At 43.7% G+C, this 72,089-nt stretch overlaps 1 protein-coding gene across 1 annotated transcript; it reads left to right on the top strand.

The window, feature by feature from the left end:
* Positions 1–45,308: 45,308 nt before the first annotated feature.
* GPR139 (G protein-coupled receptor 139) lies at positions 45,309–60,117 on the top strand. Its single transcript, XM_086473217.1, has 2 exons — positions 45,309–45,429; positions 59,183–60,117. Exons 1-2 carry the CDS (start codon positions 45,309–45,311, stop codon positions 60,115–60,117), a joined length of 1,056 nt encoding a protein of 351 aa, XP_086329343.1.
* Positions 60,118–72,089: the final 11,972 nt, after the last annotated feature.

The raw sequence follows: 72,089 nt of genomic DNA, 5'->3' as shown, positions 1-72,089 counted from the left end.
TGATGCCTTGTACCCCAGTAGGGACAGAAGAGCAAGGACCTATAGTATTAACAATCAGGTATGATATTGATAACAACAAGCAAAGCTACAAACCTTCAAGTTGTTTTCTACATTCTGGAATTAAAACACTTTTCATGAAGATGTTAACCTAAACGCAATAATCAGTATTTTGGCAAAAAAGGCAAGATCTTTTTCCATGGGAATGAATATGTTTCAGTACTGCATAATTTTTTAAAACAATGGCAATGTTTGCATTGAGGATGTTGGCTGATGTGGTCTTTGTGTGGCTGGAGCACTGTAGGGGCCACGAGGGCTGGGGGAAAGGGGTGCCCACATGCCACACGTTCAGGTGGCACCTGCAAAGTGTCACCACTGCTCTCCCTCCCCAGCTGGCTGCAGGTATGACAGACATTCAACCCAAATGGAGAGGAAAACAGCTTTCAGCCTGGGAAAAGAGTTGGCAAGCAGACCCAAAGAAAGCATACAGCAAGTTTCCAACCACTGAGCAGAAACTGGTGAATTTTAGGACACACTGACTGTATTCTTTCTGGCTTTACTGTCCAGCATTGCTGAAAAGGGCTTTTGATAGCTCCGTTGTGATTCAGTCTGTGCCAAGTGCTTCCCAGTCTGAATTCCACTCCAGGTATTCTACTTCTGTGCATTACTTGAATGTACTGATCCAATATACAATATTACAGATAAGGGACATCTGTGGAGAAGGATATTGCAGAACAAACAGTTGATGCTGTAATCTTTGTACCGGTTCTGTGCATTCAGAGCAGCTGATAATGCAATTTGGTGTTTCCCTGGAAGCAGGCAGAGGGCATGCACTTTCAGAGGAATAGATGGCATGATTGCAAAAGCACCCCAAAGTTCAGTCCCACCCCCTTATTTGTACTATATTAAAGATACTCTGAATGTGTGCTTTCTGTCAGGGATTTTTCTGCATGCTGGTGATAGTGTTGCCTTGTTCAGAGGGGTCAGCAAGAACAGTACAGAGTATTTTCCAATTAAATGGTCAGAATTATTTAGCCGAGTCCTTTTATTTAAAAAATAAAAAAAGTTGCTTAACATGTCAGCAAAACAAAATCTCTTTGGCTTGATTCAGGCTTGCATCTAAAAACAAAAAGGGCAAGAGTGCAAATGGCATCCTGTCCTTGGAGTGGGAAATAAATGTGAAAGTACGGCTACACCTTTCTTAACTATCCCTAGATTTTAACTCCTGATGTCATAGTTCAACACTGAGCTGCTCATGCCCTAAGCATTTTTTATTTTTCATCTGATGTACAGCATAGTCTCAGCAGTATAGCGCTTCACAGCTTCATGTGAAACTGTAGGACTGTTGACAGCTTTTGAGAGGGTTCAGAAAATCCCACAAAATAGCAATGAGATTAGATACAAGCAGTAAGATACAAATAACTCACACTAAGGCAGTCCAATCACTGTCTTGGTATCATTTTATGTATAGCTAATAGTAACTATCAAAAGGGTAATACTATACTATTACACACTTGATCTCTATCCCCTAAATCAGAGACGCAGTTGATACCCAGCTCATGAAGGCTACTGATCAGGAGAAATGACAAGGAAGAACTGTGCCGGTTTTGGTTGGGATAGAGTTGATTTTCTTCATAGTAGCTAGTATGGGGCTATGTTTTGGATTTGTGCTGAAAACACTGTTGACAATACAGGGATGTTTCAGTTACTGCTGAGCAGTGCTTACACAGAGTCAAGGCATTTTCTGCTTCTCGCACCACCCCACCAGTGAGTAGGCTGGGGGTGCACATGAAGCTGGGAGGGGCCACAGCCAGGACAGCTGACCCCAACTGACCAAAGGGGTGTCCCATGGCATAAGACGTCATGCTCAGCATATAAAGCTGGGGGAACTAAAAACAAGGGGGGAACATTCAGAGTCATGGAGTTTGTCTTCCCAAGTAACAATTACACGTAATGGAGCCCTGCTTTCCTGGAGATAGATGGCTGAACACCTGCCTGCCGATGGGAAGTAGTGAACTAATTCCTTCTTTTGCTTCGCTTGCATGCATGGCTTTTGCTTTACCTATTAAACTGTCTTTATCTGAACCCACGAGTTTTCTCACTTTTTTTCTTTGGTTTCTCTCCCACACCCCACCAGGGGGGATTGAGCGAACAGCTGCCTGGTGCCTAGTTGCTGGCTGGGGTTAAACCACAACAAGCAGGATTTTCATACACAACTCATGCCTGGGGGTGTCCTTGGGCCCTAGAAAGTGGGAAAGCTCTCCTCATTCTGACTTGTTAAAGCAAGACCTCTGTGATTAAAGCACTGAAATCTGGGCTGAGGGAACCCCAGGCACCCTTCTCAAGCAAGAAACCAAGCCATTGGCCTGTAATCTCAAAAGAAAATCAGATCTTTATTAGAAAGACACTATAAATTCCATTGGGAGCGTCTCAAAACTGAAAGGGAAATACATGTATTTTAGCATCCCAGTGACTTTGGAGCCAGAGCTGTCTCCAGCGGTACCAGGAGAAAGGGCTCCAGGACTGCATCCTCCACAGTTACAGAGTAAGACCCTGAATTCCTGGGGACAGTGAGTGACTGACACTGCAAGGCATCTGAGAAACCGCAAAGTAGTCTCTATCTGTTCTTCCTGTTTTCTCTGTTGGATGGAGAAACTTTTCCAAAGCAACCGAGACTGTGCATTAGATGGATGGTGGCTTACAGGGCGGGGTAAGAGCAGGAAGCAATAAGCTGTCTGGCTGGATTAATACTATCATTAAATAATAGCAATATGTATTTCAGAGCCTCATTTTGCAGGGCTCCAGATCTCTTATTTTGTAGTCTTGATTCACTCTCTCCTCATAACAAGCCTGTACCTTACCTTGTGCTACCCTGTCTGATGTTCTTGAACACTCCTCTTCCTGCTGGTTAAGGATGAAGAATAGTGGACAACTAAGTGTAACTATCCAGTGTGATGTTATCAGATGCTGCATGGATTTAGCAATAAGCATTATGTGTCATCAGCATTCATTCTGTTTGAAAGGCAGTTTCTGCCTTTGCTCGCTCCTTGTGTGCACTTCTGCAGGAAGCCTGCCAGCAGGGCTACAGGAGGAAGGCGTGGGAGACTTCACCTGACATTAACACTTCGTTAGGAGAACAGTTTCCTGCTAAATGTAGGAAAGCTGTTTCATTAGGGGACACTGTCTCCCTTGCTTTGAAGACAAGGTGGCACCCCTGCGTGGCGGGGGTATAGCAGCTCCTGGGCTGCAGCCACTGTGTATTACAGTGCAGAGGGGAACAGGGCCAGTGAAAAGCACCTTTGAGGACTGCAGCAGGAACTTGTCCTCACCCAGGTGGGATGCAGGAGTGGGCTCCTGTGTCTGAGGAATGTTGTGAGCTAAAGGCCAGTTTTCAGCTGAAATGAGTTAGAGCCTCAATAGCGGCTGCTGATCTCTCCCTCCTCAGCCAGCAAACCTGTCCTGAAGAGAAATGTGTGCAACACTCGGATATTTGCATTCTGGGCAGATTTAACTGAACTTGAGGTGCCCATCATCCTTCCTCCTCAGCTCCCTATAAAACGCAGGGAGGTGCTCCTGACTCCGAGGGGCACATAATCATAATAAATGCATTTGCTGGAAGAAATGAAACAACAACAGGTGTCCTTCAGAGCCCTCAATGACTGTTAAAGGAATTTACATTTGTGAATAAACAGCAGTAGAAATTATTCATCTGACAGCTTCTCATTATTAAAATTAAGACCCCGCTTAATCCTGCCAATGTCAGTGGGACCCAAGATGACCTGCTAAGTGCCGGTCACAAAAATTAATGTTGCTTTAGGGATGTTTTAATGGAAGCAGCCCACATTTTTTTTAAAAAATAGTATAAAATATTTTGGAGCTGTTTTTACTGCTGTTGAAGACAGTGGCAAAATCCCACAGCTTTCAGTGAAGCAACAAAGCAGGACTTTTGGAGACTGTCTACAAGTGCCCTGTGCAGTGTCGCAGTTTTGGGGACTTTTACTGGGAGGAAGTGTGCTCCTATGCAGCTGGATGTGCTCCACCACACAGTGCCCAAAGCAGAAGCTGCACATTCACTTTGAGAAAATTCCTTATCTGCTACACGGCCCTCCTGTCACCTTGACAGACCTTTTTTTCCTCTGCCTGCAAAATGAGGATGCTAGTGGTCATCTGTACTGCTAATGTGCTTTTAAAGTTTAATACACTTAGAAAGTTTCTCCCTAGCATTGTCGTTAAGTTACTCAATTTGAGGTATAAGATATCCCACAATGCCATAATTTTGAGTAGGACCTTAAATTCAAACCCTGATCACCTAGCAGAGAGCATATACCACATATGATCAGTGAGGCTTACTGTAAGCAACATTAAGTAAGACAGGGAAGGTTTTATTTATGCTGACTAGCTTTCTATTTTTTTGTGTGTGTGTGTATTTTATTGCTACTCAAAAGTCAAGGCTTGATAAGTAAAACAATGCATTTGCAGCAGATTTGTCAAAATGTAAAAATATTGATTTTTGAAGAAGCTTGCCCACTATGTAATAGTAAAAGTTAAAATCAATAGGGATAAATTAGGACTTCTCCAGCTATATAAATGTTACAATAACAGAGCCTTTAACGCATAAAAATCCTGTAAAACAGATTAAAATAATAGTTTAAACTTATTTTTTACTTAAATTTTAGAAGACAAGGTAAAACATCAGTTATCTGGTGCTCTAAATTTTGAACAGTAGAGTACATTATTTTTCCAGAGATACTATTTTCTCAGTGTACCAAGAGTCCTAGCCATGCTTGTTATCCTCACAGGGTCATGCTCAGCCTCTGCTGTACCAACACAGGACTGTGCAGCTCCTTCTTGGGGGAAACATTCTTGTCCCAGGAGCACAGAGAAACACCAGTCTAACAAACTTTATAACCTGTTTTGTGGCCACCTGAAATGCCATTAGCCCAAACTCCAGAGCCACATTCTGCAGATACAGATGCCTTTGAAGAGGGTGGAAGGTGTTAGCACCCAGGACTCAGCCCTCCTGATGGAGTTTCTCACCTAGTGTTTGCCGCTGCGGTTTAGCAATGGGATAACCCTCTTCTGGGCCTGTTTGCTAAATTAGATGCCACCATTAGAGTGATATGTCCTTATTTACTTTCTCCCTCCAGGTTGCATGAGACATTGTCCTTCAGTAACATCTTTGCTACTCCTGGACCCATATTACACTTGTTCTCATCTTGTTTTGTCCTTCTTGTTTTTCAGCAATTCCAGCAAGTTTCTAGTGTAGCTCCTTGCTTGATCAAGTTGTCCTCCTGCATTGCTCTCCAATTCTTTTGTCTTTGTGATGTCTGGCTGAGTTTGGCTAGAGGTAATAGAAGAGTATGATTTCCCAGGAAGCAGCAGACATGGCCACTACTCGCACCTTACCCTATGTTTCCTGGAGATTTTGGCCTGGTAGCTTAAATGTTTTCTCGTCTCAGATCACTACACAAGGATAGCGCCACCTCTCAGGCACTTTTTTGTACCAATATGAATTGTATGCGTATATCGTTATTTATGAAATTCTGCTAGTGACCTAGCGAAACACTCTGGACTGTTGGGAATATTCTGCAACTGACCACAGAAAGGGAACTGGTAGGTCATCAGCCTCATAGTTGGTCTACGAGCTCAGGTGTGGCGGGTGTTTACGGGAAAAGAAAGGAAAAAAAATAATCTTCCAAGTGGCTGCCTGTCTTCCTGGCAACCTTACCTTTGGCCAGAACTTGCTTGTGAGAGAAGGTTGGTGGCTATTCCCCTTGGGTCTGACAAAAGATTGTTTTAAATACTTACGATGGGCTTTCAAACCATACATTTTTTGCAACAGTTATACTATTAATGAGAAGTTGCTCAATGAGACTTTTCAATTGCTTCTGTAGGAGGAAGCATTTGGCAACCGGACGGAGAAAACCAGATTTTTTTAGGAGATGCTTTATCCCAAAAGTGCAATTGTTTTGTCACACATTTCTTTCACTCTCTCAAGGTTGAAAAGTTTTTGGCAGCAATAACAGTAGAGCTTGCAAAAGACATGATTTCCAGCAGAGCATGCCAGATGAACCTAATGAGACAGATCCTTGGTGGCTGTAAGCAGGTACAGCTCCATTGATAACAGTACAGCAAGACTAATTTACACCTGCAGAAGATAAGACCCAATATGTTTTAAATTTGGAGGCTGCAATTATAGCTCTGAATACAGCTTAATGGCTCATGCCTTTACTCTGTTTCAATACTGTGTACAATGCCATTTCCATGAACTGTGGTAATGGGATATTATACCAGTACAATAGTTTTGGCTGGCTGCTTCTTTCTCCTCATTTCTTCCTTTTCATTGGAAGAATTAATGCAATTGCATGTAAATAGATTTCTTTTACAGCTCTTGATGTAAAATGACTTTTTAATGGTATTTTTGTTGCATCTGCTCCAATTGATGATTAGGCCTGAGAACAGGAAGCCTTCTTTAGTACTCTTTCTTGACTTGAGGCTGGTAATGGTCCTGGTGCTCAAAAGACTAGACATATGCAAAAGTTGAGACCATCAGCCTGATCTGTACAAGTGCAAGTGTACTGTTCTGAATTAAGCAGCACAGAAGAGTATCTCCTTCCATAGTAAATGAGGTTTTACAGCCTGTGCTGTACTGGACATATCATGTGACTATTGGTTCTTCTTGACCTGATAGATGGACAATCTAAATATTTTCCTTAGTATACTCAATATTCACACATAGGAGCATTTGCATACATATATGCAAAACTGGGCATTTCCCATCCAGGCAAATTTCTGCATGCAGGCAAATGCAGAATTTGACAACGCAGCTTTGTGCTCCTACTTTTAAAGATGTATAAAAACAGTTGTAAACAATCCTAGACTGACAGGCATGAAGAGCTTTGGGGACATGCTGTATGGGCTCAGGCATCCTGTGTTACTCCCTGGTAATAGATGCCTAGGAAAAGTGGACTCTATGGTCTATTCTGTGTACTGAAAAGGCAGGTCTCCCATTTTCATAGCTTTTCCTTAGTAGTAAGGTAATAATCAGGTCCTGAGTGTTAAGTGGAAATCAAAAAAATCTGGTTTTCATATTTATTAAAATTCCACAATGTGTAGGCTCTCTAAAGAGTCATTGTGTTCTTTACACAAAATTTAATTTAACTAATTTCTTATAAAATTCTCCATACAGAGATTCCCAAAATGTTTACCAGTGCAATAAACCATTACAGTGATTGTTTGCCTCCAGACAAAATAGATGTTTTAGAATGTTTTGATTTCTGCTGTCTAATAAATGAAGTGCTACAATTCTTAACTTAATATCTGGCATCATCATTATTTTTCCTTGCTTTACATCCTTCCTAGAGGTTCACCATGACATAAAAAGATGAATTGTTGTAATATTTTCTGCACATAGGGAAACATTTATTTTTTCCTCCAAGTTTGTCTTTCAAGATGACTTACTGTAGGTTGCCTTTTTTATTTTTCCAAGTACGTTTAGTTTATAAAAGCTTGACCTCTAATTAGAGGCTAATTCACTGGAGCTGAGAAATATTCTGTAATAAATAAGAAGTGTGGATTTTTGGACAGAACCACCCTGACTGTGAATGGACCTTGTCCTTGAAGAGCCTAACGACTTGACATTTCTTAGTTTATTTAAAACATTGATGCTTTTAAATTTGAGCTAATTTATAGTTTTTCTTGTATTTGTGACTATTCTAAATGAAAACTTGCCAATGTCATATACTATAGTATAAAGACTCCGCATCATCACCGAGAATATTTTAATTGATGCAATTGAGAATCATGTCAGCTTTTTTCAGACTGGACACTTTGGCAGCTCATCATTATTTTACAATTGACTGAAGTTTACTGTCTCCAACTGCTAAGTCTGCAGTTAGTAGCAAAAGTCCCTGTAGTCTCTGACAATATGTTTACCTTGTGGGACACAGATGCCCATGCCTGGGACACATCCTCATGCCTCCTTTATCATTCATCCCTCATTTCACTCCACCCCTTAATTGCCATTGCCAAAACCAACTCTGCCAGTGTGAAATGATAGTTCAGCTGGAATCACCAGCCACTGCCCACTGTCAGTGCCAACACACATAAAGTCTCTTTGACCTTAAACTAGGGTCAGAGAAACAGATTGTAAAAAAGTCCATTTCATGATCTTATCATCTCTTCTCAGTCTTGCCATCTAAATGCCAGCAAAAATGAATGCTTTATCTCAGACATGGTTCCCGTGTCTCTTTATGAAGACCTATTGCTATGGAGCTGTTTAGCCATTCTAGCTGCATTCATTCATTCATCACATATTATGTCACTTATCTCAGCTTCTTGAAGCATTACAATTTTAAGACTTATATTGTATGAGCTGTAAATACATTTGATGCAGTTTCCCTGCTACTGAAAATAAAACTAAGAGTTTGGAAATAGAAAAACACTAAGTTCAAGCAAACTTTGTGTAAATAATATGATACTATAAAAATGATACTCTGGAAAAGAAAAATCGCAAAAGTTAACTGAGTTACAATGCGTGCCCACCAGGTACATACAATTTAAGAATCTTTCTTTACAGGGAATGTCATATTTTAAAACATTAGTTAAATAAAGTTAGAATATTTTATATTCTTAAAACCTAATTTATATCCAGTACAGTCTATTTACATCGTCCCTCACTGAAAGCTCCCACGTGAATATTTAAGACTGCTATGCTCAGAACAGCAAAAGCATCCTGTTTACCCAGGATCTCAGCCTGATGGAAGGTTATGCCAGGCTTTCTGCCATCCCACCTACACCTTTCAACATAGTTTGCAAAGTACTTCACAAGAATATGCAAATCCTGCTTCCTGATCCATTGGCTCCTCCAGTACCATCTTCAGTTTTAAGCACATTTTAATAATTCCGCAAGGGCTGTGTTAACCCAAAGAAACCTTGCCGAGACTGCTGTGATTCTCGCTCCAAAATGCTCCTGAGTATCCATTATCATTATAGACATTATACAGACATCCCAAAGGAGGGAATGGCTGTCTAGCTATACCCCAGTCCTTTGCTAACATCTATAAGATGCCTTCACTAGCATTTATCTCAAGCCTAAGCCTGCTCTCAAACTAGAGTCACTTGCCAGCCATACTTTGTATACCAGCATGCACTGAAATACAAATGCAGCCTGAGTTCTCTGGAGGGATCAGTCTGGTCACCTCTGGCATCTTTGTGCAAGCTCAAGCCTACACTTTTGTAATCTAGGAGTAGGCACAGAGATGCGTATGTGATATCCCAGTCCCAGGTCTTCCTAAGCCCAGACATAAAGATAAACCAGGAGCAGAAAGTGCACAAGCTGTTGGGCTTGGCACACCTGAGTCTGCCTGCACATCCACTCCCCATTTAACATTATCCAGAGGTCACAAAGACATGAGAATCCCAAGGACTATCTTATCCTTGCCACTGCTCACCTCACTGCCTCTCCCCCATGTACATTCGGAGTTTTTCCAAGCACTCAGATTCTCACAGTCATCCAAACTCTCACACCACTGACCAGCTCACCTGAGCCAGAACTTACAACTGGTTTTTGGCAATGTCCACAAAGTCCCATGACATGTTTAAGTTATCCGAAGATAACTTTAAACTCACTTTTTCTGAAAATCCCTCCACACGAGGCAGCAAACCACTTCAGCCGCTGTTCCCAAGACAGACCCAAAGTGCCCAAACAGTAAGTAGTTTCCCTGAAATTCCTCAGTGTGACAGGAGCAGACCTGGCACCTGTGAAGATGGGGGCAATCTTTTTAGCAGGGCCTGTTGTGATGGGACAAGGAGCAATGGTTTTAAACTAAAAGAGGGTAGATTAGACTAGTTATAAGGAAGAAATTTTTTATAATGAGGGTAGTGAAACACTGGAACAGGCTGCCCAGAGACATAGAAGCCCAATCCCTGGAAACATTCAAGGTCAGGTTGGACGGGGCTGTGAGCAACCTGATCTAGCAAAAGGTGTACCTGCTCACTGCAGGGGGGGTTGGACTAGATGGCCTTTAAAGGTCTCTTCCAACCCCAGCTGTTCTATGATTCTATGAAACCAGAGCTGCCAAGTCCTCCTGCATTGCCGTAACACCCTGCTAACACCGCTTGCTCTGTCACTGCTGTTAGTAGGCTACAAACACTCTCAAATCTGGATTGCTCTCTGAAATGAAATTCCGGTGCAACTCTGACCCCCTAGAAGTACCAATCAGCCTGCTGAGCTCAGGCTGATAACCTGTTTCCAGGACTATAGGACTTCAGCAGAAGAATCAGAAAGATCAATGGTTTCTCTTGTCCCATCCTCCTTTTCAGAATTACAAGGATTTTCCAGTCTCCTGGTTAACAGGAGCAACGTACATCAATCCGAACACCCATAAGGCAATAAAAACAGCTCAAACAAGGCAAAACCTATTTATCTACAAGGAAGATCAGTGTCTAGAAGAATTATGAATGATATATATTGAAACCATGTAGACTTGCTCATCTACATCAATGCTTCCTGAAGGAATTTAAGTCTTTATTTTGCACAGGATTAATATGACAATCTTGGCTATACCAGCCTCTGAGCAGAAGTTCCTCCCTGCCCACAAAGCCAGCTGAGCTCCTGACTCACACGGTGAAGGAGCACAAGGAGCACTGAGGCTCTCCCAGCTCTCCTCCTGACACCTGTATGTGCACCAGACCCAGAAAACTCTGCAGCAAGGGGGAGCAAAGATGAGGGGTAAGGCCTCCAGAAGGCATCAACTGTGGCACAGAACATGGACATCCAGACAGTGAGGCAAGACCTAAACTAAACTTTTACTGCTATGAAAGGGCTAGTGTACTGCTTATGCCTGGAGATGTGATAAAGGTGGAGAGTATTTAATGGGAAGGGATCTTGCTAAGTCACACGGACACTGCGCTGCTGCTTCTCCCAAGCTGCGGCATAGCAGCAGTGCCATTGGAGCAGAAATGTACCATGATCAACAACAAACTTTAAGAAACCTTTAAGCACAGCAATTAGTCACCAAATCAGAGCCATTCTTGATCTTTCTCTTTAGCCACTTGCCTTTCCAGAAAATCTCAACTCTTAAATGCTGCCAGAGTACATGCTGAAGTTTCTCTCTCCCTAGCCTGCTGTAGTCCTGAAATTGATTCTAGAAATCATTCATTACTACCAGCTTCAGAGCAGTTACATCAGCATTTTATAACTTCAACAAATCTAACCCTTCTTAACGAAATGTCCCTATGCTTACCTGTAAAAATGTCAGCTGTCTCAGCAATCTTTTGTTTCAAAATGGATTGTCTGTCTCTATATTTTGGGATTAGCTTGACTATACACATCAACACTATCAATGCATAATCACAGCTTATGGAGCCAATTTGCCAAAAGTGACTTTATACAAATAAAGTCAATATTTACATGCCTCAGTATCTAGTATGTGCTCAGCTGCACTGCAAGTGGGTTCTGAATAAATGCGGGAAGGAGATAGCAAGAGCGCCAGTGAGTGAGTCATGCAAGCCCTAATTGTGTTTGTGTAATATCTATCTCATTGGTTCCCTGATGACGTACACCTCGAGTTTCCACTGATGGTACCTGCTTCTGCATTCGAATCAGAATATGCAACCTCAACACTCATCTTTAGAAACATTTTGATAGGACCTCTAGGACAGGATAAATACAACCTGTTCAAAAATATGAGTTTCTTGTGGGACTGTCTGGATCAAAAGAAACCTAGGGATGTTCCTGTTCCTTCATCCTGGGAAGCCCTCCACCTCCACTCTGCCCGCTTCCACTTTAAAAGCTCAGTCACAGCACCATCAGTTAGGATGGTTTTTTTGTAGGTTTGTCTTAACCAAAGGCCCCTGTGAATACTGCAGGCACGGCTCCCTCCACAGACCAAAGACACGTCCTGAAAAGTTTTGCATGTTCACTGCCCACACTTTGCAGTATTTGAAAGAGCTGCTCTTCCCATTGCCTCCATGTCAGTGTCTTCAAGGAGACTAAATAATTTTTATTTTTTTTTTTAAAAATCCGAACTCCATTTGGAGGATCTCAGCTGTGGTGTTTGGCTCCTGGTGGTTGAGCTAGTACAGAAGAAGGATTGTATCAGTCTTAAGAGAGAGGAACACTGGCTTTTGTATTGCAGTGGTATAATGAATAGAAGAAAATACATACAGAAGAAATTAACTTGAGCCTGTAGAGTTTCTTTTCTTTTATTCAAGACTTGACTTAACTTCCTGCTTTCTAAATAGATTATGGTACTGTTCTTGTGTCGTTTTGTTTTGTTTTGTTTTAAAGCCATTCCACTGTCAGCAACTATAAAGTAGTACTCGATTACATAGGAAGCGTGTCTCAGCAGATAAATACTAATAAAATGATGCAGTGAAGTATTCGGAGACAAAAGTCTTTATATAAAAAGCTGGGATTACCTTCATGTTATGTGATAAGAAAAGGCATGAAAATAAAAAACTCGTTGTCATTTGCTTTTTCCCACTTTAGACACATTGCTAAAAATTCATTAGTACAGAGATCTCTGAGAAAGTCAACACTCTCCCCAAGAAAGGAACAGTGAGGGTGTCAGAATTAGCCAGTTTATATTATTTCTGCTTGATTAAGTAGATTAAGGGCTGAAGATCATGCAGTGCATCACAAGTGTTCCGTATTTTCTATTTCTGCAAGTAAGATCTGACATTTACAGTCTGCTGATGTACAGGACCCAGCTCTCATCTACTGTAAACTGATACAGCTTCACTCACTGCAGCGGAAAGTATTGGTTTATACCACTGGAACCCTGGCTATAGAAGTCAGGATAGGTGCTTGGAATCCCCACCTTTTATTTCCAAACACTGGGCTGGTCATGACTGATCTTGTCATCTTCTCATTAGTACTGGACAGCTTTAGGTAAAGTGGATGCTTCCACTTTTTTTGTTTCTCAGGTTTTTCTAGCTTTGAAAGTCTCCCTTACAGCTATCAATATATCATCAAGGCTATAAAATCTCTGTGAAGAGTAGCAGTACTCTTGCTCAGGATTTAGGATTCCACCAAGTCAGTCAGACTTTACAGGAAACTTAACAGAACAAATATTAGCTATTAATTAATTTTACCCTTCAGAACCCCACTGCAAATCTGATACAAGTGTCTGGATGGATCATTAATAAGGCATCTTCATTTTAATACTATTTGAAAACTACCGCTGCAGTGGCAACACAGAAAAAAAGAAAGATATGCAGAGCATCATTCCTCACTTTCAATAATGATATTTACCAGCCCATTACGCCACCAAAACACCATCCAGATGTTATTGCAGCCCTTTCAGATCTTTATACGTATGTCTCAATGGAGAGAAACTCAAGCTGAATACGCAGCAGCAATTATAAGAGACATCTGCAGCACTCCTTATTCCATTTGAAAATTCTTCAGCTATTCTGTCTCAGGTTTGCTCATGTTCTTTAAACATGATTTGGCAGAATAATTACAATCAAGGATCAGATCAACACTCTTTGTCGAAATGCACTGTCTTTTATTTATTTGAAGGTATATATTGCTCCCTGCTTCATTGGATTTCATTTCCATGTTAGTGAGTGTTTATGGTATTCATTAAAGTCTTGTACTTCACATGTTAGTATTAATCTTTATTTCTTCTGCCCTTGATCAGGAATCCCAGAGTTAAAAGATTCTCTAATCTTAGCAGCAGTCTCCTCCTGCTTGTCATATGTATTAGACTGATATCTGAGAAATACAAAATGCTCCTCCTTGAGCTGCCTTCTGCTTATCATTAGAGCATTTCTCAGGAGAGAGGGTCTCCTTCGGTACGTATTCAAACTTACTTTGTGGCTTTGAATCTTATTCATACTCCAGAACACATATCAAACCAATCCTTTGGGTCAAAGATACAGACGGACAGAGTCCCCTCCTGTGGAGCAAGGAGGTAGCTGTGATATCCAACAGCCTCCCAGGGGACAGCTTGCAGCACTGAAGGATGCTCCCCACATGCTAGACTTTCACAGCCATCCGAAATGCAACAAGAGCAACTGCATTAAACAGCCCACTCACCCATCCTACACTAGCCTAATACAGTCAGCTACCCATGTGCCTGGGCACACTAACTGTTCCTCAAGACTTTTTTACAGTGTTTACTGGGGTAAAAGCAAGTCACAGCAACAGGCTAGAAAGAAGGCAGTCAGCCTTCTGATTTCTCCTGACTCTGTTCAGGAGATGGAGAACCACACTGGATCTGGATTCAGACATCAAGTAGTGGAGGCAACTCTCCAGCAGTGAAGTTAATGAGACACAAATTCTTCTTCCTTCAATAGACTACTGCACAGTCTATTCACTATATTCCAAAGCAAGATACAAACTTTTCACCGCAACAAGGGCTTAACTGAGAACACAAAACATTCCTGAACAGCATAAACTGAGACCTGTCTGCCCTAGATGGATGCTGGGGAGAATTTAATTGCAGAGAAACAACACAAGTGGTGAGAAGATGTGGACTTCTGCACCTGCATTTAATCTGACCAAGGAGTTCAGATTTCAGAGACATCAGGTAGCATTAAGAAGGAACCTTACCAGAATTTAAGTTGAAATGATCCATTAAGAGAGAGCTGAGTAGGTTAGGTTGCCTTCCACTCCTTTCACTGGGATCTCAAATCTACGGTAGGGCATGTCTTGATGTTGACAAAGGGGTCGTCAAGCATACAGCTCCATGAAGAGATGGTAACATACACAGATATCAAAGAACAGAGCCCTCAACTAGAACAAGTCCTAAAATACTCCCTAAAAAAGGCACTCATAGTCTACATTTTGAGGATAGACATACCCTTCCCTTCTCCAGTCTCTTCGTTACCCTTTACCTGTGACTCTTGCTACCCTGGTCTCAGCTACACAGGTATGTCAGGTTGAGTTTGTCCTCTCTGGCATTTTCCCATTTGTAACCATGACATTTGACATTTTAGAGGACTCAGAATTAAAATGAACAACAACCTGGTTTAAATGCAATAGTGGAAACAACATAGAACAAATGATCATGACTGCTGTAGCCAGCCTAAGTGAATGCCTGTCTTCCCAACAGCCATCCAACCACTTACACACAGGCAACTAAGTTTCAGTCTGTTTTGTAGTAGGTTCTGGATGAATTTTTGTCTCATCCTCTGCTGTGGTGGTTTCTGAGATTGTTCCCTTTTTTCCCCTCACCTAAACTCTCTCATTTGAAGGTGTGTGCTCAACAACAAAATACAACTTACTCAGAGCTAACCCTTGTAGAGGAACAAACGCCTTTCACTGCTGAACAGAGGATTTGCCTATTCCATCTTCATCATAACATGCAAACAGCGTGGCTGCTGGTAACAAATCTACAGGCAGAACATGCAGTATTACAGGCAGTTCCACAAACTTCATTAAGTCCCTAAAAACTTATAATCTAACACAAATACATACCTGAGCCATCATTCTTGATGTCCAGTGTTCAAAATGTTATATTTGGGAAAGTCCATGGAGGATAATAGGAGGTGAAAGGAAATCACTACCTATCCAAACATTCCCAAAAGCAGTTTGTTGGTGTTGAAGGCAGCTGTAGGTACTTTCAAGTGCTTTTTGGTGTGTCTATGGTGGTAAGATCCAAGTGCTGTAAATCACAGAATGAGATTAACTGATTCACTAATATATATTTTCTTTAGAAGCACAGGGCCATGGAAGTATGCAGTGCCTCTATAGTCCAAAGTCCTGTGAAAAATCATATCCTGTAGGGAGTTTCTTTTCTATAAGCATGTAGAATAATTGCTTTGTAGCCAGAATTTTGATTTGAAAATGAGTTTTTCCGCTCATTTCACCATTCCTTTTATTAGGACACATACTACCTCTTGTCCCAGCAGGCAAAGTCATACATTCACCAGAGGTGACCTTCTGGGAGTGACTGCATTTACTTATCTATCTGTTGTAAGAAATGGGGAGGCTGCCTGCTGTTTTACTGAAAATAGCATTCGTCATTTAAAAGAGAGTCTTATTATACTTATATTAAACTACGTTAACAGCACCTAATGGGGGGAACAGAGATGGCAGATAATGTCCTCAGCTGAAAGCTGAGGAGCTGAACCTGCTTGCAACCCAACAACTCGTAGGGTGAAACTTTTATCATTGAAACACACAACTTGAGTGACTTGGCTCTCAGCACAAGCAGCAACATATCTTAAACTGTCTAGTCATTTTGACCATAATGACAAGTGAATGACATTATCTGGTGATGATCACACTTTCTCCTAGACAAATCTGAGCACTTGGATGAACATTAAGCTAATTTGATACACACTGATTGAGGACAAGGCTAGAGACAGTCATCTAGTTTCTCTGCACTTCAGCTTCCCATTTGTAAAATGGATATAATATTACTTCAGGGGTGACGCAAGGACAAATGAGTTCAAATTTGCAAAGGTGTTCATAACTGTTACTGATGGGAACAGGAACAACTCGGATATAGCTGTAATCCTGATCAGAACAGCACACAGTGCAGCCTTCCCCGTAACACCACATGCAGTGTGCTTCAAAGTGCTGTGTGCCCAGGGGTAGGCTACAACCCTGTAAGCCCCACCAAAGAATACATATCTAAGAGGAATATATATCTAAGAGTTCTTCTCTATACATGATTCTCATTTTTTCTTAGTGCTGTACATACAACTATACCTGAGAGCTACAGATATAGGTAACTCCAAAAAACACAGCCACCTTTGTTGTATAGCACAAAGTGATCTTGAGTTTAATCTCTGGTGCTATCTTAATCCAGCAAATCACCACAGTTCACATCATTGCACATTGGGGTTCTCTGTCTAGAGAATATTCCATTTAAAATTAGCTAGTGGTAGAAGAATACATCCATATTTACAGGTTGGTTTACTCGTGCTCATGAAGATTTGATAACACAATTTGCCTCTTGATCTCCTGAAATAATATTTAGCATTCAACTAACACCACTCAGCCAACTAAACAGGCAAATATATATTGACATATAGACACATAAACATGTCTATAAGAATCTGTTATCAGGTCAGTGCTAACCTACCAGCTACAGAGTATTTTAATAGTACATGAAGACCATTAATTTATACTTAGATCTGCATAGAATGAATCAAGAATTAATTCCTACAAATAACTGGGCAACTCTAAAACAGGAATTATTTCAGTAGAGCTGTCCTGAGCTGCACCAGCTGATGCATCAACTCACTGCAGTTACTTATGGTTGTAAAACTGCTGAATAAAAGGCTCCAGAGAAAAATGTCCCAGCACATTACTCAATTATTTCAAAAGTAGTACTGTAAATCAGCAAGGCTATCTACACTGGATTTTAGTCTGAGCAGATTCTTAGATTTGTGTTAGTTCATTAATGCCAGTGAACAGCTGGGGTGTGACTACTCTGTGTATTTACTACGCTGTTTGGAAAAGCATCTTATACACTGCAGATAATGTTGCTCTGTAGCTAGGCTTTCTAATAACCAATTTTGCTTTGCAAAGATATATGAAAGCTATAAACAATGATAATACCTGCAGGTTCATCTTTTATTATTTTTCCTTCATAGCAAAGCAAACTCAAGCATATGAGTATATACAAGAGGCAATAAAAATGGAGGCTTTTATGAATTGAATTGATAAATTCATGTAAATCTATGCCTACATTGTTATGCTGATATATGCAGATTTCTTTTGTTCATTTACAACGCCACCTGGTTACTTGTTGGTATCCACACTAGGGTATCATTCACCGCCAGGCATTACTGATTTGCTTGGGTGAGTGTGGCAATTCTAAGCACAGCCAGCTGCAGTGATGGTTGCATCTAGTTACTCCAGACCACAGACTTCATTTTGAACTGCCGTCTCGACAATCTCTTGTCACCACAGCACTCACCTGTTGGATGTCATGACTTAACGTCACAGTGATGGAAGCAAAATTCAGCTCTGAGTTGGTGGCAGGAAGAGAACGGCAGGGGGAGGGTGAGGTGAGATGTCTCACTGGCAGATCCATGATTTTCAAAGAGTCTGGTTGGAGAGAAGTCGGGATCTGACAGTGGGGATGAGCAAGGGAAGCGAGTGTCAGTGGTGAGAGCAGGAGGGTAGATGCTAGGGGGTTTAGGAAGCTATTGAGAGAGGAGGGCTGGAAGGGGTGAGTGGGATTTTTGAGGGGAGGTGCTGAAGGGTTTGGAAACAAGTGAGGCATAGACCTTCCCTGTTTCCAGATCCTCTCTTCCTTCCCTACTGTCCCAGGCATGGGATGTTTGTTCTGCCATAGTCCTACCCCTGGCCAGGCGCTGCCTGCTGGCACCCTCTGTGGTGAGGCTGGGGGAAAGGACACAGCCCAGAGGGTACAAAAAAGCAAAGATTTCTCTTCCTGCTGCCAGGGAGAATGGGGCCAGTGCTAGCAACACCGGTGAGAGCCTCCCACTCCTCCCTTCTCCCCTGGCAGAGGGCTGTGGGATCTGGGAGCAGGGCTGAGCTCTTCCCGTCCCTCTTTACGCCCCATTCCCCACAGCCTCGGAGAAGGAGAGGTGTCCCCTGACACCTGCCAGGCCCAGCTCCTGCCTCCTTTGCCTGGGCTTTGGACCAGCTCTGTTCTCAGTTCAATCTCAAAATATTATACTCAGAATTACATAACTGAATTCATGTCTAATTTAGCCTAACCTCATCAATGATTAAACAATTAAACTTATTATTGCTCTTCTATCTAATCCAGGAGGCATTGTAATGAAATAGCGTGTCTGGAAGAAATGGAAACAATTGAGCAGTTGCGGACAGGGGTCCAGAGGAAGGATGAAAACCCAAAAAGGGCATTTAACGAGCGTCTGGGTTACCACTTCAAAGAGCTTCACTCTTTCAGGCTTCTCGGTTCCCTCAGCATCTTGCAGACAAGATAATCATTATCAGTTACCAAATGCTGGTTGTAAGCATGAAGTACAAATTCGTGTAAACGTTTTATCAGAGAAGCTGAGGTGCTGGATCCTTCCCACCTGTAGAAAATGGCCACCCCAACGCTCTGATGGTTTGGGACCTGGGTAGTGGAGAGATGGTCCGTCCTCCAGAGCAGCTCGGCTGTGACCCAACAAAGTCAGTAGAAGGAAACAGCTTTTGGGAGCCACCAGAGCACACCTACATTGCTGCAGTTGAGATCCACATGCGAGTTGCTTTGATGTAACTGAGAATAATCAGTGATAAGGAATTACCAGTGATAACACTTCACCTATGAAGAATGCTTTTCTCCTTTTTCTGCCAGATTTTCTTGGCACACTGTAACTGCCGTCTTTTCTCTTAGGCATTTTGGAGAGTTGGTCATTTAAGGACAAGGAGGAAAAATCAGTAATGTGCTACTTTTGCAAGGCTCTGAAGCTCACCTTCATTTAAAACCTGCCAATAGTCCAACCAAATACAAGAAAGTTTTCATTAAAATATTGCCAAAACACAATTAATTCTTTTAAAAGATCATATCCATGTTAAAAAAAAAAATCGATGCATAAATGTTAGTGAAATCTCACCTTTTCAAACGCAAAACTAACATGCCTTTTTCAAATTTTCTAGAAATCTGGAGGAGGTTGAACTAAAATTCCTGGACCAAAATCCCTCTTTAAAGCTGTTAGTCTGCGTAGCATTCAAACTACAGGCTTTTATCACCAGCTATGATGATGATGCAGCCCAGACAACAAATATTATTTGCATAGTTGGCATCAACAAAACATGAACCTTTTCCTTTAGCTCACAGTTAATACCATCTAAAGCTAGTGCAGAGCATAAGACATCCTTTACACATCTGGTTTGTTTTGATTGTTTCATCCTATTATTTCCTTCAGTCACATGGTATAATTATCTGATCTATAATTGACGCTGTTATTCAGAGCAGTATAAATAGTTTACTTTATTGCTTGCAGGAGCACAGCATATCCAGATAACATCAATATTTTATTTATCTCTGTTTATGTATGTATTTGGTTATCTAGGTGCTTATTAAGTATGGAATTATTATAATAGCTGAGAATAAATAGCAACTGAAAAGAAGCAAAAATAAGACTGGAAAAAAATGTGTGCAAAATGGTGTCTGCTCTTTCCCTCTCCCTTCCTGCCAAGTATCTTTAAAAGAGCTAAACCCACCTCCATGATATCAGAGAGCAGATGCGTTACTCTCATTAGTGGTGCCTCTCACATTTCCAGAAACTGTAACAACTTTGTCTTAACTGGCAGGTCTGAATTGAACCACTTGTATTTTCAGGGTTCTTAGAAGCAAATGAGATCCTTAAGGGTATCGTTTTTAATCACCAATTTAAATTCCATCATCTTGATAGTGATAGAAAGTGACACCCAAAATTCAAGCAAGAAAGACGGTTTGACAGGTTTCCTTGAGTTAAAAGGAGCTTCATACAAATAGACATGTTTACAAGAAGTGAAACAACTTCTTAATTTATTAAAAAGTGACTCGGGTAATTAAACAAAAATTGGAACATTCTGTGTTGCCTCAATTTTCTCTTAATACAGCAAGAGCATTAACAACCTCAGTATTCTGATACATTACATAGTGACAGTAGCTCCTGAAGCATTTAGCTTTTAATGTGGATTCCAAGTTAAGTGAGCTAAATACATGCAGAAAGTAGCAGAAAATTTCAGAAAGTTTATGAGCCTGATCCTGCATTGATTGTGCGTCATGAGCTTGGGCAGATTCAGTTCAGTGTGCAAATATATTATATGAATTGTTCAATCATACTTACTTTGGACTATATAGAAGGGAAAAGATTATTCTCTGACAGATGGGAGAAGGAAGACATAATCAGCACTGAAAACTTGCTATTCAGTTGTTCAGTTGTTGTCCCATCACCACTAAAAATTAAAATATGTGAATTACAATGCAGGTATGTTACAATCATATACCCTCACTCAAAAATCATGTAAAATTTTTCCTTTTACACATAGAAATAGTTTCTGAAACCTAATGATAGTCATATAGAAATAGCAATGCATGATTTCAACAAAACTCTTTCCCTGCAGCTGCTCAAATTTTGTCAAGTTTTAAGAGAGAATCTACAGGGTTTTTTCACTTTTATAGCTAATGGAGAAGTAAGGGAGCAAAAGGTGCAGATCCAACATTGTAATGACAAATAGTGGTGAAAATTTTTGAGTTTCTTGCTCAGCCATGGAGTTGGTTGAAATCTTGAGCAATCAACTTATTTTGAAAAAATCTAAATAGCCATAAAGATGTGCAAAAAATCCTTTATTTTAAAATTATTTTTTCCTAGGTCTTTTCCCTTCCACACCATTTTCACAAGCTTCCCAAAACCCAATTCACTTCCCCAACTCTCCAGGTACTATAATACATTGTCACAGCTCTCCTGTACCGGTACATCATCTTTCATGCCACTATACAACCACCATAAAGACAGCATCCCTTAGCGGGGCTGCTGTCATGATGTGGTATAAATAATGATAAGGATTGCTGGGAAAGGAAATTTCAACTCTCACAGCCCCTCACCTTCTCTTCAAGAAAAAAAAAGGTGGTTCTGAAAAATGGAGTAATATGATTCAGGTGCAATTTTATGCATTTGTGGTTTGTGGGGGTTTTTTGCATTTCTCACTAATTTTTCTAATATTAAATCATGGTGTTACTATCACCTATGTAATATAAAGTGCTTAAAGAACAAATGAGTACCAAAGGGAGCAGTTTTCTGGGATATATATATATAGGCTTGTGCAGGTAGCCCATCATTACTACAGTTAGCATTGCACAGTTCCCATCCCACTAGAATATTCAAGTACAAAGTATTGCAGGCAGCAAAATAGCTGCCCTGCCAGCAGGCCATTAGTTAGCTCATGCCAGACACTACATACATTATTTGTGGCAGGCTTCTACTTTAAGAATAATGATAAAAAGGCTTGTGATGAGAATAAGCCCCAAATGGTCCTTCACTAGGAACTGCATGGCTTTTGCAAATACTTCAGTCAGCCAGCCTGATGTGCTGGATTAAACCTGACACCAGCTGGAGAAAATACTGGGGTCCTGGGCAAAATAGCATGATTTATTTAAAGAAAGATAATGTTCAAGTTCTCTAATGTCAGAAAGCTTCAGAGCAGAGTACCTCTTTGAACTCAAGGCTGAGAGACTTCACCACTACAAGCTACACCTTAGTCCATGAGCGGATTAATTCAGTGTTCTTACCTGTAGCCTGGGCATACTCAGGAGACCCTGCTGTGAACAAATCCCTTGTGCAGTAGGTCCTACAGAAATACACAGAGAGCAGAGACCCAAGTCTGTTCTGCCTGGATCCACCCCAAAACCAGAAATGCTGGTGCAAAACCATCCCAGTAGAAATTAATCATTTAGGTTGGAAAGTTGTCTGATTGCATCCATCAAGTCACCCACACGTACCTGCACTGTGCACATAGATACTTGTGTGGTGAAAACAGAAATCTAAACCTGTCAATACTGAAGATGGGGCAGGGCAGTGAATTACAGGCTCTGGAAATGATTGCTGGGACATGTTCTATTACAGGAAACTAAGAATGTATACAAAAAGCAAAACCTGAGCTTCACACTTAAAGGATTTTTTTCAGTTGCCTGAGCAGAGCTCAGCCTCTGCACAAAACAATGGTGTTCAGACTGCAGCAACAACTGCCACACAATTGATGGGCTCAAGAATAACAAGCTGACGAGTGGATTTGGCCTCCCCACAGCCAAAGCCTGAAGATTTATTGCGCTGGAGTGGTGCACGTCAGTTTTCTTTACCACTGGCGTCCCAAAGCAGATTTATACATGATGACGTTAATTGAAAAGGAATAAAGCTGTACATTCTCCTAACAACTGGGGCTCGCTCAGCATCTTGCTGTCCAGCCTGACTGGCAGCCCAGCACTCACTGCTCTCTTGTTGGGGACAGGCACCTGGCAATGAGAATAGCCCTACAGAAAAATGGGGTCACAGCTGGGCTCTTTGTTGAAGGATGCTCTAACCCAAATGCCAGCTATTTCCAAGGAATCTTCTACGGCTCTAATACAGAGTCATTAAACACATCCCTTTCCATGCTTCTCATGACCCAAATGGTTAATGATTCCTTCTTTATATGCCTAAGAGAAGATGGCATTCCTCCTTGTAATTCAGACTAATGTTTACTCTGCAGAGAAATAAGAGAGCCCTTCCCCTGCTTTACTGCAGTCCTTGTTTCTGTAACATAACCTGACTCTGGTCTGGTTATTTGAGTCTTCCCACCTCCATTTCCATTACTACCAGAGAGCCACTTCATGTGTTTTGTTTTCTGGGTCGTTTGCCAAGTTTGTGGTAGGCACTGACTGCTAGACAGAAAACCCTAAACCCAAGCGGAGTAGAGTAAATAACCAGCAAAGTCTTCTCTCTCCTGCATGGTCAAAAATAAGTGGGAGTTGTTCTTGATAATCTTTCCCAAAGGCCAGTGCTTCACAGCATGATCATAGAGTCTGCTTGCATAAAATACAGTTTTAGTCTTGGAAACAGGCTAAAACTTTGATCTGCACTCTGTCATTGAGTTAGTCCCATCCTTAGAGAGTCCAGTGAAGGTGACATTAGGAAGCATCTCTGCAGAGGTCGCCCCAAAGGAGGTGTCTGGGTTCCTGCTTCCACCACACCACCGCTGTCTGGCCAGAGGAGCACATTCCCAGCGTAGGACACACCAGCCTCACTCTGTTCCCTTTGAAGCTGAGAAGAGATTCATCTGGGAGTAGTCAAGGCAGCTCTGCCAGTGCTGAAAAACCCACCGGAATGCTCCAGTTCAGGACCTGTCTGGCTAAGAGGTGGGCTCACGGGCTCTCCTGGAGGAGGCTGCTTTCCCAAGCTCCTCTGCAAATTCCTGACTTTGAGGGCAAGCAGCTGCTCACAGCTTCTGAGAGGTTTTTCAGGGTTATTGTGTCCTGATGGATACCTGCGAGTCCTGCCACTGACTCAGCCTTCCTCCCCCCGGTGCCAGGGACCGGCCGGCTTCCTGCAGAGAAGAACAGAAAATGCCATCCCAGGCAAAGGTAGTTTTATTACAGAGAGAAACCTTATTATTTTTTCCTCAGTTCTTACTGGCTTTTTGTTGTTTCCATTAACTTTTATGAGTTTAATAAATATCTCCGATTTAAAAAATAAAGTATTTTCCCAGCCTTAGAAATTGGATTTTCCATCTAGTCCAAATGCAACAGCCATTTTAAACTGCTCACCAAGCAAAATCACTGAAACAACACTTTTGAGTATTATTGCACTGTGCGTAACATGTAGATGATTTGGAATATAGCCACTAAATTAATTGTGTTCATTGTTGTACAAACCCAGTGAAAGAGCAAAAATAGCATTACCTATGTGATGACTTGATCTAAAGTCTTTTCTGCCCAGCTGCTCATTGGCCAAAACATAAACGTAGTGACTCCATTCATTAGTGCATTAAATCTTTTTTGTGATGGTAAAAGTCAGACTTAAAAATAGCAAGACTAATGCAGCACCTTACATAAAATCAGGTGGAAGTGTTAATGGTGCCCCTGTCTCAGAAGCATGTAAATGATGGCAAAGAAAAGATATCATGCCCAGATATAATCTAGTTTCCCTTCCAGTTTTCCTTCAGAACTCACCAATCTCACAGTTACTGGAGCACAGTGGTACTTCAAAGTCACCTTTGTTAAACCAGCCAAGCTTCAATATAAGCATGTCCCTGCAGCCCTGGTTCTGCACCAACGTCTGGCTGAATTAATATAGGTGTGAACCCTTCCGAAAACTTGAAAGGTCTTTGCAAGGACTGAAAGTGTTACTTGATTACAAGTAAGATGTCAGTTGAGAAAAAAATCAAGCTAATTTAAGGATTGCGGGACCTGAAAGGCAGTCCAGTTGTCCAGAGGACTCTAGCAAATTAGGTCAGGTACAGCACACTGCATAATTACTCACACTGGGCTAAATGCAGAGCTGAACATTGGGTCACTATTAAAAGGCAACTCCCCCGACTTTTAATAGGTCCAGAAGTGAAATACAAAATTACTAAAAACCTGCATTCCTTTCTGAAAATGCAGTGCATATTTAAGCGCCTTTCCAGTCATCCCAGAATTATCATTTAGGAATACCTGGATTTTTATTTAGCCTGTGTGGAATCCTACTTTATCCAGCCTATTCCAAAACAAACCTAATCAGTTTACAGCTACTGCAAGCCCCAAGAAAAATAACATCGAGTCTTTGATAGAAATTGAGCTGCCTTTCCTGATGATTCCCATATTACTGCACTGGGGTAAGCCGTAATGAGATATGAGCAGTGAGATGAAGGCCTTCCCCTCTCCTCAGCTCAGGTTCAAATTGTTATTATAAAACCATTTTCCAGCAAAACCATATTTATGTGGCCCAGGCCCTAGGGCAAAAATTCTCTATCTGATGTTTAAATAATGACAACCAATTTGCAGGATACTGGTAATCTTAGATCAATTGCTCACAAGCTGTTTAAAAAAATATTAAAAACCCTTCTCTGCACACTACTCAGCAGAATGTGAGCGGGCTGCAAAGCAGCGGGGAAACTGCAGAGCAGGGAGAAAATGGAGAATCAGACCAACAGGCTTTATGACATTGTGCCATCAGCAGCTGCAATCCAGAAGAAAAAGCTATTTAAAAGTCTACTTCAAATCAAAACATTTGTCTTTACACCTGTAAGCTATACACCGTAACTAGCTTTCTTCCACTATCTTATTCCTTTGTTTTTTTCTCTTCTGGCTGAAATGTTCGAGTTTCAGCTCGGCAGAAACACATCTCCCTTCAGTCCACTTCTTCCCAAGTAAAACAGGACATGGTGTGAGAAAAGTGGCTCTGAAGTAGACCCTGAGCAGCACAGCTCAGCCTCGCTTTGAGGCAATGGGACCAGCCATATCCATACCTGCAGTGATTGGGTCAAGACAGCACCAGTAGGTCTGTAAGGCTGGGCACTACTGATTGCATAGGAGACAATCCTTGCACAAGACAAAACACCCCAGGAGGTCAAGAGACCCTGCTCCAAGTCTCAGCTGCACCCACCCAGTGTGGCCAGCCTCCACCTGCCCCTTGGGGTGCTGCCTCCCGCAGAGAGGGCCCTTTGCTCTGCCCTATGTACGCTCAACAGCAGGCAGAACCAGCAGGACCTAGGCATTTATATGCAGCTTTTGAAGAAATAACAGTAATCTTTCCCCAGAACTGTAAAACCATCCAAGAGGGTTCCACCTCAGTGACAAAATTCTCCATAAAAATCTACACAGCATCCAAGTCAACTCTACACACCCCTCTTCTCTTCAAGCTCATTCCAGTTTACAGCCTGGGTGCTTACAGACAAGAGCACAGTAATTTGGTTTTGCCTCATAAGCAAAAGTTAGTTACAAAAATACTTGGTATTTTTAGTACAATCTGGGATATTGTAACTGGGCTACACAAAATATCTCATTTTTCTAACTTCCATTTCTCAGCATTAAGATTAACTCTGTCCTTCACTCTTGCTGTAGGTTTCTGTGTCCAGTGGGCCATTGCTGAATCAATTGAAAACTGGACAGTTTGGGGTTTTTTTCTTTCTGATCATACCTGATCAGCTTAAGGTTCAAAATATCCCGGTAACAAACACATCACTCTGTATTCTCAATAGGTGAAGATAAAGTGGCACATACAACTGCTATTGCTGTCATCCACCTATACACCTGGCTAACAAGAGCCTTCTACCATAAAACCACATTTAAAGGACTTGGTCAGACCTCAGCTGCAAGGAATTCGAAACAAACCAGCTGATTCCAGTGTCATTTCAGTGACTGAGCATAAACAAGATGCGAGTGTGGAGCCATCTCCTTTTGATGGCCCACAGCTTTCTTCCATCACTAGCAAGTAAGACATGGAGCTATGTCAGGAAAGGTGGCCTCTGCAAAGGCTTTTCTTCTTCTTGCTGCACGTCCAAGCCAAAGTTGGACCTTTTACTTGGGGAATATAAAAGCCCAAAGCGTAGAGCTGTAGGGTCCCCTCCAGCAATAATTCAGCCTCGCTGGAGACAGCCAACTTAATGCAATCTTAATGTGATAAACTGCTAACTTGATTGGATTCAATGAGATGTAAATTATTAGATTCAATAAGTACACAGAGACCGTTTCACCTTACATTTTGCTCAGGAGGATTCTGCCTCCAGTCTCTTCATCATTCCTGTAATTATATGCAATGCATCACAGACATGGGAACGGTTTGGGATTTCAGTTGTCCTTTGACTCCTCACAAGTCACCACAGCGTTCCCTTCTGTAGTAACCTGTCTTTTGTTGATAAAGATTTTTTTCCAGAACAGCTGCAATCACTTACCGACACAGGTTCATCTTCAGCATGGTCAAATTCGAACTAAAAAACTCTCTTCATCCAGATTTCTGCAAAATTCCCATATGCTTAAGCCAGAGAACCTCTTCTCATGTGGGTTCATTTTTAGCAACTAAAAACTTTGTGGGAACAAGTAGATGTTTACAGCTTCTCATTCACTGAAAGATTCTTTAAAATCTGTTCTTCTGAACACAGGAATCAGTGCTACCATTCCAAAAAAGGGGAAAAAAGCATGGGACACTATGAAAATATATACAATGATATTCACAAAAATATGAGTCCAAACCAGTGTCTCTGAGCTTATAAAACTCAAGTGGGATTTATATTCCCCTGTAACTTTTTGAAAAGATTTCTTCTTACAACCTTTTTCAGATCCTGACTCAGACAAGGATGTTTCTTAATTTTATTTAGCTGGCGTATTTCTAATCAGAAAAAAGCACTTGTTTACACTTTGTGCACTCTGTGATGCTCACCTTCTCTTCACCTTAAATTTTCCCTGTCTGCCATTTAGCAGGATTTTTACCACCCAACCTCCTCACACAGTATTTTCAGACGTTTCCAATTTACCACGATGTAATTCATAACTACCACCCTTTTTGACAATTACTCTTTACTGTGATGAAGGCACACTTTACAGATGTTGCTTTTTTCATTACACAAGTTCCACATACTTTTCTTCTTTAATATACAGTCCTTCATTTTAAAAGCCTTTGAGAAAATAACTCAAAATATATAACACATAATCTTATTCCTATCAAGAATGTCATACTGTAGCGGTTAGCAGAGGTTGTAGGTATTCCTCCACTTCAGGCATCTCTGAAAGGAATTCTTCAAACAAAACACTCCTACTTTAGTTTGTTCAACAGTTTTATACTGAATAATGCTCTGTCAAAATCAAAATTCTGATTGATGTTTTCAAAGGATTTGTTTAAGAGTTCAAAAACCAAATCAGAATAGTTAATTTCAGATTCCACATCTCATGTTGACTTTTTCATTTTTCCTTAGAGGAGTGTTTCAGAGATCTCATCACTCCCCAAACACAGCCACTCAGCATGACATTCTTCATGTCCTCTATGATACTATTATGTATTTCTATGACAAATGGTAACCCAAGAATCACCTACGCAGAACAGATCTCTTGGGAGAACACCTAGTGAGCAGAGCAAGGGATTCCCACTTCCCCTATAACTCAATAGCCCTCAGAGGAGCAGCACAAAGCTTACGCAACCCCTCCCGCAAGCCTGCAGCAGCCCTTGCACTGACATTATAGCTCCTCATTTTCCAAGGTTAATTTTCTCCTGGCTTGGCATGGATCAGAGCTGGTCAGGGTCTGCTGTCACTGAAGCCAGTTTTCCAGATTCCCAGCTGACACCACACTAGGGACAACAGCAGCACTGCAGCTGCCATGGACTAGCCCTGCAAATGTTTTACAGCCTCATGAGAAGGTGGATTTGTCTCTTCCATCTGCTAAGAATCCAGCTTAGGTGGGAGAGGTGGCTGCTGAGTTGTTCCTCTGGCCCTAGATGACTGGAGTATCACGTATGGTCCTTCTCATGGGGTTTTCAAACTGATGCCTAAGGCACTGATGCCTCCCACTTTGAAGTTACCATTTCTGTTTCTACTCTTTTCACTTAATATGGAGGTTTTGGACATTTTAATGTGCAGTTGCTAAGCAGCAGCATGGCTAAGAAGCCAGTAATATCAGTGGTACCTTTAAAATGACACTTGTGGGCATGTAAGAGCTGCTCACACTGCTCTTTCTGCTCAGACTAGAACTGAGTTTCACATTCCCTGCAATTCTCAAAAATGCAAGCTGCTGGCTGGCTTCGTTGGATTCTTCATCTCATTTATTTTCCTACACTTGCAGACAGGTGAGTTATTTCTAGCTTATTACCAGTAAATAATGAGCAATTGCATTCCAGGTTAGAAAATCCCTTTGGGATCCAAAGCCACAAATGCTGCAGTATAGACATACAGATAATTAGCGACTGGTTCAACACAAAATCCTCTGAAATCAAGAGATAAGAGAAGAGAAGGTATGATGAGTAATTGCTGCCCAATAGATGTGCAACTTCTGCAGGGAACCTGTTGAAGCGCCTCTAAAATATCTGTGGTATTTGGTTTAGGAAAAGAAGGCAGAAAAGCAAGGAAGAGATTGGGAAGTCTCTTCAGCTCTCAACCAGGACCTCTACAGTCAACATCTCACCTGATGGTGAAGAAAAACATGAACCTCTTGAGGACCACCTGGTTTGAGGGAGCAGTGCAGAGCATTTTGGGGTGTGAGGTAGCTTCAGAGAGAGGCAAAGCCTGAGAGAGCCTTTAGCAGGTAATATCTTTACAGGCTTTGCTTCCAGAAAATCAAATCCTCATCCAGAACTCTGTATTTCCTTCCTGACTCCATGCTGCCATGTGCTACTCTGAAAGATCAGGTAGAAGCATTAGAGCACCATTTTCCCACAAACTGTTAATAGACAGTCTTAGAAACCCAAAAGGAAGGCAAAGATCATTCTGCTGTATTAATATGGATAGGGACTTTTATTTCCCATTGACTTATGTGTACTTAGCTGTATTATCACCAGGTGTCAATGCATAGCCCAAAGGGTAAGATTTGAGTTCGCCTTTAATTAGTTTACTCTAATGAGGTAAATCACGTTTCACCTTTCCAAGGAAGTCATTATTTGCACTCTTCCTGCTTTTCAGTACTTGCACCACCTTCTTAATTTGCAGTGGGGGTGAAGCTACTGCCTGGTTTATTCAGAAACACAGCAGAACCAGTACATAGAGTACATACAGAAACGGCAAGGAAATGCTCCTGAAAACAACACGATGGACCAGAGTTAAGCAGCAAAGGGTCAAATCCAATTACAAGACAAACTACTTTTAAGACATGTCACCTCATCAGTCTCCAGCCTTGGCAGTGAAGAGGCCAGCCAGCTGCCCTCCGATCCTTCAGCAGCATCCTCCTGTGTCCCTGATGCACTTTGCATATCGAACTGAATGGTTTCCAGCACATGTGACACAAGGCGGAGCATAGGGAGCTCTGCCCCATGCTGGTGGGGGATGTTCCTGGGGCAGAGCTCATCTAGCACCGTGGTGCCAGGCTGCAGTACTCCAGGGATGACACGGATGGACAGGACTTGCTTAATGCCACAGGTCTACTGGCCTGGCAGGAAAGCAGCCAGGCTGGAAGGAAGAGTGAAATGGGTCTACAGTAGAGCTGGTGAAAACTAGATCAACAGAAATGTGGACTTTGAAGTTGTTTCCACTTCACAGGGGAATGAAACCAGGCAGTTTCCCATACTTAGGGATTCATAATCAAGCTGTTTTTATACTAGGATCCAGAGTACAGGAATATGTCCCCTCTTCTGAACACAATAACATGAAAGATCCCCAGGCTGGGGCTTCTCCCCATCGCTTTCCCTGAACTCAGAAAGCTTACAGGACTTTAAAAACGAAATAAAATAAGAATTCCAGGCCTTCAAAAAATATTTGGGTATCAATTAATAGAGGATATTGAAGAGAGTTAGGGATGAAGTCTACTAAAGGGGATGTTTTCAGCTTTTACAAAAGAATAGGCACACAAAATATTTATTTTAAAAAGGAGGCATTTTTCTTTGAAAGTGGTTTAGATCCCGCTTTCATGCAAGTGCTAAGATGGGGCAGCTCTTGCCCTCAGGGGAGCAAAGAGACTGTGGCTGCTTTATTAATAGGGATTTTTATCTCCATATGAAATAAGGGCCTGTTCTCAAAAAGTATTCACGGGGGGCTGTTGCCTAAGTGATTCTGAAAAATCCCAGTTGTTAGTCTCCTCTGTAGACACCTGAATATCTTTTAAAAATTTTCTCTAAATAAAAATTGAGGAAGACCCCCTCTGGCTCAGTATACTCTAAATAAGCTGTTCCTGGAGATTTGCATTTTTTTTTGTTGTTGTTAGAGAATGTATTGCTGCTGCAAAAATTTATCTCAGGTTTTAAAACCACCTCAGCGACAAAAAAGGATAATATTAAGCAAGAGAGTCATGAAATAAGAATGACCAAATACTTTCAAGCCTTATCATCAATAAAACTGTAAAGTTAGCCACACCAGTTCACTTCAGGGCATCTGCTCACATTTAATTGAAGGATTGTTTTAATTTTTCATTGTTTAAAACCACTCAATCACTTATCAAAAGGCAGTGCTGCTCTTAGAGCTGTGCATAAAAACTTCTCACTCAGCTCCACCGAAAAGTCCATATTTTTTAGGAATCCTGGGCCCTGTGAGAGCTATATTTCTATACAACAGTCAGCCCAGACCCTGAGGTTTCCCAGGCAGAATTCCCTAAGTGGAGTCAGATCCTCAGACATCTCCCTGTGACTACTTCTTGCTTTTATCAGAGGAAAGCGAGGTGCTATTTCCTCCCCCAAACTTTCAAGAGGTTGTTTTCCTCTCCAGCATTTTGTTCCTTTAAGGAACCTCAGAGGCTGAACTTTGCATGAAATAATGGAGATAAAGGATAGGTGTCCTTCTCCAAACAGGTTTGGTAGATGGATCATTTTCTCTAGGGTCAGATGTTTCCTGGGGTAACAGTTAAAGCAACATGTACCAGTATTGGCACTGGAAGCATACCTGTTATCTCCTTAATACAAATGATGCCACCAGTCGACACTTACGAGGTCTGAAGTCCTCAGCTCATACTGGGCACTGTACAAAAAGCAAACTGACCATGCCTGCCCCAAAGAAATATAAAATCGTGGCAAAAAAGAGAAGAAAACTTTTCTCACACACAACTAATACCACAGATGTTCCCTCTTCTACTAGCTGGCCAGATTAGGCAAGGTGGATGCCATCACAATGGTGCCAGCAGAGACGCTCAGTGCTGTGGTCCCTTACGTGCCATGCACTGAAGAGCACTGGCTGTGCTGCAGGAAGGGGGGTACACCCTGCTCCGGTCCCCCCACTCTGACTATAACCCTGACTAAAGCCTGCAGGGCTGACAGCCCACAGGAAAGCACGTGAGAAGCAGCAAGAAGCAGCAGTCAGAAGAAAAGCAGGATTCCAAGTCAGCATCGCTAGCCTTGACAAAGTGATTCAATATAACCTCAAAACTTCTTTTGAACGAAGACTTAGATGTGTATTTTAATGCCCTGCTCATTACACCCAAGAATGTGAGGCGTCCAGGTGAACGCAGTTTGTGGAAGATGAGAAAGCCAAAGTGAAGGAAGTCCATAATACTTGTACACATACCAAAAAAGCTTCTGCTGTCTCTAGGAAAGAGGAGACCAAACTCTAAGGAGCACTGGATTTTTCTCCCTTGGTACTAAGGGCACAAATCAGTGCAGCATGTTCAAGGTCCAGATTCAATTTATTTTTCCAGGGCAGCTTTCCCTGCAGCATTCATGCCCAACAGACCAAAAGCTGACCGGCCAGATCTCCAAATTAAGAGTTTTGCATATAATGGATGTATAACTTGTCAAACCAAAATGTCTGCGCCTTCCAAATTTTTTTAATCATCTCCTATTGTTTTGTTTATCTTCATTTACTTTTTAAATAACAGCTCAATTCTGGAAAGTAAACGCTGTGTCAAAGCAAAAGCTAGAATGCTTGAGAAAAATAATTCAGCTTCTCCAAAGCACGTCTCCAGTTTCCCTCTGAATTCACAGAAAGTTTCAGATCTGCTGAAACTGCCATTGTTGGGTTTGGGTTTTTTTTTAAATAATAAAACTTAGCATTCACTGAAAGCAACTTCCTATTATGAGATTGACTCTATTGTGAGATGTATTCTAAAATCATGAGCTGTTCCACAACAAATGTTGGTCTCTTTAGTCCATTGGACTGTGAGCCCTTCCTCATCCCTCAGATCATCTGTGCAAGCTAATCTTTGCTGCTCTGCAGTACTGAAACTTATTTTTTCTTTTAAATGAAATTGAGAATCTTAAGTAATTGAATGACTCTAGCATCAAATATTGTGATACAGTCTCAATTTGGAAGACTTGCAATTGCAGATGTCTTAGGGCTAAACCCCATCATTTCCCTGAGTCTGGATTGAATGTGTAGAATTACTGTGGGCTTTCCTCAGTACAGCAGATGGTGGAGGCTCTAGGGAATCAATTCCAGGTCCCTGATTCTCCTTCCTATCCACACCCTGTACTATATTTAATAGCCCACTACTTTGCCACTGGCAAGGAAACTACCAAGGATATAGAGAGAGGAAATGGATTCTCTCATGCCATGTTCCCGTGCATGAAATTCACCTTGTACTCAGCAAAGACATGAGCAGGAGTGCAAGGGCCACATTCTGATGCAGATGCTCACTGTAGCCTTCCTTACATTGTGGAAACTTGCTGGGGTCAACCTGCAAAGAAAAATGAGATGCTTGCCCTTCTCCATCCCTGTATGGCGCAAGATAGGTTGCGATCACAGGCAACAGCCCACCTGAGATGACAGCAAGGGCTGAGTGGCCCCCAAATTACACCAGACGGATGACAAAATTGAGGCGAGCTGCAAATTCAGAAAATTATGAAATCTCCAGGGCCCAGTGCAAGGCTAATTGTCTACATTCAGTCTTTGAGTGCAATTACCAGCACTAATGGTTGCAGGGACAGATTCCAAAAGAACACTATTTAAAACTTTCAGAACTGGAGGGTTTGGGATAATGCTAAAGCCTAGCAGATAACCTCTAGAAAAGAAGAAAACAAAATTGTGATTACAAGTGGGCCATGCTCACTTGGTATTTCAAATTAAGTGAGTGTTACACCAGGACACACAACCTTGAGAAGGAACAATCTGGATTTTTTTTGCAATGCTGCTGCTGGTTGATATCCAGACATTGGTCTTTAGATCTAGTTTTATTACAGCCATAAAAGAAGTGAGTCAACAGCTTAGTCACATCAGGCAGGATATGCTTCAAGCACAGCCTGAATGAAAGAACGAAGTTAAACACTGAGAAAATACAAGGTAATTAAAAAGAGAACCCTATTAATTTCTTCCCTAAAACAGGAGGAAACACGTAAGATAGTCTTCGAGTAAGACTGCTCGGCGTACTGGGAGGGAGCAGGGTATGGATTTAAAGGCAATAAACTGGACATATCAGCATGTATATCACAATGGCAGTTTGTAAGCTATCACTACCAACAGGCCTTCTGGCTTTCAAGAGTATCGGGTACCTTTATCTTGTAAAAGACATGCAACGAAAGATATGGAATTTGGTTCTTGTCCTACACCAGCATAAAATCTGCTGCCTGTTGACTCCATTTGTGCAGATTATCTAATTACTAAAGGCAGACACTGCTGGTGTAAAGGCTGTAGGATAAGTAAGAGAAACAGGTCAGCAGGCTCTGGTAACTTCAACATGCCATGTGAGTACGGAGTGACCTTTCAAGAGTGATCGCGAAAAGAGTCTGATGGGTACCTTAGAGCATTATTTACTTATTTTAAATTAAACCTGTAGCTAAGCACTATGCCCGCAGGAAGAGAAAAGAAAGATATAGTGAACGGAATGGGAAGAGAGTAAGGAAGGAAATCTTTGCAGATAAGTCAAAAAGATTGTGTCACTGCAGGACTAGAAATAAGTCTCTCACAGACAGCATGGCAGATTTATGCCACTCGAGGCTTGACTGCAGGAGGCTGGAAAGTTGGAGTGAGCTTTTTAGAATGTAATTTTATTTCAATGTGGGTACATGGCTAAGACTCAACACTGAAGGGCTTTAATGACACTACATTCTCAAGGGAAACACTAAATAGATAGACAGAGTCATATATGCCCTCCTATCTGATGGCAACAACTAGCATTTTCTATCGCAGTAGAAAATGTGAATGGGGTTAGTGTTTTGTGAGTAATACACTGAAGGCCACCTCTAATGGTAGGCAGGGTGGAAGCCAGGGGACTGCAGATTTACTGCTGAACTCCTGGAGGCCACCAAAGGTCTGGACATTGTCAATGTTACTGTAGGCAACTAACAAGGCCTCTGCACATCAGGTTTGTGCCACGTGCAAATAATGACATTAACTTTTCCTTTGGGATCCACAGATGAAATGGATGATAAATTTGTATGTGAGAAGGACTAATATGAGGAAAAGTGAATATGCCACCAGAGGGCAGTGAACGAAATGGGCTGGTTTTTGTAAAAGACAAGTTACAAGGATAAAACAACTAAACCAGCTAAATTCTACACACATGTGCTTACAGACATACTTCATGGCCTGATTCACTGATGGTTTGTATCAGTTTGGTGCTGGAATGGCTTGGTGAGAGTCAGGGGAGCTGTGCTGGTGTAAAACTGCTTTAAGGAAGTGGCTAGTCAGTGCTGTTGTGTTGGGAACTGAACAGGCGTGAGGCAGTGAAACAATGACCTAGGGGAGAAACCTTCATCTAAATACACACAAAGCCAGAAGCTTCCAACAGAGGGAAAGCCTCCTCAGATACCCACCACACGTTTTTTTAGTCATGTAGCCAGGGACCCATGTGAGGCAGTCTCAACTCTCACAGATCCTTAGCCAAACTCAGAAGACAATTGTCTCCCCCCAGGGCCAGAGGCATTCCCTTGCCCTGCCCTGCTGGGACAGACCATCACCAAGCTTGTCCTTGCAAGGGAGGAGCAAGCAGGGCTTTCAGACACATCGCCATCGACCCCAAGGGCTGTTCTGCATCTGGATCCTGTTTGTGCCCATAGGACATGATGACTACAATCACTGCTCCACCTCTCCAGTCCTCCCTTGCTGTCAAAGCATCCTCCACCCAAGGGAATATCCTTCCTATGGACTGGGAGAAAGTGGGAGCTGCTGCTGCAGCTCTGCTATGTTACTCTGCTTTGTCCTCAGAGTGCAATTACCCAAAACACAGAGTCATAAGACACAATTTACAATCCCTGCAGCTTTTTGGCATCCCAGTGTATTGGCTTACAGATAGAATTTGTAGTAGGATGCAGCAGATAGACAGAGCACTCTAATTACAGATTTACATTAAGAGGAAGGTTTAGAAGCTAATAGGACATTATTAGAATAATGATCCCTAGATGTTCTTCCAGCTGAACCTCTGCCATTACTAATTAAAAACAAGTCAAAGTCAACCTGTTTAAAGAGAAATCAATATTTACAGAAACTAGATACCACCCTAATGTTAGACATGGTGCCGACCTACAAGAACCTTCCCATGTGCCATACCAAATCAAGAAGTTCAAAAAGTGCATTGGTTATAAATCAGTGCCTGCACAAAAACCTTCTCTGCAAAACGGAGTCAGAAATTTGACTCATGTACAGCTTGTTTGTCTCTTCCATTAGTCAGCTGCCCAGCAGTTTTAAATGATTGCCACATAAAACGGTATGTTACCCCCTTTCTGAGATTGGGATGCCATTTTTTCCAAAAGCAGGTTGGAAATTACACTTTGAGTGGCAGATGAAAATAATCTTCTTGCAGCCTCTGTCTCCTCTGTCTGCATCCCTGATTGCTATTGAACAGAGTGTCATTTTGTGGAAGTGCGCAGAATCTGCATCAATCTAACTACATGGGAACGTATGAGTAAATCCTGGAAGTGGAGGCATACGGTTACAGAGAGAAAACAATTAGGAAAAAAATTACAATAGCAAATAGCTTTGGAATCCATTAGCTACCTCAAACTGAAAAACAAATGCTTATTTCACCAGTCATTGTACAACCATCACAAAAAGAACAAACCCCGAAAAAGAGGAAACACTCGGCTGTCTGATCCGAGACATATTTTAAGATCTACCACTAGTATCATGCGAGAGAAGTAAAGTTCAGAAATATGTGGGTTCATTCAAAGACTAAAAGGAGAGTATCAAACCTACAGCTGCAGGCAACTTATTGCTAGCACAGGACTCCATAAATGCTTGTATGGATCCACAGGAACGTAACAAAATTAACAGGGGAGTCACCTGCATCATTTGGCCCAGGAGCACTGGCCAGCACAAATTGAGGAAAAGGAAAGGGATGAAGTCCTCCTGATGGCTTGCCTTTCCCCTCCCACATAAACCCAAATCTACTGAAAAATTAAATCCAAGTCTGACTCTGGAATTTAATTCTGCCATTGATCCGACAGGGCCCTCGTGTATCAGCTGTCAGGAGCGGGTGCGCAACTATTAACTTCAGGCCTCATACTGGAAATGTTGGCCACTGACAGCTTGCACTGACTCCAGGTGAAGATCAGTGGCCCCTTTGGAAAATACCGTTCTATTCGTGACATATTTGGAAGAAAAGCTCTGTAGTCTAGTAAGTGCTCTAGTGTTCCCAGGCCAACAGCAGTGGAAGAGAAGAGTCAATGGCAGAAGAGTCTCTGCTTTTATAGCAGTGCCCAAGTTGGACTTCAGGGGCCAATAGCAAGCACTGTGTGACCTTCCGTTTGTGATTTCCATAGACTGTATTATTAGAGACTTCAGTTTGGTGTATGTTTTTGCAGTGTGGGAGCAATAAAGAGCAAAGGCAAGAAATAAAGAGCCTCCGGGTGCTGACATAAAATTAAATCCTGACTCCTCTTTCAAGTTCAAGGTAGGAAAATCACAGACATATGTCTTTGTCAAAAGTGTGCCCAAGCACTAATATCATCAAGGACAGAAACTTTTGCCATGTAATCTTACCACACTCTATATCATCCAGAGCCTTTGTAGACTTAGGTGTAAAATAAACTACTAACCCTCTTTAAAACATGCCAGCAAGCAGGATTTGGCCCCATGTAAGTAACTTTAGATTACCGCTGCCTTATCCACAGGGAGACCAAAGCACCCTTCAGGGCAATATCTGATTAGAGGAGAAACAGTTGTCAGCCTCAAGGAAACTGCAAATCATTTTTTGTTCAAACCCACAGGGATTTTTGCAAGGCCTGCTGAGCCAATTTAAACAGGGAAAAAAATCTGAGAACCCTGCAATAATATTCTCTGCAGTTTTCTAAAAGCCAGATCCTGCTCATCCTACTCAGTGAAGCAATCTTACTGAAGCTAATGAAACTGGTTCCCATCTAGAAGACAGGCTTACTGCAGCTCTGCCACTGCACAGAGAATTGCTCGATTGTTGAGTTGAACCACATCAGTTAGCTTGCAGTTGCATCCCTCTCCCTGCTAATACTGACAAGTTCAATTTTCGGTTTGTTTTCTTGCTTCTTTTCTTTTTTTGCTTTCTTCAGTGATGTGTTCCAACATCTTTTCCTCCTGCCATAGGCAGAACTGGGTGAGCTGTGGAATAAACATAAGGATATCGGAGCACTGCACCTGCCTGTAAAATGACATGAATTTAATCAAAACCATTTCTAGTCTCAGGCCTCAGAAACACGACTGGTCTTGTTGCTCTTCCCCTAGGCAACTGCTTGTTGTGCCTCTGGTGTAGGCTTGGACATATGTTTGATATCACCAGCAAGCGACTAAGCTGAGACGTAAGGAGAGTGCATTATTTGATTTCGGATTATGTAAAGCTTCCTTCTTTTTGTGCTCTCATTGGCCTTACGGATTACAGCAAAGCTGTGGCTAACCTGAGCCAGATCCTGCTTATGCTCACTTATGCCAAGGTAAATCAAGAGAAATTGTGGCACAGTCAGTGGAACAACATGAGAGTAAGACTGGGTACAAAGCTCATTAACATTTTTAATGGCACTTGTTTTTGAATAACCACTAACTCTTTTTATCTAGAATGATAACAACAACAAAAAAGACAAGCCCAAAGCAGGAAAATACATGTCCACTGACAGATAAATTACACTTGCTGAAAAATCAAAATAAGACTTTTTTACATCAAGGAAATAAAGCCAGATGAACAGTGGCTTTTATGGACACTTAAAATGTTCACCTGCAAGAAGGTATTTTTGCTGTATCTGCTAAGTGTGGTACCTAAAAAAACCCACAATACCTAGAAAGTGTGAAAAAATTATTCTTTTTCTTCTGATAGGTTTTATAATGGTTACATCTAATTCAAAGTGTATCAGACAAGAAAAGAGAAGTTCAAGGAAGACAGAACCTTTAATCTAGTTAATTAATAAGGGGGACAACATGTGAAAGCCTTATGTAAAATTAGGAAGTAATCTTATTCTGCTCAGGCTGGCTGCTAATTTGGTAGACAGGCAGAAGTTAACAATCTATTTAATTTGCCACAAGATCAGAGTTTTCATCAGTCTTTTGTCCATGGAGCCACACTCTTTTATGCCTCCTGTCCCTCCCCACGGAAAATGAAGGTGATGCTGCAAGACCTTCCTTCTGTTCTACCAGAAATAAGCCACATACAAGTGAGTGGAAAAGCTGCCTTCAGCATTCAGGCTCCTGCAGCTGCAAGGATTGCTGCTGTGCATGCCCGTGACAAGCACGCCAATGGCAGAGCCATGACTTCTGACAAGACACTCTCTGTAGGCACCTCGTTACCAGTCAGTGACAACTGCTTCACACAGAAACCATTCTCATGAAGAGGCGCATTGATTTTGCTGGTGCTCATTACGTTCCAGTAACGTAAGGGCATCAACCAGTAAATATGGGGAAGGATTATGTATTTTCTTAAAGTGAAGAAAAGCTCTAAATCTAAATGAAAATCATGTAGCTTTATCTTGAGATATGCAGAGAGGATTTAACCAAACCAGCTAAACATGGCATTTGCATGGGAAACCCTAAACTACAGAACAAAGTATGTAACTTTGTGACTTGATTCTGAGGTGAGGTCTAATGAGGCATAGCATGACAAATTTGAATGCTTTGTTATGTTGCAATAATAATATTTTTTGCAATAATTAGTTCAAATAATTGCTAAAATTATTTTAAAATAAGAGGTAATCTAATCTGTTTTCACCCTTTTCCTTGGCATTCACAGACTAGATTTGATTTCTGCTCAGTAATGGAGCAGGAAAGTTTCACCTTCATTTGTTGGCATTCCACTGTGAGGGCTGTGCACACCCTACCTTTTCTACAGTTAAACGACACGGAATTTCAAGTCCAAGTGAAAAGATAAATATTCAAGTACTTTATCATTCAACTTTCAAAAATCCCAGTAGAGGAAATACAGAGAATCTCTGTGATACAAATCTCATGTACTTTCTTTTCACCTTGGGGAGAGGATAAATTAGCCTCCATCTTTAGAAGAATTTGTCAAGTAGTTACATTTTAATCCTAATTTATTTATGCCTGAATCCAGCAAAGCACTTAAGCATATGCTTATGCTAAACATGTGAATTAGCCCATTAACTCTACAGTTAAGCATCACACAAGTACATCATACAAGCTTTGATGGATTCTCTTCACTTCCTTATCTTGCAGAAAGAGTTTAATTTCTATTGTGAGGGGTGGATTAATTTTATTTGAAACACCTCCGATACGATGACTGTTGCAAAAATAGTACGAATTAGTCATAACCACTGCAAACTGGACAGGTCAAATGAGTTTATCTCAACGCACATTTCTGCCACATGTTTTCAATGTAACCTGAAAAGAGTACTATGGAAAATCAGGTGTATCACCTACTGATTAAACACAAACAAAACACGGTTACCCTCCTTTGTTTTGTAACATTTCTTTAAAACAACAGATGCTAGGTTAAATCTCATGTTCAGGCATTTACCACATCTGTTTTCTGTTTCCCTGGAAAAGCAACTCACAATAGTGCTCAGATGAATTACAATGAGATTTGACAGTTGAAACCTAAAAGGGAGTTCAGGGAATAAACATTTAATTTTAAGGAGGAGGAAAAAAATAGGTGTTTAAATGCTTTAAACAAGTTTTCAGATGGTTCAAACGGGCAAAGCTCCACTAAAGCCACCAATTGAGACCTATCGTAACCTTCATGAAGTTTCCAAGGAGATATGAGGCCAAAGGAAGAAGTGATGAAGAGAAGTCTATAGCAGCATGGAGCCTGGGGTTGAGGCTATGAACCTGCAGCACATGATGGAGGAGCCACGACACATCAGCATTCTGGCCCCGCAGCCTTCCCCAGCAATCACCACCAGCACAACAAAAACTTCTTACCTTAAAAATGAACAAATCTTCACTGTTCTCTTGTAAAACTGGAGCTTGCCTATTCAGAGGCACTGAGGAGGCTCCAGTAAAGAACTTTCATAATCACATTTTTTTTTCTAACAGCTTTTATGAGAATGCAGAAAGGTCTCCCACCCCTTGCAAGCCTGGAGAGACCTGCAGAACGGTATTGACAAAGACAGTCTTTTAACTCAGAAGGGGTAGAATTTGACTCAATTATTCTGCAGGCTAACAGTAAGGAAAGATAAAAATATTGCTTTGAAAGGAAGGGTTTCATTGCAGCAAAATTATATACAAACATCTAATAAAGTATAATCTAAGACTTGTCACTCTTACAGGTATCATTTTCTCTGCAGTGGCTCTGAGATTAATACCTCCATCTCTGTCAAGGTAAGACAACCTTGATCAGGCCATAAACCAGTTCTCTTGCCAATGTCCCTTGCTTCTTACACCTGTTAACCCCACTTTTTTTCAGCCAAACAATATCTCTCCTTCGAGAGAAGAGATACCTCCACCTTTCACACTGCCTCTCCTAATCCCACATACACTGTCCACGTATTAGTCTTCCAGTTTCACCTTTGCTGTCTTCCAGGCATGTCACTCATGCCAGTGTCTTTCAACAATATGACATTTAGTTCTTCCAGACTCCTTGAGTCAATGACTCTTTTCTCTTGAAGTGACCATTGCTTTGCTCCATGGCCCAAGTGGATGGGGGTGCACGTGACTAAGATGTCACTCAACCTTCCTGACCCCAGGATCACTGCCTAGCAATTTATAGGAAGGCTCGGTTGCTCTGAAAAACAGAAAGTTAACCAAGTTCAAGTGGCTCTGGAATTTTAAAAGCAAAGTACATCCACCGCTTACATAGCATGACATACAAAGAGTAAACTGCTCTTTGGAAAAGAATAAACTTCATTCCTTGTCTGAGCATGTGGCTGTTTATGAGATGGGATTCAGAAACCATCCTCACTGAAGCTCCAGAGGCATTCTGCCTTCACTGTTAATTCAGGAGCAGACCAGTGCTCTTCTCACTGCTGGCCTAGTGCTCTTCTCACTGCTGGCCTGATGTTACATGTAGATACCACTCTTTTAGAAATCTCCTAGAAAATAGCGAGAAGTTTTAAAATAAACAGTTTTAAGTAGAAGCAAGCATTGTTGCTAGTTTTAAATTGGATTTATCAAAATTTCTTTATGTCTAAGGTTCTGTCCTTGCACAATTCATTTCATTTAGGCCAAACCTCATCTGAAGTTGTTTGAAGGACAAAATCCTCTCAAAACATCTTTTACACATGGAACAAAAGAGCAACCTCCACATTTAATTTGGGCCTTTAAATCTGATATATTACTAAGTATTTCATTAATTTGACTTCAGTGAAGCAAAAGCAAATCAGACCTGGAAACCTGGTCCATCCTGCATTGGAAGCTCTTGACACAGCGAGGCAGAAAAGTTCCTCAACAAGCTTTAATCAAACTAACTGAGGCACCAGGAGCAGATTAATTTTCTCTGGCCTCTCCACTTGCAGGGCAGGCCAGAGGAAGTTTTAGTGAACGTGACCAAATTCTCCAGTTTCTCCTCTTGTACAAGAGGAACGCATCAGATGCAGCAGAGCCGCTTGCAGCTGTGAGGCTCTAGTGAGAATCTTAGGTGGAAAGATGGGAAAAGATTCTTTCTCTTATGACCAAAAGCTCTTCTCAGCACATGAACAGCTACCTGAACTGCGCCCTGGAGACAACTCTAACTCAGAGGAAACAAATGCTACTATTATAGAAACCTCTCCAGGGAAGTCCTATTGCTCAGGATGTTTAAAACTAGGCCAGACAGAACAGTGGCAGCAGCACAACAGAAAATGGATGGCAGAGGCGCTTCCTGAGCCTCCAGGTTCTGCGGGCTTTCACTGTCGTTAATCAGGAAGTTGAGAGACCCAGGGCGCTGTAAACTGGATGTGAGGCTTTTTAACCATTGCTTGCTAAGCTACTGCTCCACTGCCATCTCCTTCTTTTGTGTGTTGCTTTGCTGATAAACTTCACTTAGCTTTGAAACAGCGAGTCATGCTTTCAGCCCTGCTGATGCACTTACTCTGCCCAAGAAAAGGTTCCAGTAATCACTTCTCTTTCAGGAGGCAATAAAACCTCTCTATCCTCATCAGGTCTGTTGCAGGAACATGAGAAGAAATGACAATTTTTAAAATAACAAGAAAAAACCCCGTATGTTAAATATCTGGAAAAGAACAGACAAGGTTGAATTCACATGGCTTTGTAGTGTATAATCACACACCACACCCCCCCACTGCTTTATACAATTCTGTTGGTTATTTGAATGAACGGTTTCAAAAGATTTCTTTTTAAAAGAAACAAATCTACTGAAAAGCTATACTAGCAGACCTCAACTATCTTTAAGGCTACATTCACAAAGACATCAGTTGAAAAAGCAAAGGAAAAAATGTATGGTTTTAACCACATGTTTAACCTGGGAAGCTTGACAACAGTTCAGTACAGTTCAAAAGGACCTCTTCTATCAAAGGTTTAAGTGTGTGAGTAATAGCACTGAGTTGCCCAGCAAAGTAACCTACTCAAGTACTTGCAGTACCCGAGCCTTGCTTGCTCCTTGTTGTGTTTCCTAACAGAAACTAAACTACTTTTCAAATCATGGAAACCCAAAGATATACATGCTCTTGCTTAGTCGCCTGATGGTCTGTTACAGCACTTGCCTTAATGGTGCCTTCCCACCTCTAACACATTTTTTTTGCTCTATTATTATCCACGCTAAATGGTCAAGTGTTTTTGAAGAGCAAGAAGTACATCTTTACTCAGTTTTGTAACCCACCCACTATATCTCGTGCATATCCCAACAGACATGCCTCATTGACCAACCTCACATGTATTGCACACCTACATCCCCCTTGGCCTGCCCTGGCAGCCACAGAAATCCAGAGGGTTCTTCCCACGCACAGTGCCAGGCTGTGGGGCTCAACCCTATGTGCTTTGGGTGAAAAAATGTCTTGTGTCCTGCTCAGTAGAGGTGCACCGTAGTCAAACATCTATTTTATCACTAAACCATGACCTCCTGAACATATCAATGTGCTGTCACCTATCCAGCCCACCGATCAGCAGCACAAAGCACAGGGCTGCACCACCTTAAGGTAACAAGCATAACTCTAAATCCTTTATTGTTTACCCCTGAGACTATGTACTGGAACACACAAACGTTATGGAATGGGTGGAGGTTTTAGAAATCCCGACTTCCCTTCTGCTTTGCCTCCTGGGCATTACACGCACAGCTGCTGCTCCCAAGGGAGCGCGGGGCATCTCTGCTGGCCACCCACCCGGCCTCACCCCGCAGCGCTGTGGGGTGCACAGCGGCAGTGCCACTAACCCCGGGGTTTTGCAGCTATAAATGCTGATTTCTGGATTTACGACTTCCTTCCCAGCCTGTTTGGGAGCACCATCCAGGGCTGCCAGGCAGGGACACCGCTGACAAACCCTGCCCCTGCTCTTTTGTTACCCGGTTGACTTGTGCGCCGACCTGGAGCAACATCCCCCTCTCTCGCGCCCGCTGCCCGCCGGGAAGGCGGCGGTCCGCCCGCCGAGGTTCACCTTCACCGGCACCCGGCCCGGCTCCTCGGCGGGGTGACAGCGGGGATTGCGAGCCTGGCACCCCGGGGCCCGGCCGGGCAGGGAAGAGGGACTGAGGGGCGCCGAGGAGCAGCCCCGAGGCAGGGTCTCCTCAGGCCTTTCTCCGCCGGGCTTCCCCTCCGCCTCGGGGCCCCGAGCCTGCCTCCGCCGACCGAGGCGGGGGTCCCGCGGCAGGCGCCATCACGCCAGCGGCGGCGGGGGCCGCCAGCCGGGGCGGCCTGAGCCGGGGCTGCCCCGCCCCGCCCCGCCGGCGGGAACCGGGCTGGTCCCGCCCCGCCCGGCCCCGCAGCGCCCCGCACCGCCGGGGGCCGCGCCATGTGCCGCCGCCCGCCGCGGGGGCCGCGCCGCGCTCGCCGCCGCTGCTAAGCGTGCGAGGGGCGGGCGGGCGGCGCGGCCGGGGCGGCCCGTGCGGCGGAGCGAGCGCCAGCGGCGCGGCCGCGGGGAGAGCGGGTCCATGGAGCACAACCACCTCCACCTCCACAACGGCTCCCTCCTGGCGCACCACCGCTATGGCTGCGGCTTGGGATACGCACCTGTCGTCTACTACAGCCTGCTGCTCTGCCTCGGGCTGCCGGGTGAGTGCCGCGCCCCGGCCAGCGGGGAGCCGGCGGGGACGGGGCGCCGTGCCCGGGCTGCCCCGGGAGCTGCCGCGGCGGGGCGAGGCTGCGGGGTGAGCGCGGAGCTGACGGCAGCGTCGGCCGGAGCGTCTCCTGCCCGGCTGCCTGCGGTGCGGTGCGGGGTGCGGGGTGAGCGCGCTGCGGCGTCCTCGGGCCGCTAAAGGCAGCGGGAACGCGTTCTTCCGCGCGCTCGGTGGGGATTCGCGCGGGCGGTTCTCGGGCAGCATCCTCGCTTCCTGACACGCTGCTGTCCCCGCGTTTTCTCTCCCGCCGGGGTTCGTCCTTGCAGCCCTCGCACTGCCGCTGTCGCTTTCCCACCCGGACTCGGGCGCTCTGACTTTGAACTTGACATACAAAGCCTCAGCCCGACGGGAAGTTTCTGCCATAATCAGTTCGGCCATTTGAAGACGAAGCGGTCCCGAGGACAGCCGGGTCTGTCCCCCATCGATCGCGTGCCGGGCCGGCAGTAATCAAAAGTGTAACTGTCGAGTTTTTCTCGTGCAAATCTCCGCTTGACTCTCTGGGGCAGGGCTGGCTCTAGGAACAACATGCCACCAGTAAGGAACTTGGCTGGGGAAGGCTCTCAGAAGGTTAGCAGACACTGCTCTTACTCAGGAGCCTGTGCCTGCGGCTGATGGAGCAGGACAGTATCTAGAAAGTCCAGCCTTGAGGTCAGCACCCTGCAAAGGCAATGGCAATGCTGACACTGAGATCCCTGAGTGCAGGTACAGGGCTCAGAAGAAAGTCCCAGCTCACAGTCACCAGCCTCCAGACTGTATAACCCTCAGCAAAATTTCCTACTTAAAAAGGGGGCAAAGAAAATATAGGGATGCTGGGAGTGAGGAAAGCTAGAGACAACCCCAATGGAGAAGGAAAGGATGCTTCAGGCTTAGGTGTGAACACCTGTGAGGCACCGTTGCCAGCACACAGGTATCCGCAGCTCAAAACGTGCAAATGCCACACAAGCATCACATCGGCACTACTGTCTCAGCAGAGACGGAGGACTGAGCAGGTTTTTCCTCCTGGAGGGGGCTGTCTGAGGCTCTCATCCAGACGCCTTGGCCCGCAGGGAGCTGCTTGTGCTGCAGCACCCCTTCTGCAGCTACAGACAGGGCTTCAGCAGGCAGAGCTGCTGTCCCAGCGCAGCCTGGGTGGGCAAACATCATGGCCTGCTCCCTGGCTTAACACCTCCAGCCTCAGGGTAGCTTACAGCTATCCCAAGGACAGGCAGAGTGAGTCGGGGAAAAGTTAGAGCAATCTGATGCACCAAGGTGAATTGGTATTTTAAGAGTGCAATGCAAGAGAGTTTGTGTCTATGTACAGCTACACATTTAAAGTGCCATGTAAAATGGCAAGCAGCAATGATAGTCTATAATTTCTAGATTTTTTTTTGCCTTAATTCCTTCTTCAAGCAATTAATTCATAGAAAAATTTTTAATCAGACATGAAGAGAAGCCTGCCTCTGAACAGCACACATGCAATTACCACTCTGCATATGAATTGATGTTCTTTGTGTTGGTTGGGGTTTTTTTTTCCTCCCTGGATTATAATTAAAATTTGAAGATTGGCTAATAGTTCAGACTAATAGTTCAGAGAACTGGAAAGTTAAGTCCTTTATTTACCCACAGAGGATGCGGGGCATAGGCAAGTGTCTCTGCTCCACAGCATCGATGAGTCTCAGCCCTGACCTGAAGAGACCTAGCCAGCAGGGATGAGGAGGTAGTTTCCTCTTCATTAATTCCTTAGGGGCTGCTTAGATCTCCGCGGTAACGACAAGCTGTGACTTCAACACCTGTCACCTGGGAACTGACCAAGACCCTCTCAAGATTATCAGGTGAAGAAGTTGTTATGAAGCAGTCTGTGGCTAAGCTTGCCTTTGTATGTCTCTGAAACACAGGAAAAGTCTTACATGCACAGACAAGAAAAATCCCATAATGAGTGCTCTGCCCGTACTCGCACCAGCTCCCCAAGGATGCTACATTGTAATTACAGACCTAACGCTGTCATTCTAAGAACATGGTTAAAATGGGTGCAGGATCCAAATTAGCAATGGTCACACACATTTCTCAAGGGATTAGACATCAGTCGATTAGAGCAGTGGCACCAGTGACAGTGCTTAACAGAACTAGCCGAAGCATTTGGTGGTGAGTTCCATGGACTTACATCAGGTATGAATGTGTCAGCTTGTTCAGTGCACGTTATCTGAGGATAAACAGTGCACTGACACCTGAAAACACTGCACATGTACGGTATGCTGAGTAAATGCACAGTATGCTGAGCACATGAGAGATTTATGATTCTCACCCTGAGACTGCACAGAGATGAGAACAAGCTGGATATGTTTAGGGGAAGAGTCATATGGTCAGGTGCCACTGAGGATGTGGTACAGGACAAGAGCAGTGCTAAAAAGAGCTTTTCCTGCTTTGATTTGAAGCTGCTCTTCAGTTTTCTAACACTAAAAAATTGTAAAGGTAGCACACTTACTACCTGTTGGAAAAAGAACCCTGAAGTCTGTGGAATCTGAGTAATTAGCTTTACATGGTGCCAAGAATTTAAGAGAAACACAGATCTGTCCTCACATACAGCACTAGTGCAGTGTTTGCTGAAATGGAAATGGTTAACTCCTTGCCACAAGTCTTGGAAAAAGACTCACGAGAGGAGAGGCCAGTTAACTGTTTCTGCTTCTCCTGCTCTAGTATCTGCAGGAAATTTCACTAACTCAACAACTCCACTTTGAGGCCAAGCAACGCCAGGCCTGATTGTGCATGCAGAGAAAGCATCCTTTCCCCTCCCTTGTATAACCCAGGCATCTCAGCAGATCCTGTTCTTAGCAGTGGCTCTTTCTCCCTCCCTGTTCAACCAGGCACCAGAAAGTCTGAAAAAGACAGTCATGAGAGAGAGCAAAGTGAACTCCCTTCACCCCTGCTCTGGCAGTAGCACACAGAGGCAAGTGCCAGGCTGTGCCACGCAAAGAGGGGCAACCACAGAAGCACCACCACAGCAGGTATCACGTCCCAAGGGGGCTACAACTCTGCCAGAGGTGATTGCACCTTCCGATCAGCTGGGACGGGAGGTTTCTTCTTTTCCATCTGAGCAGAGGCTGGCAAGACAGAGACTGTTTTCCGAAACTTGTTTTGAGTGTGGATGTGCAAAGGTGTCTCACAAGCATGCAGGCCCAGTGCCAGGAGTGGGGGCGCCCCAGGAGCAGGCTGCGTGGGACAGGGAGAAACTGCTGGTGCAAGGGTGGGGAGCACAGCAAGGCAGCAGTGCTGGAAGCGGGGTCGTACTCTGAGTTGGGGGGGATGGGGTATTATTTAAGGAGCCATTCTGCAGCCCCTCCTCTGCCATCCCGGTACTCCCCTTGTCTGTCAGTTGGAGAGGCCCTCCAAAGCACCTCCAGTTAGCTGGGAGGCAAAAGAGGGGCTGTAGGAAGGCTTAATGGAAGCATTTCTTGCTTCAGTGAGAGAAAATGGCAGAGAAGAGGTGTTGTCAGATGTTGGGGAGGGAAGAAATTGTTCTCATTCGGTCCAGGAAGGGGTCGGTGAGGTGAGGAAGCAAAGAGCAACAGGTGCCAACTCTAAATTCATCCCTTTGCCAGTGAGAGCTGCACAAAGCAGCTACACCAAAGAGCTGCAGCTGTGGCGGTGCCACCAAACAGCCAAGAAGGTCAGACAGAGAAGCAGCAGTGCTTGCTGCAGACACCTGGCTTTGACCCTCATTCCTGCTCCATTAGAAGGTGCAGGGGCAACTGAGTTGCCCTGCATGCAGTCACCTTCCCTGTCGGGGTATAGCGTGTTGCTGCTGAAAGGACAAAATGGCAGTGTTTCCTAGACTGGGGCCTGGCCTGATCCATGCTTCCAGGGGTCTCCTTCTGAAAGTGCAGAAAGGCAGAGTAAAATTTGGCTTTCTTACGGCACAATTAATGGTTCCGCTTTGCTCCCTGGTCAGTTGCCTACTTGGGAAGCAGCTCGGCTTCAGTGGTCATCACATCCCAGTGACACAAAGTACAGGAGCATACCCAGCACCCTTACAGCACCCCCAGGAGGTAACAGACTCACAGCAACGCCTCAGGGAAGCTCCACGCCGAACTTTGAGAGCCCGCTCCACAAAGGTTTATTTTTGTTTTACGCTTCTGCTGAAAACCCATCACACTGATCTAAATGCAGATTCAGGACTTCGCAAGCTTGAGAAAGCAGCCTGGACACGCTTGGGTGCTCTCAGCTGGAGGGTGCGAACAGGGAGCTTTCATGTCAGCCCTGCTGCTGAACAAGGTGTTGCAGAGATGGGGACAACCCAGGTCATTCAAAGCCCAACCATGCACAGAGTGCACTCGGCGGGCTCCATAAGGGAGAGCTGTAGTCCTGACCTAGAGGAACGTGTAAGCTCAGCGGGGGTGCCTGACCTTTTTAACACACTGTTAAGAGAGAGCTACGTGTCATGGATCTTCCTCTAACAGATGACAGACTGGCAGTCCTCACACAGCAGGCCAGATGCTTGCTAGACTGTTGGATTGGCACGCAGGTGTGTAACATTTGCACTGCGCCTGTGCAAACTGCAATACAGTCACAGGCAAACTGAAATGATGGAGAACTGGTCCTTGTGGAGACTTCTTGCCATATGCAGCTTGGAATAAGGAGGCAACTGGGGAGGTGTGCAAGCCAGGGTCATTGTCCTGGGAAGGCAGGTACCGCTGGTGGGCTGTGGGCTGAGCATCCCTGATCTGAGAGATCACCACCACGCAACAGCCCAGCTATGCTTCCTCCCCACCCCGACAGTGTAGGGGTGACAAGACCTGAAGAGTGTTGCCACCTCTGTGCTTACAGCTGCGCGCTGGTTAGTACCACGAGTAGGAGGGGAACAGGTAGCAATGTTTGTTGGTGACTCACATGACATGTAATACACAGTAAATACCAAAGCAGGCAGAATGTAGGTGTACATACAGCACACAGCAGTACAGAAGTGTGTCTGATCTGTTTTGGATTCCTGCCATCTACTGCCTAATATATTCTTCTGCAATCACAGTACAGGCTTCTGATTAAAGAGAGCTTTTTCCAACACCTGAATAAATAGCCTTTCTCATAACAGCACACCTGAACAATAGAACTGCTAAAGGAAGATCTGAAAATATGAGTGGGAGAATTGTTACTCACAGAGTTGTGACCTTGAAAAAACAGCGCTCCTCAGCTGTCACTCATTAGATAGAGTTCACATAATGAGTAAGAACTGAATGCTCCTGAGGCCTGATTCAATCCCCCTTTTATTCAAAGACCATACTTTCTCTGTCTTAAAATCTGAATTGGATACAAAGCCAGTACATTGCATCCTGCTTAAAGGAGAACAAATAAATTGGCAGAACTTTAGCTCAGCTATCGGAGCAACCATTACAGTAGCAGTACTGGACAGAGAGGAGCAAAACTGCTCACATGCTTAAAATGAGTCACTTCCTATTATAAAATGAATTCTTTTTCTTTAAGGAAAGACAACTCATTGTAAAAAAGAATAGATACATTACAGTGTTCCTGCACAGAAACAGTGACAGCAAGGTGTGCGGATAGGGGCGATTTAGTTTGGTCAGTATGTCTGGAGACTGTGGCCATTAAAGCCTTGCAGGCTGAAAGGCAGCGTGTGGCTGAATCCGTGCTAATGTAGAAGAGGACTTGAGTGTGCATCTCTGAATACCACTACGGAGTACAACTGCTAACTTTGGCTTTCTTCTGTCCTGTCAGTAGGAAACTACTGTCAGGGCTGTAATGATAACGAGGTGCAATATTTGGGAGGCTCAGTAGACTATGAAGTGCACAACCTTGCATGGCAGGCTGCTAAAATGGATTGGGAAGGAAAAACTCCAAAGGAGATTTTCTCTTGAAATGACAACGACACAAAAGAGAGAGCACAGCCAGTTTTCACGGTAGGTGGGTAATGCAGAGGCCCCAGTTGTTAAGAAGTCAAGCCATTCAGAAGCACCAGGCAGCCTAATATCCCGCTGTTCTTCATTCACCCCCTTATTTAGTTCTCTCCTCCTCCTCCTCTTTCTGCTCCCCTCCGTAAAATGGGGGTGAATCAGCAGAAACAAGCCAGCAGGAGAAGGCCTTCATCCGCATACGTCAAAACAATTTGCCGTAGGCAAACAAACAACACAGAGATGTCCTGACGTGGTGCACTCTCTGCTTTCACACACCAAGTGCGAAGCAATCCCTGGCCACAAAACCTTCACCTTCTGTTTCAGGTGGTCTTTTTGAGTCTTTAATCTCTTTTCCCATTAACTTTGAGAGACCAGAAAAGGAAACAAAGGCAAAATTAACTCTTTGAGCACAGGAGACCTTGCACACAATCCTGTTTTCATTTTGCAGAATAAAGATACATATGTATGTAAGGACGGTAAACCCCAATGTCTGCAGCACTGTTGGTACTGTCCCGGGGGTGACCTGATGGGAGAAGAGGGTGTTTGGTTGCCCTCCAGGACACCAGTATGGTTGTGCAGAGGGAATGAAGAGGCAACCAAGTAGGACCAGAATTAGCAGTACAGATGACCAAGAGGAGTTTTGTCCCTTTTATCCATGGAAGAGGAGAGAAGCCTGCCTATTGAAACACTGAACACATCTTTTTCGCTGAAATTGTTCTCTTCTACCACCTGAAACAGTGTCTCCCTGGAATGCACAGTCATTTTAGCTTTTCGGTATTTTCAATCATATGGTACATTGACTGCTCAGATAGGTGCACTAGAGGTTGCTTTTGGTTTAAAGACAAATTACCTGTCAGTCAGTTACATCAGACTACGATATTTCACAAACATTTGTTCATTCCAGGTGTGTTTTCTTCAACGTCCAGACTGGCACACCAAAGAGGGGTATATTTAGTGTGGGTGCAGTATATTCTCCATGGGGGAAATAAAGCTGAACTGTGATGGGTTTACATAGTCTGTAATTTCCTACATATTGTGCAAAATTAGAATAGTCCCTGAGAAAGCTTGGCCATGGGGTTTGCAAGCATCAATTCCTATTGCATTATGTCATGCTTTAGGAAGACATAAAAACTTTGGGTTTTAGCAAAACCACAATCAATGGTAAAAATCCTCTTAATTATTCATGTTCAGTAAAGAACTCATGCCAGTGCCTTATGAAATCACGTCATGCCTCCATCCTAGTAGTCCCATCAAATACCTTTGGCACCTGCCTCAGTGCTTTGGCGTTCGGTATCAAATGGGTAGAATGGTTTTGTCATCCTCGAGCTCAAGTTACTCAGCTTGAGACCTCTTAAACTTCGCTGACAGTCCACATTTAGAAGCCGCGGACACCTGCCAAATGAGACACCCGAATTGCCTTGGAAATCTCTGTCCAGATATGTTGCATGAATAACCAAAAACTTTTTATGATTTCTGCATTGTTTTGCAGATTGCTTTTTCTCCTCCCAGCACTGATTTCCATTGGAAAGCTTTACTGCTCTGCTAGGAAGATGCGAGGCAAGACTTTGGGATGTGAGTTTTAGACTTTTGTATCCTCATGTAGGTGCCTCTAAGAAAGGCTTCGGGGGTGAATGTCCAAGAGTTATTAGAGGCTTTCTACACAGCAGGCCCAGCTCAGGAAAGGTGGATGAGGGGGGTGAAGACAGCAAGAGGAAAACCAGATCCCTGTCACATTAACATACGTGTGTCACCTGTAAGTGCATACCGGGCCTCCCTGCATCTTAGCCTAGCGTTCCTTCTAAGCTGTTCTTGTATTGCAAAAATAGCCCTATTTTATAAAGACTAAAGAAAAAAGCATTCTCTGACAGTCTAGGAAAGCCAAAAGCAATGCAATGTAATTACACCTGTCTGCCAGACAAGTTACTGCACTTAAGCCTGAGTAGTTGGCAAGGCTCAAAGCGAATACCCGGCCATTGGCGTCTCCACACCATTACCTTGTCTGTGCCCTCCAACAGCGAGGAAGTGCTTTTGGCTGGATTAAAATCCTTCCCTGGCCTCCATGACCAGCCAGTGCCAGCCGCAGAGCAGAGCGCCCCATTCACAGCATCCTTCCCCAGAGCTGCCTCAGCTAATAAATGCTGTCAGTGAGAAAAATGGCCCCAGAGGCCAGATTTCATCATCAGAATTTGGCCTCTGGCACCAACTCATTGATTCACTGGTGACTCGTAAGCGCAAGGCCATGCCGCTTTTCTCTGGCAGTCACTAACCCAGTCTCGTGCACATGGAAGGGAGTTTGGGTTGTCTTGGGCAGCAGCTTCATCATCCTTTACCTCCAGGTTCACTTTCGCCCTCAGAGCTGGTGTGGTCTGTCCCTGCACATGGGATTTCTAATGACAAACCACACGAGAGCCTTCCTACAAGGTGTGAAACCTCCAGTGGCAGTGCTGCATCCACGCCTGTCCTATCTTTTGTGATACTCATTTTTTGGCTTAGATCCCATTCCGTTCTCTGCAGGCACCAGCAAAAGGGGCTGAGGGCCCTTCCCTCGCAAGGGTAAGTGGGTGCATGCTGTTCAGCAATGCTCAGACAATTGAACAACAAATAAATCCATTTATTTTAAAAATCAATCCTCACAGGAACTCTCAGGGAAGGAAAAACTTGTATTGCACTAATTATGTTCTATAAAGTCTCTCTTTACGCTTCACAATGGTTTAAGGAAGGATCTCAGGATATGATAAGATAATAAAAGAGAAGAACAGATTACATTAGCCACAAGCAGACACAGTCACGAAGGTTGTCCCACCTGCTGTAGTATTGAGTTTGACCCATGCCGGCTGTTAGAGAAAAACATGGAACTGCCCCATCTTCTTTAATGACAAACAGCATCCAGGGTCATTTTAAAAGACCGTATAACCAGCTGTAGCCAACATCATTAATAAACACATTTGCCACAGCATTTTTTTTTTTTTTTTAAATAATTCCTATTATGTAGCCTCCATCAGAAATCACCCGTTGTCATCATCTTCTCCAGAGCACTCCCACATGAAAATAAAGGCTGAATGCCATCCTCATCTCCTATCTGGTAACTGTTGGTGAATGAATGTTTTAGTAACCATGGTCAGATCTGGCTACTGGACATGGTATCTGTTTACATTTTAATATTGCCTCTGGCTGAGAAGAAATCATCTGTTCACATTAAGCCAAACCACCACTTTTTTCACCATATGTTTTTAGCATATTGTACTTACAATCTGAGTTTCTGAATCTAAGAAGGTGGTGTTACCAACATAATTTTTAAAGCAATTTAAAATTTCCCATTCGCTCTCTGTGCCAGTCAGGTGACAAATGCAAGGCCTGCAGAGTAGTTTCATACATTGCACAATAATACGTAGGGATCCTAGCAACAACTGTATTCGGTAAAAGGTGTCCATTATGCTCAGCGACCTAATGTTTATCACGCTCAGTAAGCAACACTCGTGGCTGCTTCGTTTAGGTAGTTTATGATGCTGAACTACTGAACCTGATGCAACGACACTACCACTTGTGTTGTAAAGGCTATTTCACTGGACGGGCTGCTGTGTACATGCGAAACGCTCTCAAAAAACACGCCCAAAACTGAAATCAAAGCCCAGAAACATGCCTATTTCTTCTTTAGGCAGATACAGTTGTTACTGCTTAAGCTCACACACAGTGATAATAGTCAGTGGAAGAAGCTCTGCAAATCCCCCACAAAGACAGTGGTTAGACACTATTTGAGCTATGACTGTAATCCACAAAACAAGAAGCTGAGTAAAGAAACCTGTGCCTTTAGGTCACAGGCACTGCTTTGAGGAGGCACAGAAGACTGCCTGGGTTCTGCAGGCAAGGCAGCATTTCTTCAGTACAGGAAGCAAACCCAAATTCACAGGAGAACCAAGGTTACTCCTTAAAGGATGATCCCTTTCAGATATGTACATCCTCCAATAGCAGGAATTTCAGTCCTACAATTTGTACTCAGAAGCTGATAAAGTCAGAGGAGATGTCAAAGGAGAGATGTGTTTCATGACAAAGCCTGGCTGAGTTAGAAGGTTGCTGTATTTTGAGCAGCGTGAATGGATGGTGTTGGGGTGTCAGAGACTTTCAGATGCTGTGTCTCAAAGGCATCCTCATGACTGAAGGGAAAGAATTGAAACTCCTACCATTTCTTACAGTTGCTTCTTATCATTTGCTAGTGGCACCTTGAGGCTTCAGCCATCTAGTCCCTGATCAAGCTGTGGTTCTCAACCAGATTATTTATAAATTCAGAATACTGCACTGCAGCAAGCGACACTGGCATAAATTCCCATCTGTCATCCCCCTAATCAACTCCCAGCACAGTGATCGATCTTTTTCAAATTCAGATTACTTAACTACTGCAAGAAATGGGCAGTATACCATCCAGGACAATTTAGGAGCATTGACCCATCCAGCAGCTGTAGCTTCATGTATGTTACAGTAGAGGCAGATATTTTTGTATCTCCAACATCATCTCTGCTGTAGTCCTCATCACTGACTACAATATTAGTCCAGGAATTAGGGTAAACAAGGTTAAAATGTGGTCTCCAATGCTCTTCTATCTCCTTTCACCAGCAGTAGGTATTTTTTGCTACAGGAGAGCTTGTGGGGCACTGACTAGACACCCAGGAGTCACTGAGATGATGACAGAAGGACACAGTTTTTGACACAGAACAATGTTCCCAACCCATTTCCCATTTTATTGAACTTTTGATAGTGTTTGAGGACATACCAAGGACCAACTTAACACTGGCTAGGAAATGGGTAAAGGACAGACTTATCTGTAGCTCATCTTCGCTCCCCTATACAGTCTGCATCAGGAAAAACACTCCCAAATCCTGTGCTAAGACACTGTCAAATTGGCAACTTTCTGCTGCAGCCCACTATATATCTGTTTTCACACAGTAAATGGTATTACTATATTTCATATCATCCAGCCAGAAAAAAGCCCTAATGTGATCCCAGGAAAAGCATTTCCAATACAAGATACCGTAACCCTTGCAGAAAAATTGGATAAAACTTGCATGTACTTTGTCAGATCAATTTTCTAATCTGGCTCACCAAGCAAATCTCGCTGGCATTAGACAAATAACTTGCATTTCAGTACATGCTGTTACTGCTGTTGCTGGGAACCCTGAGAAAGGTCGGGGGGAGAGGGTACAGAGGAAAGGACTGCTCATAAATCTGCTCCTGTAGAAAAACGGGAGGGTAGGACCAAACAGCAGGACCCCCAAAATGGGCAAAAGGGATGGGGAGCAGGGCTGCTGTGCCTGGACATTGCACAGCTTCAGCATCCCTGCAGGAGCTCCTCTAACAGTCGAGCTAGAGGTACCAGCAGGGACCAACGTCCTCGAGCATCCCCCTTGCTGCATGCTGGCTCCAGCTGCTGCAGCTGCAATGAGTCAAGTCCAGAGGATTTCAAGAGAAAGTGAATCCCATGGGTCACATCCAGGATCTGTGAAGCTGAGCCACTCAGATCTGGCTGGCCAAAACCAACAGTGGCTGCAGAGTCATGATAAACACTCCAGCTCGAGGATTTCCTTGATGGTACATCACTCACTGTACCTCTAGGGCTCATCAGCAGGCACAACAGAGGCATTTTGTAAGCAAGTAAGTGAAAAATGACACAGCAGTTCTATCTATATCACAACCCATCTCCCTTGCCTGCTCTGAGCTGAAATCAATGCAGTTGCATTCATGTTAATGGAGGACAGAATTGGGAAAATTCCCTGGAAGGTGATTTGAGACAATACTGTTGGAAAGAGCAAGCTTTTTTTTTTTTTTATTTAGGGAAGGAGTCAGTTGATTGTCATGTTTGGTTTAGTTTTGTGCCAAGATACAAAATTAATATGTTAAGTTAATACAAAAATAGGTGACACTTATGAGGGCTGTTACTCAAGATCATTCACTCTGCTGCAGTTCACTTCCCCAGCAGCAGAAATCTGCTCCCAGACAGCAAACTTGGAAGGCATTTATGAAGGAGGATGTTTTCTCCAGTGCCAAGTAAAACAGTTAAAAAACCCAGGCATTTTCAGTTGTAGGACATATGTCCTAGGTCATCATTACCTTAATGTCAGCAGCTTCCTTTCTCTCCAATTTAAAGGAATCCTTACAATTACCGTTGATTTGTTCCGGGAAATCCAAAGCTGATAGAAATGTTTGAAGCACTGAATGCACAGAAAAGGTGATTTACAGAACAGTTATGAAAATGTCAAATACAAACATTTGGCAGTCTCTTGTGCAGTAAACCAGATCTCTGACTTCTAAGCACTACAGGTATTCTGGCCAAGTGATATAAACTTCTGTGGGAGCAATCTTGCCTGTCTCTTTCCAGTCATACAGCTAGATTTTTTTTTTTCCCCTGATTCAAGACTACCCAGTAAGTTCTAGCAAACATGAGCAAGTAGTTAAAGTTTGGCTACACCTTACTACTCCAGGAAAGCTCTCAAGGGCTGTTTGTATCCATGGTGGGGAGCTCTACCTGGCCAGGGGCTGTAGGACTGAGCCCTTCCTATAGCATCCCTTATAGCCTCCCTGGTTCAGGCAGGCACTAAAGTGTGGAATCACAGCTTTAGAAGACTGAAGGAAATTAGTCAGTGAAACAGCAGAAACAAGACACTCGAGCTCTTCACCACAATATTATTTGTGTCATGCAATACATCCAGCCATGGTTTAGGTGATGGGTCTGTATTGTGGCCAAAGAGTTGCAGGCAGAAGCTTTTTCAGGGAACTCAGGGATGTTTACACTTGGGCTGAATCAGAACATCCATCATGTCTGAGGTGACCAGCAGGGTTTCCTTAAAGGCTCAGCTGTATCACTCCAGAGGAAAAATGCCTTCCAGTTGAAGGATTTCTGAAGAGTAGCTCCGGATAAGCAAGCAGGTCTTTGTGAAAGAGATCATTTCAGTGGTGGGAAGGGAGATGCTTCCCCAGAGCCTATTTGTAGGAGAATGGGTCAGACAGGCAGGACTGAATTATAGGAGACTCATCCTTGGCAGAGCTGAGAAGTTCAAGAGTGCTGTGAAGCTTTCAGGAAGAGCTGAGGACATGCGTTTCCCTGGAAGTCCTGCTCTCAACTGGGAACCCCCACTCAGTCAACAGAAAATTACCTAATCCAGGTGGTTTTGATTTCAGCTCTTTTTAGATAGAGTTCAAAGCTGAAACAGGCAGGCACCACAAGCTGAGGTTACGAGGAAAATATCTCTCTCCAAAGTCTATCCCACCCTTCTCATTTGTCACTTGTAAAGAAAAAAAAAGTGAAAAAAGCAAGGGGGGAAGTTCTGAGAGTGTGTGAGATGCTACTTTTTTCTCCTGCTGATCCCTCCTGCTACCCCTGCTTCCCTTTGCATGGGTGGGGGTCCCAGCACCTCCTGCTCAGGATGCTGCTGAGCCCACAGCAGCAGCAGGACCACCAGAGAGCAGCAATAGAGCCAGGGCCATAACTCTACATCTGCTCCGAGAAGATAGCGAAGGGCTGCTGGACACCATCTAACCCTGTGTCTGGAACGAAGGTCCCAACTTTCTCTGTCCCTTGTCCTGGCCTGCCAGAACGCTGAGTGTCAGTGTATGCCACAGCTGGGAACAGGGCCACATGCCCTTCTCATTGCAACAGCTTCTCTGAGGGACCCAACTGTAGTGTTTTCCTTTTGTTTTCTTGAACTTTAGTAAAGGTGGTTGTGTTGCAAAGTGCTTGAACAGAGCCAGAGCTTCAAGCAAGTGCTCAGAAAAGCTAGCGTTACATCTTAATAGCCTAACTCTGTGTTTCTGTCTCCACAGCAAACATCTTGACAGTCATCATCCTTTCCCAGCTTGTGGCTCGCCGGCAGAAGTCCTCCTATAACTATCTTCTAGCTCTAGCTGCTGCTGACATCCTGGTTCTCTTCTTCATTGTCTTTGTTGACTTCCTCATGGAAGACTTCATCTTAAACAAACAGATGCCTCAGGTACTGGACAAAATAATTGAGGTCTTGGAATTTTCTTCCATCCACACCTCCATTTGGATTACGGTCCCACTAACGATCGATAGGTATATAGCTGTGTGCCATCCGCTGAAGTATCACACAGTCTCCTACCCTGCTCGTACTCGAAAAGTCATTGTAAGTGTCTATATCACCTGTTTTTTGACCAGCATCCCCTACTACTGGTGGCCCAACATTTGGATCGAAGACTACATAAGCACCTCGATGCATCACGTCCTCATCTGGATCCACTGCTTTACTGTTTACTTAGTGCCCTGCTCCATCTTCTTCATCCTGAATTCCATCATCGTGTACAAGCTGCGACGAAAGAGCAATTTCCGACTGCGAGGGTACTCCACAGGGAAAACAACAGCCATTTTGTTTACTATAACTTCTATTTTTGCCATACTTTGGGCGCCAAGAATAATTATGATCTTGTATCACCTCTACGTATCACCTATAAACAACAGCTGGGTGGTACATATTGTGTCGGACATCGCCAATATGCTAGCACTGCTGAACACTGCAATTAATTTCTTCCTCTACTGTTTTATTAGCAAAAGATTTCGCACAATGGCAGCTGCCACACTGAAAGCCTTCTTCAAGTGTCAGAAGCAACCTGTGCAATTCTACACAAACCATAACTTTTCCATAACAAGCAGCCCTTGGATTTCCCCAGCCAACTCCCACTGCATCAAAATGCTTGTTTACCAGTATGATAAGAATGGAAAGCCTATAAAAATATCACCATGAAAAGGGCAATAGTTGGAGTTTCTGGGTGCAAGTTCTTTTCAAGTGGTTACATCTTCAGGATGTAATTTGCTGAAATGGCTGTTTTGAAGAGCGGTCATTTGATTTCATTCCCCTGGGAAACCAAGGGCAGATCAGACTGTTGGGAAGGAACAGGGGCACTTGATTTTAGGAGCAAAAGTGAGAAGGCAAACGCCTCTGTCTCTTACACAGCATTTTGAATATGCTTCAGAATTCAAGTCTTAGTGTTCAGTTGCACTCAAACGTTTCACATCCCAGCACTAGTGCAGTCCAAAGTCATTGGAGGGGGGAAACCACAACAGCATTTAATTACAACCTTTTAAAACGCAGCAACAAAACCTTACTTGAAGTGCAGTTCACTATCGACAGAGCAAACAGATGCTTTTATGTACTGTGGAAGGTGCCATTTCTGGTGTGCGCACTTGCCAAAAATGATGTGTTGTTTCTGACATGAAATACCACCACTCACAGTCTGGCTGTCAAGACCGCGTTGCAGGAGGCAGCCTGAGAGACATGAACTGTGACAAGCCCCTTTTTAGCTCATTTGAACAAGGTTTGAGGACTGATATAGCACCTATTGCAGCCTTGGCATGGAAAGCAATCCTGCAAGCTTCCAGTATTCATACGTTTTAAGTTGTTGTTTAAGAATGCGACCGAGACAGGGAATCTCAAGGGAGGGAGGTTTCTAGAGCCAAGAACAAAAGTAGCATCTTTTCCCAGATATTTCAGTTACGGTGTCTAAAGACTTTCAAGTGTGAGGCCAAGTCCTGCCTGATGCAGAGTTCCCACTGAAGCTGCTCCTGGGAGGTTTGGAGTGATCACAGCCTTCAGGTTCCTTCCTAATCAGTAAAGATTCTCAGTTATCCTCCATGTTCAGGCATTTAGGAATTAGCATATAAAAACCTCAGCCTAAGATTTTCTCCTAACAGATTATGCCATCCTATTGCAGATCTGCCATTTAATTGTTAAAAACACTATTTGTGAAAGAAATCTTTCAATACCCAACAGCGGTAAAAAACATAGATCAGCTTAGACTAAGGCTTTTAAATATTTACCTTCTCTTCTTTCACACTCAAAAACCAGCATCCCAGCAATGCTGAGTGTAGACAATGACGAGAGAAGAGAGTTACAGGAAGGCTGAAAATGCATTTCTTTTAATTTCTCTCCTTCTCAGATCTTGGCACGTGGTCTTTCAGAGCCACGTACAATAACCACCTTTTTACTTCTATATTCTATATTAACGCAGCCTTACTGAGCATGAGAGCAGACTTCCTTGCACAGTGAACACAAGCACAATGCAATCAGTGGACACAGCAGTTACTGAGAAACTGCAAATAAGAAGTAGCCTGGTGTTAGCACCGCGTTTGTGTGCGTGCCCATCTCCATTGCCAGCAGGGAGCTCATAGTACATCAGGGACTGACACAGCAATGTCCTCCAAGAAGGAATCCCCACTTTGGTGGGATCTGAGGGCTGAAAGCACCTCTCTAAAATCCATGGATGGCTCAGCTTTGGTGCATTTCCCCTATGAAATGCCAAGTCTACAAAAGTCCCGTTGAGGACTTCTGCCACAAAGGTTGCATTTGCACCCTGACTCGCACTGGTGTCCTGCAAGAGCAAAACCCGCGCCAAACCTGAGCACACCTTCCTTCCCCAGGAGGGAATGGCAGCAGAAGGCACAAGCCATGAAGACTGGGACCCCAGACAAAGGCTGGCTCCTGTTTGGAGGGCCTTTCTCAGGAGACATTGAGGCTATTCAGGTTGGTCAGGAGCACAGAGACGGGATGCCCAGCACCTTGGGGAAGCACACACCACCCAGTCCTCTCCCACCAGCAGAGCAGTTGGGAGAGCTGCTCAGCACTCCTCTGTGAGCTGCTGGAGCACCCCAGGGACTATGCTGGTTGGAGCAAGGAGAGGGGCATGTCTGGGGAAGGGGGGAGCTGAGAGCAGAAGCTGACCCTTCCCACCCTCACCCACCAAGGAGATGCTATCCACCTAAATCTCCCCAGATTCAAATGCCAACGAGGAGCCCCCCTCATCCTGTAGGCTGCTAGTCCCTGTGATTTCAATAAAGCTTCACATTTACTTGCAATAATAAAGCGTAAGAGGGATGCTCAGCCTTGCTGTATTTGTCATGGCAAGGTTAAAATTATTGCTCCCTTTACCGGTGTTTTACAGAATTTCAGTTTTGTGGCCATGCCTTCTATCTTCCTCTCAGAAACCTCTCTCTGGTCTTTGTCAGTTGATAGTAACCAAAGTTACCTTATGAATAAGGTACTGTATGTTTCATTTTGGGAAAACGCTGTATTTATAACTTATTTTTATTCTAAATTTGTTATGAGGAATGCTTGTCTGAGTTACATGTGAGTGAGTCTGAAGTGCAATATCTATATAGATAAGTGGTTCATTTTTGAGAATGTATCTATTGAAAAAACTATTTATACAGGAAATTCACTATTCTACTTAATATAATAGTAACCTTACAGAAAATAGTGAATGTTTAGGGCTTTTATTTATTAAAAAAATTCAATTAAGTGCATGGCATATGTTGCCATTCACATTGTGTGATTTATTAGGTTTTGTAATAATGTTTATCCTGCAAACTAGCAGTGTCATTTGTTTTTTCCTGTCCTGATGATGTATTTTTGTAAATTACCGTATTTAAAAACAAAATGTTTCCATGAGAATATTTTATTTCCCACTAACTCATTAAATTGTTGTAACTTCATTTGAAAAAAGCTTGCAATCCCTTTCCATATTTTAGAAATGACAAGGTGCAATTTTCATGTACAGTGGACTGGCCATTTAATTCCTGGTAATTTAGGGCTTTAAGGGCTTACTTCCAAAGCCTCTTGAAGTCAAAGGGAAGGTTCTTCTGAGTTTTGTGGTTGGTTTTTCCAACTCCCATCAATTTAGGAGGGCTATAGATCAATCCATATCTTGTTAAGACATTTGAAGCCTTCTTGGAGTCTAGTTCGGATATTAAAGCCTTGACTTTTTAGTCTGCCATATGGGAGCTGCTGTTCATAATAGTTGCCTTATTTTTCGTTGTGTGAAGCATCTTGCAATGACTGTTGCTAACTAGCCAATGTCTTGCTGTATTATTCGTACCTCCTAATTTTCCAATAGTAAAAACTTAACCAAGCACATATAGTGTCATTATTTAGGGAAAAAGTATCCTGGAGACAAAATCATCTTTGTTGTGGAGATGGTCTTTTGTACTCTAATTTATATTTCAAATATCTACAATTAGGAAAAATAAGCTGTGAATGGACAGTTTTACAATTACTTATAGGTGCATGTCCTTGAATACCACAGCTAGGAACAAAATACTTTTTAGATGAGTTGCTGGTATATAAAATTACGGGACCTGTTACCTATTTAAGTTGTGAATATTGATATTTTCATAAGTAGACAATATATTGTGTTTGACAAACTTGTTTGTATTATAATAAATTATGAGATGGTGCATAACTTACTACTGTGTTTGGAGCTATTGTTTGACTTACAGATTCTTATGATATACTTTTGATTCATAGGTACTTACAATATAGTACAAATAAGACCAGTCCTTGGCAACCATCACTCAGTAAAGCATGGCCTTGGATTACAGCTGTTCATTCATTTGTTGAAAAAATTTGAAACGTAAGCTGTAAAAATTACTGGCCCAATTCTTCATTTTGAAGCACAGTCCTAGCTGCTGTAAGTTAAGTTTAGCTGTTGAAGTCAATGAATCCCTGTCACTAATACCAGTGGAAGGTTGGACCTGAAACTGTTAACACCTGTCCAAAGGAGGTGTGATGCCAGGAAATCAGGCTGGTGCCCCCATCATTGCTAGTGATGAGATACCCAGACAGTTGGGCCCAGGAGAGCAAGACACATAACCCTAATTCCCACCATCGATCAATGGCAATTAACGGCATAAGCTTCCCTGCAAATAGGCTGCATTTAGTCACAGGAGACGAGGCAAGTGAGAGAAATGGCAGTTTGATTCAAATTGGAGAACAAATGGGGCATTAACAAGGAAATCCTCCCAATCCACTCTCCCTGTGTATGTACAGGGTCTGTGTGTTTTATAGGCCAGTCTCCTCCTGTCTTTGCAAGTCCTCCCATTCTGAGATGGGCATCCAGAGCCCCTGCTCCATCAGCTGGTGATCCCAAACAGTCTGGATTTAGTATGTCCCTGTAGGGTGTTTCAGTCTGTTGCAGAGAAAAGGATCTCATGAAAAGCCACACAGATCTGCATATTGTTAAATATGTCAATGTGGCAAATGTGTTACACCTGTTGCCAGAAACAGAAAGTAAAAAAAAAAACTTTGATGAGAAAATACAAAATACTAGAGAGGGAAAGTGGATTCAGGACCTCAGGGGACTGCAAGTGGAGGAAACCCAACATTTCTTCAAATGAAAAATACTAAACACTATGCAGAATTCATACCCTTGTTAAATGTAAAACCTTGTGGGATCAAGCTCCTAGCTTCTCTAGAGAAGTAACAGGACATTAAAAGAGTATTTAAAAAATTATTAAAAGCAGGGAGTGGAGTAGAGAAGGAACTGATCAGAAAAGTCCAGTGTCTTATTGATGAAGAAATGCAGGGTTAAATGCACAAGAGGAGAGGGTGATCCAGGTAATGCTTGACCTGATTGTCAGATCTCCCTGCCGTGAAAGGCTTGGGAACAGATTTTAAAGGAGAAAGAAAGCCAAGTCAGGGGGAAAGGGGCACTGCTGAAAGGGGCAGTGTCAGATTTGATGGAGCTTATCAGAGTTGTTCCTTACAGAGGGAGCCTGGAATCTGCCTGTCTTGGTACTTTCATTAACAGCCACAGCATCAGAAGTACTGATGAAGTGTACAGATTATTAAAAAAGGCATTGTACTGCCAGAGGAGGACTGAAGGAAAGGTATTTCATGTAAGAACCAGATGACCTTGAAGATTCAAAAGATAAAAATAGGATTAATTCAATAGTAATAAACACAAGGCTCTCCACTTGTCTGCCTGTAAAAATACATTTGCTATAAAACCTCAGCAGTCAGAAACAACCAAGAACCCAGTTGTGCCAGCTGGGCTGGAATGATGAGTCACCAACAGAAAGCAGCTGAGAAGAATCTCAGAATTTAATCACAGACATTTCTAAAGATACAGCATAGTATTAATTGCATTTTAGAAGACCATGTGCCATATGCATGTATGTACATATATTTACACACAAAGGGATAAGTAGCAGTAGCTAGAGAAGGATTTGATAAAGAAATAGAGCTGGAACAAGAATAAGTGGTTATGACCTTTTCTCAGGTAAATTTGTCCTGAAGGTTGGAAGACAGTCTATAGCTGCCAAAGCAGAGGCTCAGCAAAAAGCCTTTCCACCAGCCCAGATCTCCTCACTAGTTTTAGATGGAGCTCAGTGGGTTCACGAATAGAATTATGAGACAAGGCAGGCAGCAAAATGGACTAGGGTCATATGTCCTCAGAGCTGGCAGTGCCACAACCTTAATCTGCACTGGCCCCCTGCACCTCCTAGGCAGCTCAGCAGGTCCCTAACTCAGCTCAAAGGACAGCAGAGATGTCCCCCAGGTCCGTTCCTCCCACTGGGGCTGCTTTGAGGGACATGGCCAGCACAGAGCCACAAGAGCCACCAGCTGTTCACTCAGCAGCACTCGCTGAGGGTGCTACAGACAGGGGACCACCACTAATGCATTCCCCATTGAACTTGCACTGACTTCTGCCTTAGCTGTTCAGTTCTTTAAAAACCTCTTTAAACCCACCAAGCAGAGTAGAATAAAAAGCAGCCTCACAGAGTCTGGGACTGTTAAATAATAATCCCACTATTAGCAGGCTGGTGCTGGATTTGCAAGATCTGCCTTTCTGACAGCATACAATTAATTCCCAGGAGTTGCCAGACACAACAAGGGGGTTGAAAGGCTCCAGCCTTTTATAATAAATAGGCATCACAAATGAATTTACTATTAGCTTGCTACAGTGGACCGAAGACACATAAATATTTATTACAATTACAAAATTGTGTCAAAAAAATTGAAAGGCTCATGTTTTCCTGCCTTACCAACAGGCTGGAAACCCTGCTCCACCTATTTCTCACTCAGCACCTTTTAGCAGACTAAATGGACAAGACGAACCACAGGCAAAAGTATGATATTCAATATTACAGTCAGAAGATTAATTTGCTGTAACACAGCGTACCAAAGACTTTCAGCTGAGCATGGCACCTCACATTGGCTGGTACTGTACAGCAACATAATGAAATGGCCCCTGGCCTGAGGACTTTGCAGGGACATACAGTGTCCAGGCAGACAGCCTAGTGCTCAGGAGGTCCATGGTTAGCCTTGGAAATGGGTCATGGGAAAGGCAATAGAATAACACGGAACAGACATAGAGGGGCATCCTATGATGCTGTCCTTGCCGTGGCAAGAAGAGAGACCCCAGGATGGGTCCTGCCACCACAGCCCAACTCCTAATGGGGCAGTGACCCCTGGGTGCAGGCACAGCACTGCATATGAGCGAAGGCCTTCACATCCCCCCAAAAAAAGCAGCAAAGTGTTAGTATCACAGGATGGCTCAGCTTCTGGTGTTTTAAAACATCAGTGGCCCCCACCCTCGCAGTGTCACAGCACGGCAAGTCAGCCCGGCCACAGGAGAAGTGCCCCGTCCCCTCACCATCCCTACAGATCTGCCTGACCCATTGGGTTCACCTCACAATATGGAGATGCCTGTCATGTAGACAGCTCCCCATTAGCCACTCATCCCGACCAGCAGAGAGAAATTCATCTCTGCCACTGGAAGTGCCCAAAGTGCAGCAGAGGAGTGCCGTGTGCCGCTCCCCTGGATTGCTGCTGGCATTGGACGCGTCAGGGCAAACAAGCCCTGACTTCCTCAGCCACACTGCCCACATGGAAAAGGGCTTTGAAAAAGGGTACAGAATTTAAATAGTCAAGAGTTTTCTCTGCTGGATTTTACAACGGAGTTTGCAGCCCAGCCTCAGGACAGCCAGCCTTTCCAACAACAGGAGTAGAGACATTCAACCTTGTCAATTAAATATCACTATAAACCTGGTGATGGGCAGTAGTTCCCTGCAATACCTTTCTAGTAATTTGTCAGTCATCTTTGTAAATGTAACTGATTCTGCTGAACTGAGCTCTCACAGGTTTCTGTCCCACAGGTACAGACCTTCAGCACTGCTATGTTTCTGGGATTGAAAAAGTAAAAATAAAAGTCCAAATCTGTGATGTTGTGTTCACAAGGAAATCCATCAGAGCCTCTGACTACCACACATCTCAAGTATTGGGGTACCTGGGACCAAATATGACACTAAAAATCACACAGGAATGCAACCAAACCAAATTATGCATTTTGGCATACGTTGCTTAAAACGGCCTTTAGCAAAGATCCCTTTCCCTGATTTTCTTCTACATGTTTTTAAGGGGAGTCCCCTTTGCCCAAATCCTTTAATGAAGAAAAAGATCACACACCTTTTCCTCTTTTTCCTTTCTTTTATCTACTTAGGAGTTCCACAAAAAGCTACCTAATTGAACTGCAGACAGTTTCAAGGAAGGGATAATTATGCCAAATAACACAGGAGCAGTAGCAGAGGGACCATTCCTATTACCTCATCTTTTAACTCTATCACTGAGGGGATTAATTTAAACAGAAACAACCCACCTGCCCCGTCATGCTATGAATCCTAAACAGGTCCTACTGAACATGGGTCAAAGGATGTTAGATAAATGCTTTACTTGTGTTTAAGACAAGAATTCCACGTTGGTGATGTTGAACTATAACATGCAAAATCATAGTATCATAGAATGGGTTGGAAAGGACCTTAAAGCTCATCCAGTTCCAACCCCCCTGCCATGGGCAGGAACACCTTCCACTAGACCAGGTTGCTCAAATGCCCTGGCTCCCCCAGCAGCTCCTACTCTGAGCTATCAGCCCTGCTCCTGCCCTGGGCAGGCCCTTGGGCTCATCCACAACCACCTGCTCTCCAGGGCTCCCTCCTCCTCTTCCCCTCACCTGCACAGCCCCACCACCCCCCCACCCACACCTCCTTTCCCTTCTTCCTCCCTCCCCCCGCTCAGAGACATGCAGGGCTGCTCCGCTGGTGCAGAGCTGCTGGGCTTGCACACAGCATGTCCCCCCATCCAGCCACTGGACACTGCACAAGTTTGCTACTTGACATGTTTTCATGTCAGGGGAAATGGGGACATTTGGGGAGGTGCGGCTACAAGCAACCACTTGTTGCTAAACCAGAAAGCACAGAGCACTGTACAGAGCCCTGGGGTACAGAAGCCAAGGCCAGAAGATGCTGCTACTCTTATTTTAAATTGTAGATGTGAAAAAATTCATGTTGTCTACGTCTTTCTGATCTGATCAAATAGTCTCTTTAAAATAGCATCTGTTGTTATTTATCACAAGTATTAATAGAAGTTATATGGGGAAAAGTTAGCTGAAAGCTGCTTTATAGATTACAGCTGACTCAGGTTAGAAGAGTACAGACTATATAAAGAGAACCAAGGTACTTCTCACAGTTTTTGCTCCTGATATGTCCCAATAGACAAGTGTTTGAAATGAGAGTCCCCCTCAGTGCTGTCCATGCACTCCAAGTGAACCAGAGGTGGTTCCTCCCCTTGGGATGCTCCAGCAGCGTGAACAATAAGCAGCCCTGCACATGCTGGCGAGAAGCACAGTGCCCAATTGTGGTAAAAAGTACCACGAGTCTGACTGAGCCAACAAACAGGCTCAACTACAAGTCATCTAAACCACCTTTTAAAGCTGTGTGCATCCCAGAGGATCTCTGGCAGACATCTGGCCACAGCTGGCTGCTTAATCAGCTGCCTGCAGGAAGAGCCACATGCATAATAAACTAATTTTCATTTAAGCCAATATTGCACTGGTGTGACCTTTTCCAGGAGAGCATATGTGCAAACTCCAGCAATCAACAGCACTAAAGCTCAGCAGCTGCATGCAGAAAGGCTCATGCCTGACAGTCCACCGCTCACAGCCAAACCCAGCATACACTGAAGAGGAGAACTTTATGTTTGTGTCTGTGAGCAGAGAGGGTAGCAGCACTTAGGGGGTGAAGATAAGGATACACATCTGCAGACTAGCTGAAGGAGAGACCTGCTTAACATGCAGAACCACCACTCTTTATGTCAGCAACTGCACCAGTGATTCAGAGAGGAGAATGAATAGAAAAGGGATAAAATTTGAAGTTTAATTAAACTGCTAGGAATTATCAAAGTGGGGAAAATGAAGAAACAGCACAGGAGAATCCACAGGCGGAAGGCAGTGGACATTTTGCTAAGCTGTCACCTAATACAGGAGAACATCAGTATAAATAAAAGAAATTTAAATCTCAAAAGCATCAGTCAGTCTCTCAGGGAGGAATCCAGGAGGCACAAAGGCAAGAATTAGGCCACTATAGAATCATAAAATCATTTAAGTTGGAAAATACCATCAAGTCCAACCATAGTCCAATGCAGAGAAAGGCCAGTGTTTCTCCAGATCACCAACTTTGAGGGGTCCTACCAGGTCCCTGCAGAGACCAACGGTGATGCAGACCATGCAGAAGGAGCTCTCCTTCAGGGGCTGCCCCATAACCTGTCTCAGCCAGAGAGGGGCTTGGACAGTCTTTTCTTAATCAAGGCCAAAGCAGGTAGGAGAAAAGCACCATGAAGGAAAGTGCTGCTTCCATGTTGCTTTGGGTTTGGGTAGCAAGGTTTTGGTAGCTGGGCAGGGGGTTACAGGGTGGTTTCTGTGAGAAGCTGCTAGAAGCTTCCCCTCATGTCCAATAAAGCCAATGCCAGTAAACTCCAAGAGGGACCTCCCACTGGCCAAGGCTGAGCCCATCAGCAATGGTGGCAGCACCTTTGGGATCACATGTTTAAGAATGGGGGAAGAAAACCCTGCACAGTTGCAGCTGGAGAGAGGAGTGAGGGTCTGTGAGAGAAACAACCCTGCAGGCACCAAGGTCAGTGAAGGAGGGGGACGACATGCTCCAGGTGCCAGAGCAGAGATTCCCCTGCAGCCCATGGTGAAGACCATGGTGAGGCAGGCTGTCTCCCTGCAGCCCATGGAGGTGAATGGTGGAGCAGATATCCACCTGCAGCCTATGGAGGACCCCACGCTAGAGCAGGTGGATGCTCAAAGGGGACTGTGACTCTGTGGGAAGCCCACGCCGGAGCAGGCCTCTGGCAGGACCTGTGGACACATGGAGAAAGAGGAGTCCACGCTGGAGCAGGTTTGCTGACAGGACTTGTGACCTCTCAGGGGACCCACGCTGGAGCAGTCTGTTCCTGAAGGACTGCACCCTGTGGAAGGGACCCATGCTGGAGCAGTTAGTGAGGAACTGCAGCCCGTGGGAAGGACTTGTGTTGGAGAAGTTCAGGGAGGACTGTCTCCTGTGGGAGGGACCCCATGCAGAGAAGAGAGTGAGGAGTCCTCCCACTCAGGAGGAAGGAGCAGCAGAGACAGCATGTGATGAACTGACTGCAACCTCCTTTCCCCATCCCCCTGCACTGCTGGAGGGGAGGAGGTAGAGAAATTGGGAGTAAAGTTAAGCCTGAGAAGAAGGGAGGGGTGAGGGGAAGGTGTTTTTTAATATTTGGGTTTATTTTCCATTATTCTACTCTGATTTGATTGGTAATAAATTAAACTAATTTCCCCAAGTTGAGTCTGTTTTGCCCATGACAGTAATTGCCAAGAGATCTCCCTGTCCTTATCTCAACCCATGAGCCTTTCATTATATTTTCTCTCCCTTGTCCGGTTGAGAAGGAGAGTGATAGTGCAGCTTTGGTGGGCTCCTGCATCCAGCCAGGGTCAACCCACTACACATGTGCATCCACACAGCACCTGGAGGCATCTCAGCAGCTTCCCTCCTTCCACAAGCTCTGCAAGCCACTGGGATGCCGCAGTGCTCAGCAGGTCCCTGCCTCTGCACCAAGACAGTTACGGGCGCTACCGCAGGTTGGTAGCTATAGCAATGAGTTGAAGAATCAATAGGTGTAATTATAATGAATACAACTGCTGGAGGTAACAAGACAGTCCTAAGATTGGAGTCTGGTATTTGCTGCTGCTGTTCCTTTTGCTGCTTGGCAAAACTATGTCCTGTTCATTTACTTATTTTATTCATTCCACCTTTATTCTGACTTCAGCATTGTTTACTTCCCTTCTATCTGAACCAGCCCATGCTCCACAGACTCTGGGTATACATAGGCATCGGCAGTCTCTGGTTTGGACAACACTGGAAAGTCACGTCACCCATTATCCAATAAATATGCTTGCACAATTTAAGGTTTCAAGCTCTCCCAGGGCTGCTGGGGGATTCCTGCTCCACGTTCACCACTATGCTCCTTCCACTTTGCTGGTTCACATCCACCAGCTCTGCCGCTATGAAAAGGCAGCAACGCTTGCTCATCCACCTGCATCCCACCTGGGCCAAAAATACTCTGGTCCACCCTGGACTGGCAGGGATTCAGCCCATTAAATGCTCAAGACCCAAAGATCCAACACAAATGTGTCAGAAAACAGACAGGCCAGAGAAGAGCAGGTACATTAAAATACCTCATCAGGAGGTCTGAAAAGTGAGCAGCAGTCAGTACTCACAACTTACAGTCCTTCAATGCCTGATCAGCCCTTTCTCAGCATTCTTTACATAGAAGTCTTGTCTGGACTGAGTTTTTGGCAGCTTTCGCTTGGGAACAGCCTCACAATCAGCAATACTGTATGGCAGCTTCTAGCAACTGCCACACAATTTGTCCTGCCCAGGAAAGTCTGGTTCAGTAGGCACTGGACAAGGCCACTAGTCAGGCTTGCATTTGGGCACAGTCCCTGCTGGAATAAACAGTGAGCAAGCAGCCCCAGCATCCAGCCATAAAGGGGGAAGTGAATGTAAAACTCTCCTCAGCTCTGCTGTCTTGGCCTGGGACCTCTATGGCAACACCAGGTG

The sequence above is a fragment of the Leptosomus discolor genome, chromosome 14 (genome assembly GCF_034619465.1).
Source record: "Leptosomus discolor isolate bLepDis1 chromosome 14, bLepDis1.hap2, whole genome shotgun sequence".
Lineage (NCBI taxonomy): Eukaryota > Metazoa > Chordata > Aves > Leptosomiformes > Leptosomidae > Leptosomus > Leptosomus discolor.
This window is presented reverse-complemented; position numbering and strand designations above follow the sequence as displayed.

Excerpts from the sequence above, each read along its gene's own strand:
- GPR139 (XM_086473217.1), top strand. The coding sequence starts at position 45,309 with ATGGAGCACAACCACCTCCACCTCCACAACGGCTCCCTCCTGGCGCAC. Across the intron at positions 45,430-59,182 it reads GCTCTGCCTCGGGCTGCCGG|CAAACATCTTGACAGTCATC; the intron begins GTGAGTGCCGCG and ends CTGTCTCCACAG.